The sequence below is a fragment of the Argiope bruennichi genome, chromosome 8, assembly GCF_947563725.1.
Source record: "Argiope bruennichi chromosome 8, qqArgBrue1.1, whole genome shotgun sequence".
Taxonomy (NCBI): Eukaryota; Metazoa; Arthropoda; class Arachnida; order Araneae; family Araneidae; genus Argiope; species Argiope bruennichi.
The window spans coordinates 52,104,675-52,161,223 of NC_079158.1; the positions used below are offsets into that span (position 1 = coordinate 52,104,675).

Here is a 56,549-nt window from a genome sequence, read left to right on the forward strand (position 1 = left end):
ACTGAATATATAGTAATAATGAATGCATTTTTTCAACTACAGTGAAAGCACGCCAAGATTTAAATCTATTGTATAATATTAATAATTTTATTGTAAGAATATGATAAATTATATTTCTATGATAAAACCATCATAGGTTAAAAAAATTGCTTCAAAATACTGACTTGATTTGTTATGCAAGCGTTCCTACTTGAAACCCTTGAGCATGGATCTTGTGATTTTGAGCAGAGGACGGCAATTATAATAATAACAAATAAACAAGTATTTCGTTCTTCATATTTTCATATTAGAATAATAATACCAACGGTTACAGAAATTATTCCTGTGACCCAGCAATTAATCCGCGAATTTATCGTTTGATAAGTATGTATGTCTACGATAAAGGATTTTACATATCTTTAAACATATAAGTGGAATCCGATCTCGAACCCGTGACCCTTTAACTTCGAAATTCAAAATTTCTCTATCGGAGCTAGCATGACTCTTCAAAACAAAATGAATTTCAATATACAGAACTAAAGAATTGTTTAGAACAAAATTACCGTTAAACGACCAAAATGAAAACTGAAATAAAAGTGCTAAAATTTGGCACAAAAACGTAATCATGTGAATTTTTCATGTTCAGATTAAAGGTATACATGCAGTGTATTAAGCCCTCCATATCAGTACAAACCTATATTAAAAATATTATAAAAATAATATCTAGAATAGTTTTATAGGTAACAGCGAAAAAGTCCAACTTTCGTCTATGTTAGATTAAAATGCTGATTTAATTTATGTGTTATTGATAGTTATATTAATTTATTTTGTTTGAAACAATTTAGGTTTAAATAGTGTTCAGTATTCATGTGAAATAGTAGTCAATTTGTATTGTTTCTCATAATGTTTTCAATTCTCTCATTAACTTTTACTTAAAAACTTACGAACTGTTTCAAAAAGATTGTTTAAGAAAGAAAAAAAAATATTTTGTATGTTTCCTGAGTATTTACAGAAAATAAATTTTAAAAAATGTGTCATATGTATTGCATAATGGAGAAACAAAACAGTACGTCGTTTTGAAGATAACAAAGATTATGTTACATAAGAGAAAGTAGTTCATCCTTTTAAGATAATCAAGATCATGTTGTGAAAAATAAATAAAATAGTTTATTTGCTGTTACTTTGTACCTTTCTATTACGTATCAGATTTTGTCATCAGCTATTTACAACTTTCGCGTCATTTGCATCACATCTCAATCTTTCGATCTATTCTAATTCATTTTGAATCTTAATTGTCATTTTTGACATCTCAATACAAAATTAGAAATTTTGCTGGATAAAAATATTTTTTTATTCAAAAATAAAAGCTGTAATTTAAGGGATAGAAGCCACTCGCCTTACACTCCAAGCGAGTTCACAAACGACACTTATTAAGATCTAGACAATCCTAGTGAATACAATTAATTATATAAAAGCATCTATCATTACGTTCCACTCGCTATTATTACTTATCACTGAAATTGCCAAAAAAAAAAAAAAAAAATGGTGAAATCGGATTAATTGTTGAGATTGGGGGAATCTGTCAAATTTTATTTTGAGATTTTGTTCAAATGGAGGATGAGTAGGGACAAGTGATCAGTAATGATATATCTTGGTCAATGAGATTTAATATGAATTAAAAGTAAATAAAAATCAGTACAGTATTTAGGTGACTGTATTAACACTTTTCAACATAAAGAAAGTACAATGAACCAATATTTTTTCAGATTTCTCTCGAAAATGGAAGGTAGATTAGGCAGGCGATTGTTAATGACGTGTCTATTAGGCATGGATTTTCATATAAAATAAATATAATAGCTGCATCTGAAGGATTGTTTGTTTCAATTTACCAATCATTTTAAATACGTAAATATTCCAAAAGGACTAAAACTTGAAATATTTGTAATGATCCGCTGTATTCATACAAGCAGATATGGAAGCAAAAATTCCATCATTGTGTTAATAGATTTGAAAAGTATTTTCTTATCATTATAACATAATAACACAAATAAAAATGCCATCTGATATTGTTGACTTTTTCTTTCTTTTTCTTCTTTTTTTTTTTTTTTGGTTGAAAATTTATTTTTCTAGTCGTACTGAGAGATGTAATTCTAATTCCAGTTTACCTAACATATCTAACCAAATTGTTGAGCCAAAGATTAACGATAAAAATGAAGAATTGCATTTTTTTTTTTATTGATCTGAATGATCTTGGATCACTATGGTATCAGCTTTTGTTGAACCCTAATCTGGAGGTATCCAAGATAGAGAAACTTTACCAATCTAAAGAGTATATAAATGGAAATATATTGGGATTAATTACCTTCCTGGAGGATTTGCAAGGGAAACTGGTAATTCATCTTTTTTCCATTTGCGTAAAATTTTCAAACTTACTCTTTTCGAGAAAATCATAAATAAACCCAATGCAATTGCAATTGCTAAAACCTACATGGATTTTCAATGGTTCTGATTAAGAGGGCAGCTAAGTAAAATACATACATTATTTTTCCGATTTATACAGGGGCAGTAGCGATTTTCGATATTTTGCGATCTTAGACCGGGCATATTACGAGTGTTGTCCTTACATAAATGTGTAAATTTAGTTTCACATCTCAATGCATGTTAATACTTTATTTTAGGCTAAACTATTTTATTCTATCAACTTTGTGAAAATATATTTATTTTTATTTATCTAATGTGACTCCAGACTGCCTTAAATGTTGGCGATCCTAGACAGTGCACATAACGAGGACTTTTCTTAAATAAATATGTTCATTTAGTTTCACATTTCAATGCATGTTAATACTTTATTTTAGGCTAAACTATTTTGTTCTATCAATTTTGTCAAAATAAATACATATTTATTTATCTAATGTGACTCCAAACTGTTCAGTATTCCATCTACGCACAATATTATAGAATCCGAAATTCTATGTTTATAAACATTCTGATAATTAGATGAACGTAATGAGATATACTGGAACCTGACCATTTATACTTAAATAAATATTATTGTTATCCTAATATTTTATAATTCACAGAATTTGTGATTTTTACAAACTTGTTTATTTGACAACTAGAAAAATAAAGTTATTTTAATCGTTCCGCTTGAGGCCCTTTCTCAACCTTGCGGCTCTAGACAACAGCCTAGTATACCTAGTCAAAAATTTTCCATTTCACAGAGGGAAGGTAATGTCTCAGATATGAGGATGAGAAATTACTCGAAACATTAAGTAGGTTCTCACTTCTCTGGTGGATACTATAAGGAAGTGCTACTCTCTGGGTACTAGTTATTATCGATGGCAGATCGTACCTCTGTATAAAAGCTAGGAGCATAAGATGCTCTTAATGGAAATATTTTGCATTGATCACAGAATACTATGTTATTACCGAGCCATTCAGAAGATCACCGAGTTCTTTCTTTGCATTCACATTCCTCGATCCTGCCATGGCTTAACTTACTAAGCTGCTAATGGATTCCAAATTCCCTCGGAAGAGCTTGTAACCCCTAGAGGGCGCGTCCCCAGGTGGCGGATTGAGGAATGCCTCCATTGGTTTTTCCTTTGGGTGGTAGAAAGGAAATAAAATGCCTTCCGCGGACCAACAGGTAGAAGTCCAACCTCCCCGGAGGCTCTGGCAACCCCCCTCTTCCATGAGTAGTGCAATCTACTGAGGTTACTGATGTGGCCAAAGCCGTTTTAGACACTTTTGGACAGATCTAATCCTATTGCACTACTGGACAAGACATCAACAACAATAACAATGGATTTCAATAAATTATGATTTCTAAAGTGAAAAAATTATAATAACTTCATCAAATTATTTGAAGTAAATTTTTATCACCACTAATTCTACTATTGATGAAAGCGGAGGAGTGAGAGAGTGATCTGCTCAAAAGACAAGTAGTGAAAGAATTATTATTTAAATTTTTTTTTCCATTTTATAAACTAAATTTCAAATAAACCCATCTTGTAAAACAGTAAAAAAAAAAAAAAAAAAAAAGATGAAGCATTTTTTCCGTAAATAAATTATCTGACAAAAATTTGAAAGTCTGGCCAATATTTAGTAGTACACAAGCGTTACAAAATTATGATTCTTTTGTTTGTTGAATATATAGGAAGAAACAACACTTTAGACAGAATTATTTAATTGACCTGCTTTTTTTTAAAGCGGAAGCTATCAGCTGCTTCATAAAGTGCTCTTAATTAGCTTTAAGTGGTGACACACAGACATGTTGTAATGGCTACATTCTCCTTTTCTTAATCAGCTCTTGCGCAACTGAACTACACAACATTTTCTATTAAACCAAAAAATACTAGTCAAGTTTTTGAACTGAGCTAATAATTTTTCTTTTTTTGTAAGCTTGTTTGGTGAAGATTTTATCTTTAAATATGACAGATATAAACAATGGGATTAAGAATTGACATAGAAATTGAAATAACTAATTTTCATAAACATGTGACGAATACTAAGTTCGATTTCTTGTGCTTAAGGAATTAGCAAATTTTTTCTCTTTTCAGCACCTATAGTTATTTTAATATCCAAAAATCATATGCAAACGAATACTTTTTAATTCCTCACAGTTAGAGGATGCTTTTTGATAATCGTCGCGGAATTAGAATATTCTTCAATCAATATAATCAGTAATTTATTTAATAAACAATACTTTTTCATAAAAAAATCTGTCAACAATATAATAGCATCCTTTTCAGAGCTTTCAGAATTCACGAAAAAGGCTGAAAAATTATTTATTTCTACGTAGAGAAAAAAACTTTCCCCAAACACAAATTTTATCGTTGCACTCGCTTAACCGCAAAGTGCAAACATTTACACCGCAGTTCGTGAAAAGTATGTGCTGCGGAGGAAAATAAATAAATAATAATAATACTAATTTCTATGCACACGCAGTAACAAAATGCATTCTTCCTTTCCATAACACGAAAAAGCTAGATGGTACTGTTCCAAATACATTTCCTTTTTCTCTTCCAGAGACGGTAAGAGTGAATTTTAAAACTTTTCTGCTGAAGAATTTTTTTATGCGAACCTGAAATGCGAATATAAATAGGGAAAAAAAAATGAAGAACGATTTTTGACAAACAAAAATAAATAAAATAATTTTGAGATATTATTTTTTTTCAAAAACAAACAAAAAAACAAAAACAAGAATAATATATATTATTTTTAATCTTACAGTTTTATTACCTTTCTCATGTGCGAAGTATGCTGTAATGGTAAAAAAAATTCAATCTTGAGATATTGATGAATCTGTACATTTCAAACGGACATGGACTACTTTTTCAGACATCCCACAAACACACTTTTGGAATTATGTCTGCCTGTAAACATGATAATCCAGAAACGTTTTAAGCTAGATGGATGAAATGTGGCATTGGTTGCCACGAAATTTGTAGGTTTCTAACAAATTTTCAGCGAAATCCATTCACAGTCTATCTCTCCGAGAGCAAGCGAATGCAATAAATACAAAAGCATACACAGTTTCAACATCAAAAAGTCGATCCGAATCATATGTCTAAATCCATCAACAAGTTGACTATCTGTCGATCTGTACATTCACACGCATATAAATACAATTGCTTAAAAAGGCAACAATTCAGATAAATGAAATTTGATATACCAAGATTATAATTCTTATTGGTTTCAATCAGGTGGAAAAAAAGTCGTCCAAAAGGCATATTTGGATTTTTTTGCTATGCAGTGAAGCTCAAGTCATTCATGCGCGGCACTCTGAAAATAAAAATCTGAGCACTTGCTTTCACAACTTTTCCCAGTTTCAAAATTTTTATTCGGGAGGAGTTGGGATAACATTTTTATTAGGAAGAATGTAGAAAGTTACAGGCAGACCATCGCTGTTGCTTTTATTAACCAACTGTAAGTTGTTTTTCAATACGAGAGAAATCGAAGAATGCAAGAAGAATAATCGAAAACGTTTATTTTAAAGCTTAATTTTTAATTAAAATTTGTTAAAAGATTTTGATTGCTCATTTGAACTTTGTTATTCAAATTTGTCTGTTTTGAATAAAAAAGATTTCTTATTTATATTGACTAGTAATTAGTCATAATTAATTAGAAGTGTCAATTGTAAATAATGCAAAACAGCATCACTACGATGAGTTATAAAATATGCTACGACATTTCTGTGTTGTAATGCATGAGACGCCATTACTGAGATATCTCTTTGTACATAGAATCTGTTCTAATTAAAATAATGCTAATGATAACTTGTTCACGCTTCAAAAAAATAATTTGTATTTAGAATCAGACCAGAATAATTAACTATAAGCAGAGCAATTTTATTCTCACAATATAACAAGAGATGGGACAAAACTCACAAATACCTTTTTTTATTTATTTTCTTTTTTCTTCCCCCCCCCCCGAAAGGCTGAATAAATACAGAAGCGAGGAAAGCAGTTGAAAAAAAAGTTGGCGAGGAAAGCAAAATAATTTATCATTTTCTGAATGGAATGAAAGAGTTTTATAACTTTTCCATGAATGTGTTCATTGAACAAAGAAAGGGAACGTCCAGTTTTCATACTGAATGCTAACAAAGCTCATTTTACCTTTCATTCGAACTTAACAATGTTCAGAAGAAACTCTTCCTTTTGATTTATGCGTATGTATAATCACAAGCTACTGTATTCAGTTGAAAATTCCCATCCTTTTATTAGTTCGGTAACTCCAAAGATTGCTGTTTTTAAACATCTGTCGTCTCTCTATAAAAACTTTCACAAAAAATATCTGATTTGATATAGATAAGAATCGTAAGGAAATGAAGCAGATGGGGTTTTCGTATTTATTTGATTACCTTTACTGAAATCTTTTAAATATTATCACTTCAGAAATTGAGTCAGACCAAAAAGCTAAGGGCAAAAGTTTATTAGATCACGATGAAGAGTAATGTGAGTATTATTTTCATGCTGCTTAAGCTTAAGAGATTAAAATATGAAAACAATTTAAAATATAACAGTAATATTTAGCAGCCATTTAAATTTTGAAATTTCGGAGATTCAAAGCATATAATTAATTACTAAAATATCTTTTTTAAAAACAACATTCTTGGAATAAAACCTTTTTCAATTAAAAAAAGATAGAATTTTTTAAAATTTGGAATTATTCGTATTTTGTAAAAGTATATTTAAGAAGTAGAAATAATTGTAAAATATTTAGAGGAAGTATTTATTTTATTTATATCCTAAACCTACAATTAGTTATCTGAATTAGCAAGCACATAAAATAATGTTTTATTTTGCTAAGATTATTATTATATATTTAATTTAATTTCTTTAATGAGGGCCACAGTTGTAAATTTAATGATAACGTCAATTTTTCTATGGTATAGTAACGTTTTCTAAAATCATGAAAAATGTTGAGTAATTTATTATTTTCTCGAATTTTTTTCTTACGAATTAAAATTAGAAGAATATTACTAATTATAATTTCGAAAGCTATCAGATCATTGTGGAATGTTTGTAAAACTTAATGATATTTTTAGAATAATATCCATTGCAATTTCTGACGTCACGTCATAAAAATCGAGATTTTTAATGCCAAACGACTTTTAAAAGTCAAGCATTTTTTTATTTTGGCAGTAAACCAACGATCCCTATTCTTGATCTTCGTACAAAACCGACAAGAAAATTCGACTACATTTAAGTCGATTGCAAGTCGGTCTATGGGCCAAAAATGCAAATGCTAACAAAATGCAAATGCTCTATTTTGTTTTCAATTCTGCCTGCATTTATTAAAACTACAGTTTGGAATTTAAAAGTAAGTAAAATATGAAAATCATTTTCATAGACGAATGTAATTTTGTGTGCGTGTGCATCAGTGTTATGTTATTTTGGGTGATAAAACCCAATGAATTTTCAAAAAAAAAAAAAAAAAAAAGTGAAAGAAATTAAGAAAGCTAAGGATGCAATAGACTGTATCTTAAGAGGGAGCTTAGAAAAATGTGATAATCAGCATTTATTTCTAAATAATTTCTTTGAATTTTAAATTACATTAATTCGATAAATATAAATCACAACAATAAAAAAAAACATTTTAAAACGATTATGTGAAAAGTGAACTTCACATAGAAGTATAATAAATAAAAAGTATCAAAAACTTATTATAAAAGTATTAAAAACTTGCTTGCGCAATACTTTATTTCACTGACTTTTAACAAATTTCATTGAACATTTCAATGTGTAGTTTTAATATTAGAAACTTAGAATAAAAGTTTTTACATTTTGTGTTCACTAATGTACAATTTTTTTATATTATCATAGACATATTACTTGAATGTAAACAGTGTGGGATATAGTAAAAAAGGTTGTTATTTCCTGTAGACATATTAACAAATTATCTTACCAGATTAATTAACAAATGCAAGCTATTTGATGATACATTATTATTGTCAAAAAATGTTAACAATTGTAAGACTAGGTTCAATTTGTGGATTTAGATCTTTCAAAATCGAATGCTTGTAATTTTCATCATTAATAGGTTTTTTTTAAAAATTTCTGATTGAATGCGTTCGTTTCTAGATTTCAAATTTAGTAATATTTTCTAAAATAAAATGTTGTTTTTACAAATGATTATATTAGGGCTTTGAATTTTTGATGTTTTTTAGATTTTTTTAAGATGGATTATATTTTATTTATAATTTCCCAATGTAGTTTTAATGTTTTTAAGATTGAACATATTCAACTTTTAAATATCTTCTGCAATTTTTAAATTTTTTTAAGTTTAAGAATTCATAATTTTTAAACCCTCAATATATATTTTTAACATTTTTAAATTGAATATATATACTAAATTCTTTTTGTTGATTTGCATCTTTTGGTGTTTTTGAAATACAAAAAAGTCATTTAATTTTACATAGTAAATTCTAAATGGGTTTTTAAATGCTTTTTTTTATGTTTTACTCAAAACTTTCATATTTTTTATATTTGGCGTTCATTTTGTAATGCATTCTGTAAATATGAATTTTTTTTCCTGTAATGGACATTTTCTTTTAAATTATCTTTGCTTATAATAAAAATAAAAATGTATTTGTTTATGCGTGCCTGCTAATTGGCGCTCTACAGGCTAGACCGCTTGATCTACTTACCAAACTTGGTATATTCATACTTTTGAGGGGGTAGAAAGCTTTTTTTTGGGGGGAGTTTGGAGCTTTCATTTATTTATTTATTTTTGAATTTCAATTAAAAATGAAGTAAAATTTTGAAATTTTTCCGCTGTAGCTTCTGAATATATATGCAATATTATTTTTAATCTGAAATCAGTCATTTCAAACTTTTTTAAAGAGGCGTGATGGATTTCTAACAATTCTACCTCAAATCACTTCTGTCAATTTACCACACCCACTTTATGGTTAGTAAATCCTTCAACATTTCCAAAGGATTCAATATTTTCTAAAACTTTTTTTTTCATCTTGGCTACATTTCGTGTATTTCCCACCTAAATTTGCTTCTTTTTTACAGATACATACCAGTAAAAAAAAAAACTGAGTCCTGTCATTACTCTAAAACACCTTATAACTCTACTTCCTTCCGACTGGATTTTCTTATGAATGAGTCTTTAATATTTGTTTTTGATTTAACTTCACATTTTCTACGATTTCGATTTATAATAGAAACTGCTCAGCTTGAGCTCATTTTTTCGTACTATCCAACTTTAAAAAAAAAGCCACTTTGTCTAAAAATTCGGCCTGATTTTGCGTCCATATAAGTGTTATTTATATATATATAAATAAATATAAAATGTGTGTATATATATATATATATATATATATATATATATATATATATATATATATATATATACATTTTAATTAGTATTTTAATTAAAATTTAAACAAATTGTTGGCATTTTTTCACGATAACTTCCAAAACGATAATTTCCAATACAGTAAAAAAAGGTTTTTACATCATCTTAAAATTAAAAAAAATCTTTTCAATTATAATGATTTTTTATTAAAATATATTCCATAAATATTTTTTATATTTAATCAATTTTTAAAAAAAAATTTGGTCATTTTTTAACACATTTTATAATTGCAAATGTAACATAATTATTCATTGGGTCGATTGTCCTGTATTTTCGAACCTGAATAATTCAAAAATAAAACAAGAATTTAAGTACGCGAATTATACACAAGTGAATAAAGTACGTGAATTATAGAGTATCAAATTTTTGAACAATTGGAAGAGGTATATTTCCAAAAACGCATAGTTGCGAGAGAAAAATATTTCCTTTGATTAAAAAGAATTTCCAAGGAATTGCAAGCTGGGTAATTTAAGGTACGATATAATACATAAACAAAAGCGGATTCAGGTATTTTGCAGCCCTAAGTAATGCACATTATGAGGCAACTTTTTTGAAGAGAAGGGGAATATTGTTTTGCATTTCAGCATATTTTTAATATTAATTGTTTTTATTTTAGAATAATAGTTTTATATTTTATCGAGTTTATAAATATGTATTTGTTTTTATTTATCTATTCTGACTCTAGACTGCCCTGCATTCACCTTTGCATATAATTGTGTTGAAGCAGATGCTCGGTTTTATAAATATTTCAATAATTAAATAAATGTACTAAAATCTATAAGAATCTGATCAACTATATTTGATAAAGTGGGAATATTTTTCTAATGTTTTATCATATTCTTAGTATTTGTAATTTTGCAAACTTATTTATTTGGTAACAAGAAAAATAGAGCTTTTTATTAATCAACCTTTGCTGGCTCCAACCTCTCAGCCCAGCTGCTTTAGACAGATGCCTAATCTGCCTTGTTCGAAATCTGTCACAGCTTTTAAGTATGTAATTTTACCCTAAGTACATTCCTAAAATTATGTTAAGAGACGAAAAGTTTATCATTTAGAAAATTCTTCTTTCTTTCTTTTTTTTTTTTTATATGAAAAAGAATTTCAAATCAAATCAGACCAGCACATGGTTTCCTTTAACAACATTTTGATATTTTTTTTTTCTTTTCTTACTTTTTAAGATTAGAAAGAGAGCAAAAATAGGAAACATTTCCGCTCTGCATTTCTTTTGTCATTTATAGAAAAACGAATGCGTGTCATACTGAATATTGAGAGAACTTAAAGAATGTTTTTGAAGACTGCATTTTCGATTAGAATTATTTACTTTTTGATAGCTTTATTTTATCTGAATATAGAATTTTCGAAAATGCGAAATTGAATAATCATATGTATACATCTGAAGAAACAAATTGATTGTCTTGAAACTATGTTAAAGAATGAAGATTCGGTGAGTTAATTTGAAATTGATTAATTTGACTTGGATTAATTAAATTGTAATTGATTAATTTGATTTAATTTGACTTGAGTGAGTTAGTTTGAAATCGATTAATTTGACTTGGATGAGTTAATATGAACTGCGCTCCTGATTTCAAAAACTTAGCATCGGTATTTAAGAAATGTGTAATGCCATTATGTACTCCATATCAGCGTTCATCTAATACAATTCTATGTTGCTGATACGAGCATCAGTCTCAATTAAACTTGCCAATCAATGGTTTTAGTTAATCAAAGCAAATGAACACGAATTACACGAAGGATGAACACTTAATCAGATTAAAATATCAGAATTGAATGCATTTTGACGATAAATTTTAAATCTGGAAGGTATTTCGTGCTCTCAAATATGATCTATCTTCTGTCAAAATGATAAAGGAAGATAATTTTTAATCAAGGAACATAAGAAACAAATCATTTCAGCAAATAAAAAATGATATACACTTCGAATTTTAGGATCAATGTCAACGTATTTGTTGTGTATATGTACATCACTTTTAACAAAGATTACAACCAGGGCAGTGACGATGTTATAAATCAGTCGTATTTCTTCTTTTTATTATCCTGAAAAAGTAACAAACCGACTTTTGTTTCAAAGAACGTAGTCAAAGCACAATTTGCATATCCGTTGCTCAGCGTTTTTTTTTTTTTTTTGATAAACGACTTTCATTTTGTGTTTAAATGGCTTTGACTGGAATTCGTCGAGTATTGTATTTATCCAGTTGCTTTAATACTTGTAACTTATTACAAAGGGATTTTAATTATATATATAAACCAGGAATACTAATGTTGGATAATAAAGAAAGAAAGAGAAGAATTGTTTTCTTTTCTTACTTTTTTTATCTCGTTGCGTTTCATATCTGGTAAAATAAGTATTGTTTTCTAGTATAATAAATATTCAAAGAGAAATATAATAATAATAAAAAAAAATTAACATGGAAATTCCATAAACGGATAACTTTACAAACTCAATTATCAAAAAATTCGTGTTCCTTCCACAGATTTCATCGCCGAATTACTTTCTCTTGTACAAAGTATGGAGGAAGTATTGTAATTGTAAAAAAGAAAAGAAAAAAAATCTATCTCGAAATTTTGACCATATTTCACACCTATCTGAGTTAGGAAAATGCACTTCTAAAATTATATCTATCTGTCTGTCTGTGAGCAAGATAAATCGAGAAAGATTGAGCTAACCTAATTTGTAAACTTTTGTAAAAACTTTTTAACAAGATTCATTAGTAGAAAGTCTTTCTATGTGTCTGTCGGTGTGTAAACGAAAACGATAATTCATAATCACAAAGAAACAGGTGTGTGAAATTTGATGCATAATTTTAGCATCCAAAATATAGATGTACAGTACACTCTCGAGTATCCGGTTCGCGACTATCCGGCTTCCGTACAATCCAGCTTAGCTTTTCAAAAAAACTAAAAACTATAAGTTTTGACTCTTATCTTAGGATTACCTTTTCATATCTGTGCATTATTTATCAGTGAAAAATAAAATCTGTTTGAGTCAGTTTTCTTAAGAATTAGGCTTACGATTTACGTTAATGTTTTGTTTATATTTCCTGCATTTTAGTTAGGCATTACAGAATTTACGTTAAAATGCGAACAGTTTATTTCCTTTAACTTACTTTTTATCTTAAAAATTCTTGAAACGTGCAGTGCAGTATATAAACATATGTAAGCTATCAGTACAGAGCCTTCTATTAGAACTCGTCACGTTACGGGCACCTTACCTATGATTCATCGGGTTGATTATCTATGATTCTGGTATACTTATGATTCACCCTACGTTCACATTTTAAGTAGCCTGAAATAAATGGAGGGCTTTGTACTCAATAAGAAGTGAGAAAATACTTATTATAACAGTGAAATACTTATAAAATCTTTGTCAGACTCAGAGATTGAATTTGGACCAAATTGGTTGAAAAGAAGACATCTAAAATATATACTTGGTTTTCTTCAATAAAGTACGAAATACGAAACGTTACAGATTGAGATGCAACATGCGGGAATGGATTGGGAGGAGGCAGACTCACTCTTGCGAACTTGCCATTACCTTGGATGGCTTGCTGTCTCTCTCCCCACACTTATTTTTGTTCTATGTTTAAAGGGATGCAGATTTTTATAGCAACGGGATAGGAAATGTCTTTATGAAAGGCAGAATAACCAACTTGTGTTTAAATTGTCTTGATAACTGTAATTATTAAATATATTACGAAATATAGACCCTACACATTTAGTTACAACACTCGTACTTTAATTCTTATACCCTATAATTCATTTTTGAAAGTCAGCTGGGTCCGAGGATATTGATTGTATTTAATTCCGGTTAATTTATTTAGATATATTTTCAAACCCATTATTCTGAAAAACTGTCAAGCCGTGCAGTTTTAATTGTTCTTATAAATGCTATCTTCATTGTGTACATAAACTGCTATTAAAAAAGTAAGTATCCGGCTCGTCTATCATCTGAATTGCGCAATATTTTAAGTTCACCTTTCTATTTATCTTATGAACTACTCAAATATTAAACATAATCTTTCTTCTTTAACATTCAATTATGGATGAAAATCACGCGAGTAAATATTTTATAAAATAATGATTGAACAAAAGTTTGAGAGTTACAATGTTATCTGTTGTTGGAAATTGGATAAAACAATATTTTTTCAAAAGAAAAATGAATGGTGAGAAATTGGTGAACATTTTGAAATAGTATAAAATTAATTTTTGTGCACTAATATTTTGGGGAGCTATTGAGGGAAAATGTCAAAATTTCGCTTAATTTTTAAATTACTAAAATTCTAATTAAAATTTTAAAAGGTTGCCCCCAAATGCGCATTACTATCCTCCAAAATATATGTGCCAAATTTAGTAGCTCTAAGGCAAGCGATATGGTCTGTAGAGCGTTAAGGCATATACATACAAACACATTCTTTCAACTTTATTATTAGTAGAGATTAGGACGCTAGATATTGTCCAACATCCATATTTGTATATAATATTATTAAAGCATATTATTTTTCGTTTTAAATAAATATTCTTATGACTAAGTGAACGCAATGAAATTTATAAAAAAGCTCTGAACAATTATTTTTAACCAAATGCCATCATTATTCTTACATTTTATAATTAATATAATTTGCAATTTTTACAAATTTCATTTGTCAAGATGGAGAAATAATTAATTTCTTTGCGGTTCCTTCTGAGACTAGTGGCCCTAGGCAGCTATATAATCGAAAATCCGCCAATGATCATGAAGAAAAAGAATAAAAATTGGGACAGCTGTTGTTGTTGAAAAAAGATAAAATTGCAACAGATTAAAATTAACCCTTATCGTGGCAAGATTGCTTTTTTGAAGTAAAGCAAAAAAAAAAAAAAAAAAAAAAATGTATATAGGTAGCTATACATTTTGTATAGTATACCTCGTTTTGTATAGTATACCATACATACAACTTTATAAAAATTATTTTATAGTGGTAGTATATTTTTATAAAGTTGTATGTATGGTATACTATACAAAATGAACATAAGGGTTAACTATGTCAATTCGCCTTTTCTCAAAAGACATTATTTCATATATTAAAACTGGATTTCAGTTTTAAAAAGGAATTAAGACAATCAAGGATTTGAATGTTGAAATATCTTATATATTTTATTGCTTTCAAGGCAACAATAAAATATTTTTGCAGAATTGCTTGAACGCAGGGATGAGAATGACAATCAGTTCAAAGCTTCTTGTTGTTGATTCACAATCATCACGAATGTTGTGTAATAAGCAAAATGCAGAAATCGTGATAATTCTTAGACGAATACTATTGTCCGAACGAAGAAAGAAATAACCAAAACAAAAGAAAACTTACAACAAGCTGCAAATCAACTCACAACTAAAAATTGCGAGGGGACTGTTTTAAAAGAACAGAAAATCTAATCTAATTGTCAACATATATATAGAAATCTAATCTTTTGAGTTAAGTTTTACTGTTTCTTTACATAGCAAACAAATAATTACAATTGTCACGATACTCCTTCCGCAAGATGGCGCTCGCACCGAGTTGGAGTTTCTTATCATGTGATTTTTTTTTCTTATGTAAGCAATACAGAGTAGAGCTGTGAGTAGAATGCACCTAGCGTGGTGAACCAACCACCACCTTCTTTATCGCTGAATTAAATGTTGTTATATTAAACAACTAGAATCACATTTCATTACAACCTGCACTCTCTAAATAACAAACATCAAAACATGCGAAATTTTGATAAATCGCACGTTTTCATCTATTATAAATCTTAAATAATAAATATTTTTTAAAAAATCTTTTATTATTGTATTAAAAAAATAATTTTATCAAAAATCGGAATGCCGAGAAAAAAAAAAAACTTAAAAAGTTCGAGACGCAGGAAAAAAGCTCTAAGTAAACTGATATCGTTAGAATAAAGAAAGATTATAAATTTTCAGTCCGACAATAAAGAAAAATAATAAATTAATATAAATAATTGCCAGTAATAATTTTTCCAAATTTTGATGATTTTTCCTAAATAAATTCTAATACATACAATGCTTATTCCACCCTTTTTCCTTCATCAAACACATACTGGAAACCATTTTTTAAAAATGTCGTTTAAATCCTTCACAGCTTTTATCATCGCCTCTGACGAAGGAAAAAGGTTATTCTGGAGTAGTTTCGTGAAAAAATCCCATGGTGCTAAAACAAGGCTACTTGAAGGATGCCGATAATGATGAGCAGTATTAGAACCCATCGCGCACAAACAGTGTTATAAGCAGTTTTCTATGAGTAATGTGTCAGTAGTATCCAATGAAATTAATCCAATGTTTATGCTTTCTGATTGGTCTTTTAATGTGGTTTTCACGTTCTTCCCTCATTATCATAGAAGCTCTATTGATTTTTATTTCTATTAGAGCAGTAGCTGAAGAGGCGGGTGTACCTTTCTTTGAAATCGAGTGCCTTCTTTAAACATTTGAAAAATATTCTAGCTCTGGGAGAGGAAAAGGCGGATCCTGAATAAGCTTTCGACAGTGTCATGTAGGTTTCAGTTGATGAGTACTTGAGACAAAAAATAAAATTTCAATGATTTTGTTGCTTTTCACATCCATTTTTTGTCATAGGCGAATATGAAACAACGTGTCCTTGACAGGCTACTAAGGACATAGTAGTGACGTTTTAATCATAAAATAAACGCATGTATCCAGCTATCATAAAATATATGCATGTATCCCCATTCTTCATCTATCCCGCTATATATGTAATATTGAAATAATTTTTATCGATTTTTAAAAATCACTTTATAAAAATTATGATCGTTCTTTATTGACTCTGTATCTAAAACAGCCAATAGAATACGATGTTGTTTTAAATACATTGTTATCACTTATGCATTTTCATGAATAAAACAGTCAATCCATGTTAAAAGTGCAAATAAAATGTGATAATGGCGAACAATGGGGATGCTCATCAGGGGATGAAATTGATGGGGATCCAAAAATGCATTATAGCATTTCTGCAAACAATATCAAACAATTAAGTGAAAATACACTGGCTTCATCCCAAAGAGACCAATGTTAAAAGATCACTAATATAGACTAATGGGGGGAAAAGGACGAAGATAGAAAATAAATAATTTTAAAGAAAATTGCAACAGATGTTTATTTTCGATTTTCATTTTATCTTTTGTGTGACATTTTTCACTAATGTTTTTTCTGTTATTTGTATATTATTTTATATATTATCATGAATTAATTCATACATGACAACAATGTATAAACTCATGAGAAGTTATAATTCTTTTTTTATTTATAATATTTATTCAGCAAATCTTAGTAAATTATTTTTAATCGAGATACTTTTCTTAACTACATTCGCTGAAGCATATTTACGAACCTGAAAGAAAGCTGTTGCAAAAGTCGTCATAGTTCCATTTTAGTATTGCAATTCATAATTTAAGAATCCAGGGCTCATATCAAATACTTATTTGTAATATTACTCGCCAAGATTTTCAAGAAATAAAAAATATTTCAAATATATAAAGTAATGAATTTAAAAATGAAATAATTTTTATCAATTAAAAACCTTTGATCTCAAACCTTAATAGTTATTTCAGCGCCATATTTCCGACTTGCGAGTCAATGAACTTAGAGATTGCAACTTAATCGGTAAGGGACAAGCTATACAAGAATTTACATGCCGTAATTCAATATAATTATGACAGAAATAAAAATAAAATATTTGATGTTACATCAGAAATATAATAATGAGATCCTAGAAGTTGATATAAATTACTTTCGACTACTAAGAATTCTTCCAAGGTCATCTGGGATGTAAAAGAAAGGTTAGAATGTTCTGTATGAAGACATTTTTTTATCCTTACACTGATAGAGGCTGCATCGTATAATGCCGGTCAATGTATTAACCTTTTGACCTAAGAATTTTCCTACTTCCCAATTAAATGACGCATCTTAATTGGTACTGTTATTTCAATCCATGCTATAAATGCAAAGGAACTTGAGATATTATGACATCTGAGTGAGTTTTATTTTTTTAATCTATTATTCCATTGATTTGATAACGATATACTTGTTATTCAAATTTAAACATAAAAAAAATTCTGTAATTCAAGGAGCGAGATAGACATATCAATGCATCCAAGGATATTTGATTCATAGTTTAATCATCCAAGGCACATATTATAATTATGTTATACACTCTGTTGGATTATTTATTAATATTTTAGTACTAATTTAAGACTGTTAAGATTCATTCAGTATTAATTTAAGACATTTACTTTATTCGTGCTTATAATGACATGTGATATTTATTTAAAATTATAAAATCTTTGATACTGAAAGAAGTAAGTGAAAAAATATCAAACCATTTGCCGCCTTTGATGATTAGGTCATCAGTTCTATGGGAATATTGGGTAAGTTTAAGTTAAATTAAACTCTAATGCATAAATTGATATTTATTATTTACTAAGTAAAATATTTTTAAATATCCAATTGTGACAGATGTTAAAGCTGTGTATAAAAGAGTTTTATACTTTTTATTTTAACATGAACTTGTTTAATGAAATCGAGTCTCATGTTATGATAATGCCATTAGAAAAGCAGAGACTCAAATCCGCAGAAGAACCGACGTGTGAGTGGGTCTGGTGCACCTTAAATCCGTCCTGTATAAACGTCCACCAGCTAGTGTGGTGTGGAAGTTTGGAAAGTGGGATGCCAGCTCAGGTGACGTTCTTGTCATCTGACCACAGTTCAAAATTGCGGGGGTCGTCCCCAAATAACTCTAGAGTTACTTTAAAATGGTATGTTAATATAACTAAACTGAATCTGCGTCATTTGAGCTTTACTTTCTGCAATAAACAAAATTGAATAAATGTAATCTTTTTCAATTCCTACTATTAGTTCACACTCTCCTTATATATATATATCTTGTTCAAATTTTCAATCTTTAATAAAATACTTTTTATTCATCTACTCAAGTTCAAATGCATTTTTTTTTTAAAACTTGTAGTGGATGACACTTGATGCTAATACTGTTTTTTTAAATATTAATTAATTAATTAAATTTGTCCAGTAATTTTTATTTGGTCTCCATGTCGCCAAATAGTCGCCTAGTTTGTCGCCAAGCTCTGAGATTACTGACGCGATATTCGATCATAAATAATATAAGTATATATAAATAATATAAGAAAATAAGTAGAAATTCAATTAAAAAAATTTGCCACTTAATATTGTAATTCTGTCATATGTATATACATATTTATATTAATTGTAATTATTTAATAAAAAGTAACTAAAATAAAAAAAAATTGTTGACCTAAGTAGGAATTGACTTAAATTTTTTTATATATATATTACTTATTTATATTAACATTCAACAAAGGAAGAAAATCCCGCGGTTAGATATTGAGTAATGGAGTTAAAGTAAATGGAGACAGTTTGTATCATTGTAATAATGAAATCTATTGTTGAAATTTATAAGAAACTATATTTAAAAAATGCCATAATTATGCCTGGGAGAATTTGCTCAATTAAATTAATATCTTTAAAAAAACTATTTTTTGAATTTAAATTACGTAAAAAAAAATTTTGTGCAATAATGCTTTTGAGAGTTAACGAGGAAAATAACAAAATCCTCACTTTTTTATTAATTAAACAAATTGATTCCAAATGCATATTTCTACCCTCTAAAGTATATATGTGCGCCAAATTTGGCATCTCTAGATAAAACAGTCTGTCTTATAGAGTGCCAATGCATATACACTCATTTTTCTTTATTATTAGTAGGGAGCAGAAATGAGGAAGTCACTTATTAAAAGCAACGCCGCATTTTATAATATCTTTGCTTTATTCTACGCTGTTACGCCAGCTCTCTTTCTTCTATAAGACACGCTAAGTAAAATGGGCGATAAGCATTTGAAACGTATTATGTGATACCGAATAATTTATATAAATTAAAAGTTTATCATCATTCATTTGGCAACGTGGCCGTTACACAATTAACACCAAACCAATTAATTAAAAATTACACAAAGATAGCGTGAACGCACATAAGCTAATCTACATACTTTTAAGTGGAGCAAGTTAATTTTAACTTTCCTTAATAAAACATTGCCATTTAATTAAGCGGATAAAGAAATTCACTTGTTTAATTTGTAAGAAGGTTTACACAACTTGTATCGTTTGAATTACTTATTGATAATGACTTATTAGTGGCTGTCAATATTAATAAAAAATCAATAATTTGTTTCAAGAATGAGATTTGTTACAGTTCGTTCGAGTTCTTTATCTGGCTTGAGAATTTATAGTAAACTTTTCCCTTCATTTGACTTTCCCTTAAAGAATAGCTTCAAAACATAATACTAATAATAAATTTCTAATAAATGATAGCGTAATACTAATAATATCCATTAAAAATATTTCTCTCAACTTGATTCTGGATTTATTTATCCCGATAAATTTTATAATGCAAATTCAGCTATCTTTCTTCTTTTCTCATATTTTTTCCCACTTTCGTAATTAGCTTTAATATTTAGTAAGTGCAACCACCTTCCAAAGTGATATTAGTGCCAAGCTATTTTTCCATTCAATTAAAATGCCAAGAGGTTAAGAAACTTGAGCACTCCGCCCACCCTCCCGCAAACCGGAAACTCTTTGTCTTCACAAACAACTTCAGACAGGCGTGAAGGTTCAGTGGGAAGTTAAAGAAAAAACATATTCTTGATATTCTATTCAATGTAATTTATTTCGTAGATTTAATTCAGAAGTTCTGTGGATTATTTTCAGAAAAAGAGAAGACAGGTGTATCCTCTCTCAATTCATTGTAAATCTTTTTTTAAAGAAATCCTTATGATTTGTTTGATGAAGAAAATAACATTTGAAATTTGAAAACAATTGTCTTTGATTTTCTATGGTTAGTTCGGATTTATCCCTACTAATAATGAAGATTAGTTTAGGTATTTTAATGTCCCGTTTTAAAGCAACACTAAGGCTATCTTAGGCAGCCCTCCTACTTTTGAACCGCTGTCAGATGGCGAGGACGACACCTGAGCTGGCACCTCCCTCCTCTCCAAACTTCCAACGGGAGAAACTAATATTGAAAGATGAATGTGTTGTTTTTGTATTTGTCTGTCACTCTCTGTATGTTGGAGCTCTACAAACCAGACTATTTGATCTATAGTTACCAAATTCCGCACGTATACATCTTGAAAAAAAAAAAAAAAAAAAAGGAATGTATATCTCGGAGCGATTTTTACATTTTAAATTAGAATTTGTTAGTTAAAAATTAAATTGAATTTTGATGACGATAACTTCCAAAAAAGTCACAGTACAAAAATAATTTTTACATTATCTTAAAAACTGAAAAAATTATTTCTTCAATGATATCAATTTAAAAGCCCCGATTTCTGCAAATTTAGAATTTTTTTTAAAATTATGTAATTTCTAGCAATAGATTAAATTTTCGCCCTGAAATTCAAAGATTTTGATTGTTTCATCAAATATTTAATCGCGTGATTCTCTTTTTATTGGCGAAAGCTTTCTCTTTAATATCCATATAGTTTACAAGATGAATAAACAAATGCAATATCTTTAGATTTAAAAGATGGATGTACTGAATTTTTGGACTTTTAATAGGTTTTTCCCTTTTAAAAAACGTTTTTGATTAAAGGCGTTCTCTTTAGCTTCCTGTGGTAAAGAGAACGTCTTTAATTTATTCTTGTCTCCAATATTATCATTTGTTTTTGCAAACGCTTCCCAGAAGATTAAATAGGACGGACCTTTTGTTAATAAATCAAATTTTGTAGCCATTTTTAAAAGGAATAACTATAATATGTGCATGTGTTTAAAAATATTTCCTCCAGCCATTTACAAAATAACAACATCGTCGTATCTTTTCCGAATTCTATTGTTCACTCAAGAGCAATAAAAATGTTTCGCGCGTGCACGCGAGCTTATTCTTATCAAACTCGGAACGCAAATGAATTGCCGTTTATTGGTTACATATTTTCTTTCAACCTGCCCGAAATCGTCTTCGTAGTGCAGGTTATATAATAGAATCATATCATCTTGATACCAGTACTAGATTCTCCTTGATACTACATCACTCATTCGCAGCAACACAGGATTAAGCCTGATTAAGGACCCTTAGTCAATGCAAATCTCGGACTCTTTTTTTACTCTATTACCAAAAAAAAAAAAAAAAATATTTAATGCAATCTTTATGTGAGCATTTTTAAGTAAAACAATTTTGACAAATTGTAATAGCAAAACATTTACTTGCGGAAGACTTTCTAAAAAGTTGATTTCAATACATTACCTATTAAAAAAAAGTTTAAAATAATTTATTAACAATAAAAGACTTATTTAACAAATGCTAATATAATTAATACGGTCAATGTTATTAATTATCTCTACTAATAATAAAGATGAATGTGTCAGCTAACTGATACGCAAACACACACATATATGTATATACATATATATATATACTTTGGAAATTGGGAATATGCACCACGGAATTATTTAAAATTTAATTAAAAATTAACGAAAGTTTGACGTTTTGCCACCTTAATTTCCAAAAATATGACTACAGTACACTCCCGATTATCCGCGGAATTGGGTGGCGCGGCCGCCGCGGATAACAAAAATCGCGGATAATCCGAAAAAAGCTAAAAACGGGTATAGCAAAAGAGAAAACAGTCATTCCAACTTTGAAAAATCGTTTTATGTACAATAAAACGTAAAATAAACAGCAGGAAATGTTTAACTAACGCTTAATATTTTAGTATATCACACAAAACTAACCTAAAATGCATTTTGTTAATGAAAACAGAAAAGTGCTTTGTATTTACGAGAGGCGTCAAGGATACACCGAAAAATTAATACATATGTACTGTTTTAATACTGTAATGTATTATGTAATTACAAAAGCATAACTGTAAAACTACACCTTTTTGAAGAAATCAGTCATTTGTGTTTGCTTCTTGCTTTGGAAACATTTTCTCTTTGCTTGGAAGCAAAAAAAAAAAAAAAAAAAAAGTGCGGCACGCGCGGATAATCGGGAGTCTACTGTATTTAAAAATAAATTTTACTCTGTTTTAAAATGTAAAAAGAAATTATTTTTTAATGAATACTAATTTAATATTATGAATAATAATTTATAATAATTTTTATATAATAAATACTAATTTTTGCTAAATTTTTTCAATTAAAAATCTTTTTTTCTAATTACCAACAATAGATTATATTGTTGCCCTGAAATTCAAACCGTTTTCATTATTTCATAAAATATGCAATCATGTGATTTTCTTCCATTATTGAAAGCTAAAAAAAGAGGAATTCTGTTTAATATCTGTGCAATTTATAAGATGAATAAAAAAGTGAAGTAATACTACGAAATTTAGAAGATCGATGAACCATGCCTTTGCATTTTTAGTAGCGCTTTAAAATCATAGGAGTCATCTTCCTTTGTAAAGTTGATATATATATTCAATGAGCAGAAATTATGTAAGAAAATTTAAATAACAAGGCTTTAAAATCTGAAAATTTGATGAAATGGGCATTAAGTTATATCTAAAGAATTTATTGAAATTAAATATAATCAATTATTCCAGTCAACCAGCTGCAGAACAAAGGTGACTAATTATTAATGACAACCGCGTTTAGTGCTAATAATAACCACTAATTACAATAGTGGTAATTAGTGGTTACCACTATCCCGATCCACGTTAATAAACGGATGAATCATATTAAACGGAACATGTCTAAATTAAACTATTTCAATTTGAATCTCGCTTTATTATTAGCCATCTAAAATTAATCTGGGGCATTATAATTTTAAGTTTAGATAGTGCCAAAATAATTCTGGCATTGTCGATTAAGCAACGGCGATAAGAAATTTGATTCTGTTTTGTATTTTTCTTAAAGAGTGCAATTCGAAAGATGCAGGATCTAGTTTAAATGACTATCGTTCTATTTCTAGGGACCACCTTCAACGCTAGTTAATTAATTACAACATACTTTAGCCAGTATTCCTGGAATTGAATTTCTCTCTCTCTCTCTCTTTTTTGTTTATATGAAAGTTGATGCAGGCAGAGATCACCAGATTTCCATAATTAGATCTTCTCAAGATAAAAACCTGTCATGATTCAACAGATAATGTTCCACAGAGCAAGGTTCCTTTTTAAAATTTTTATTTCGGAATAGTTAGGCTATTTTACAAAGCGAGTGATTCATTTTTTTCTTGCTTTAATGCATCTGCTTGTCTGTTCAGAATGAGTACTGTTTTATGTCATAAAATATTACTTATTTTATGACATAAGGGACAACATAGCAGCTGTCTTTTATGAGAAATTTTTTTTCTGATATTGTCAATTTGTACATGATATGATAGCAATAGGTCTTCGAAAATGCACGAGATCGCTATCATTTAGTGACAGTATTTCGTGATCTGAATCGTGTACCGAGTTGGAAAAATTCTCTCAAAATTCCACCGTATATAATCAGAGATCAAACGATTTCAGCTTCGAGCAATGTGGGTAAATGTGAAAGCAGATGCTTAAATGCTATACACAAAGATTTTTCTTTGAGAACTGGCAATAATTTTATTAAATCGGCTGCCATACTTCACTATTTATAATGATGAAATTGAAAAAACAAAAAATGAATTTAGCAGTGAATTTAAATTTTAGTTGTTAGAGACTTAATTTATAAGTGCTATTATTAACTTTGCTTAGTTTCGAATGTGTTACATATTTTGAAAGACCAACTTATTTTTAATTATTTTTTTTAAATCCTTACACTGTGGTCGTAATTGAGGATGAAAACCTCAATTACTGCTCGTAACTGAGGATGAGAAGTTTCCGGCATGGTGGTTGGTCCTCGCCACCCTGATGGGCACAGGAAAAGATGGGGATCTGGCTCCCCCCCCCATCGACGACGGGACGTACTTCCCAAGGGAAGTGTTGTACCGTGGCCGGCGATGGACCTTAGGACTCAACCACAGTTCCTGCCAGTGTTGCTGTTGTGGCGGTCGGTCATTCAAATTTTTCCGCGTTCCTTCCGGCGGATCGAAATAGCCATTTTTAAGGTTACACCGTAGTCAGTGATACAATATAAGGTTGCACCTTTGTCCTGGACTTATTACGAAAACAAACATAAACGTGTAAACGACTTTTAATCACATAAAACAATAAAATAATTATTTTTGATTAAAATTACCGCTTTTATACTTAAAAATAAATTATTTAGAAGATTCCATGATTTCTTTTAAAATATATTCATTATTTTATTATTTAATTACTAAGCAAATTTAATTACTAACAGTGAAAATTTAAATTGACAGTATGAAGTAAAATTAAGTCGTGTAATAATTACAGTCTTTTAATAACTCTTAATATGAAACTACTTTTTTTAATTTATACATTTGAATAGAATTTTTTGCAAGCAATAATAATCGATATTCTGTGTCGTAAAACATTATGTTTAAAATGAAAATTGGTTCTCTAATTCCAAGACAGGTAGAAATACAAATGACATCGCGTTATGGTAATATCGTAACTCATAGCATTTTGCATTCTGTCAAATTGAGCTGATATTGATTGTTGAAAAAGCCATCTTTTAAGTCTATAGGCATACTTTTCACGCCATAAGAAATTCCTTACCGGGAAAAACCTCTTGCATATTTAGAGTGGATTCTGGCATTCGACATTGACTTGAAGATCTACCGTACTTGGCGATTAAAATCACTGAAAAAACAATAAATAAGCAAAACTGTAAAGCGCAATCAATTGTGGTACCCAAAGTTTTAAAAATATTTGCAATTTTGTTTTCGCTTTATACTACTATCATTAATGAAATTTTTGGCAGCTATAAAGTAGAAACCGAAATATTAGCTACAGATGCTGTCTTCGCCAAATTCCAAACAGTCACAATCAATAAATATCTGAATATTTCAACGGTTTTTGAAACAACTGTACTATTATTGATGCCTATTAATCGCTTTCAGGAAATTTTTCTTGAGAGGAATCATTTGATTATCAATCTGAAGCATTTTCTCAGAGGTTTAATATCTGGATTGTGCATTGAATATTTTAAAATGGTGTGTTCAGTAGCATTTGCTTGGCTGCATACTTGACATGGAAAGGCGAGGTGTTATTATATAAACCAAGTTTATGTAAAATGCCTAAAGTGATAATTATGTAAGTTGGAATGTCGTGAAATAGTAGCATCTCCTTTCCCATTGTTAAATCATATTTGACATATATATTTCGATTTAAAGGTGAAATGATTTATTTTGATGTCATAAAAATAAAAACAACTTTTACATAACCAACGGGTGTGTTTTCCTTTTGACTTTCTTGAATGTTTAGATAGTCAATACCTTCTTCTTCTTCTTCTTTTTTTTTTTTTTTTTGTCTCTTTTTATTCTCTTTGCTCCTTTTGTACATTTAGCGGTGGTGAGGTCGTGTGAGAATAGAATTGGAAAAACTCTGGAAGGTCATGGAAGTTCACAAGCGCGAGAACGATTCCTCATTGTTTAAGCTCAAAGAGTTTTTGAATGATCGTGCTTTCAGATAGACATGCCAAAAATGTGTTTTTCGAATTTAGTAAGGTCTGTACATGAAACTTCCATGTCATATTCTTTGTATATAAAAATGTAAAAAAGAACCGAGTACGGCAATATTGCAGCTTAATTGTGCTTTCTTCAACATTATGGAATATTAATACACATAATTTTTCTTACGAATTCTAAGAATTTTTTTTAATGTCTGTTAATAAGCCTCTTGTATACAGCTAAGAAATGGAGGAAGATGTACTCCTATGTCAGATTCTTGAAAAGACCGTGAAATTTTTAATAAGTTAATTTGTTTAATGCCTCAAAGCATTTGAAGACTAAACTGCTACTGCATTTGTTGAACTATACAGTAAAAGAAAAAGATTATAATTAAGGTTGTAAAGATAATCGGAGATTCACCCTTTCAGTTTCAAACTCTTATCTTTTCCTTTTTTCTTCTTTTTTTTTTTTTATAACTGATGATACAAAGAGATGATGTCTGTCTGCCATGGGATAATTTCGTGCGCTTTTGGTTAGTGTGGTGTCTTAGTTTAATTATGGGAAAAGGAGTAGTTATTTCTAGCTAGCTAACACAGATAAACGAGAAACAAGGAAATATAAACTATTAGTAGCTATTAGCTTTGAAGTCGACGTTTTTGCTATATGCATATGAAATATTAATTTTGTAATTGACTTTTATGTTTATTTTAAAAAGCATAATTTTAAGAAATATCTATAATTTATATGTAATTAATTTTAATCGCATAAAAAACTATTTAAATATATAGATTAAGGTTTAATAAAGTTGAATTAGTCTAGTTCTCGCATTCGAATTTTTTTGAGACTACGATATTTTCTCTATACTTTTTATACAAGAAAGTAAGGACTTTTCATTCAAAGGATACCAAAAAAAAATCATGATTTTTATTTTTTCATCAATAAATCCATGTTTTTTTCATCGATTAATATTATAAAATATAGATTATTATTTTTAACACAGACTAGTATTAAATAGATGAAAATTAATTAAAATCCAGGAGGTTCATTTGTTGGAACAAAAGAATTTTGTGAAGAAATGTGGATCATTATAAAAGTATTATTAAAATGTAGAGTTTCCTGTTTCATATTGAAAATATTGTCATTATTTAAAGCAGGTTTCATAATTTTTTTCTTCACTTTCATCTTTTATTTCCTCTAGAAAAACTCAGCTCCGATCTCGAAGTTAAAAAATACATAATAAAATAAATAATTAATAAGTTATATTCAAAAGAAAATAATTACCACACAAAAATAAAAAATAAGTTAATTAATACTGTAGAATTTGCTTTCCTGGCACCACAATTTATTTTTATTTTTTTTATTTTTGTCTAAATACAATTTGGGTTTTGCTTTATATTAATTATTCCATGTCACGTGTGGCAGAATTCCAACTAGGCCTAACTAAGGCTACTAGACTGAGAGGGGGCCGCAAACAGATCGATTAAGAGACTTTAATATTTATTTAGTTGTCAAATAAATAAGTTTTTAAATAATACAAATAATATGAACTATAAAATACGTATTATGGGAGATTTAATAATTAATTAGTCAAGTTTAATTATTAAATTAATTAATTTAATTGTTAAGCCTTCTATATATTTCATTGCATTTACTCAGAAGAATAAGTATAAAACCGAATGTCCTTTTCAATAATATTAGTAATGCTGGATAGTCTAAAGTCATGATAGGTAAATAAAAGCATATATATATTCATAAAGTTAATAAAATAAAAAGATACTAACCTAAAATAAATCAGTAACATGTTAAAAATGTGCTGAACTGTGAAGCTAAACTAATCTTCTTATTAAAAGTGGGGCCTTTATAATGTGCATTGCCTAAGGCCACAAAGAAATCTGTCACAGCATGTCCCTTATGTATGTAACAGTTAGATTGGTAAGATTCCAATTAGATTGACACGATATAGTCCTGTTTCAAACATAATATTTTTAAGACTCTTAATTCTTCATGTTAATATATTATTAATACGATTGCATTTTATTTTAAATATATATGTTTGTTGAAAATATTCCCGGTAATATCGCGTAATTTAAGCATTTCTACAATATTATGTATTTCTCAGTCCGAGCAGCTCGCAACCTAAGTGTTCATTTTAGTTTTATTGCACTCTCAACCTTAATCATTTAAATTCGTTTCTACCATTCATTCGATAAATTTTTTTGAATTTTTAAATAGTCATCAAAGAACTGTCTATGGTTTTATTATTTACTAGCCTCCTTTGGCGACCAGTCGGTTCGCCAATCTTAATGTTCGTTTAAATTTTAATAATTAAATGTTTTACGCAATTCCAACTTTAATAGATTCTTCATCAAAATATATTAAAACTTCAAATTTTGATAGTCATATAATTCACTCATAATATTATAAAGGCCTTCAGTCATAACGTAATATGTATCTCTCTAATTTTCTGTTACCTCTCTTAGAATTTATGCTTTAAATTAAAATGGAAAGAATTAATCTGAAATTAATATAATAATATTTTTTACTGAAACAAAGCATTTTTTATAATATGATTACTGATAACAGAGTCACTGAGCGTTTAAACTTTATGGGCACTAAAGAATATCTTTCTTCATTTATGTAATATCTCAAGAATTTGTCAACAAAATTTTCTCAGATTCATCATGAACAGATCGATTCATTAACAATGTTTCATTTTAAATGCATCAAACACTAAGAAAATAAAATGAATCGTTTAAAATAAACGGTTGAAAACAGGTTTTAAAAAAACTACTTAAAAAACGATGTATTAAAACTATAAGCATATACAAAAAATATATAACTAACATAAATACAATTTACTTACAAAAGCATGCAACTAACCCAAAAATAATTTAAATCATCCATTGATAACGTTGTCATGGCAACAATCAGAACAGAATGCGCATGCGTGAATTTTCTTCGCCGGTTACGTAACGCAAATACGTGATTTTTTCTACGTCAGTTGGGGTAACGCTATGCGGATTAGAAATTTTTAATTTCCTTTATTCTGTTTTATTTTAATTCAAAAGTACTTCAGAATGAATCTGAAAGATTGATTGACTAACAATGTTTAATTTTAAATGCATCAAACATTAAGAAAATAAACAGAACCGATTGAAATAATCCGCCGAAAAATTTTAACCCTAGCCTCATTACTGTTGGGAGAAAAAAAAAAAACTGAAGCCTTTCTCGTTTGGCGCTGGGGATAATGGAAGATTTTTTTGGCGGAAAAGTTGGCGGTGGGGAAAATGGAAGATTTTTTTGGCGGGAAAGTTAGTTTTTAATTAATAATTAAAATTCTAATTAAAAATTCGAAAAAAGAAACCCCAGGTGCACATTCCCAACCTCTAAGGTATACATGTACCAAATTTGGTAGCTGTATGTCAAACGGTCTGGCCTGTAGAGCGCCAACACACACACACACACACATTGAGCTTTATTATAAGTATAGATAGATAGATTTACTTATTATTTAAAATGAAGGGTTTTTTTTTTTTAAATAACAGTATGCATAATTTTTTTAGTTTGGTTTCTGTTTTTATTATTATTATTATTGCAGTATTTAAAATTTTAAGAAGTTCTGTTTAGCACTTTTCCAAGTTTCCGAACCTCATTTTTTAATATTTGTTTTATCCCTAAGAACTGGCCAACATCAATGGCATTCTAATTTCACATCAGGATATTGATGTTAAACATACTGATCCTTTATTAATATAATACTGTAACTGGAAAACTATCATTTGACAAATAGTACTATATCAAGAATATAAGACGTTTTGAGCAAATTAGGATTTTTTCTCCCTCCTCCATTGATTTAGCAAGTATAATTGGTTTTTAGAGAATGCAGTTAAATTTTCGCTCCTTCATCAAATTTCACTTTTAAAAAGTTGACAAATGGCGGTGTGCTTAATAGTAAGCACAAGAATTAACCAGCTGGAGTAATCTCCCTATAACTTCCCCGTTTATTTCCGAATAAAAGCCTTATTCCAGAGAACGCATTGCATGGCACTGGTGTATAACATTCACGAAATATTAACCTTTGACATGAATTTAGTTTTTTTTTTTTTTTTACTATATTTATCGTGTGATTCTTGGCAAGAGTTTTTTTTTTTTTTTTTTTTTTGTGATTAATCTCTGGCATGCGATTAGTAGTATCTGAAAATAGAAATCGTATTTTAGACACGTTTTTTTTTTTTCTTTTTTTTTTTTTCCAACCAATTGAAACAAAAATTTTATACAATATTGCACTTGTAGTCACAGATCCCATGCCAAATTTGATATATTTAAGTCATTGCGTTTTGAGTTATCGCGTTTATATGTTTCTGAAAGTACAGACCGACAGACGGTCAACCTGTCATTGTTGGATTTGGCTCAAAATTTGACATGTGTCTACACCATTTATGTTAAATCTGTATACCGAATTTTTTCAATCAAGCTGTCTTCTTTTTACAGGTGTCGTGTTAATGCATATTACGACAACCGTATAGACAGACTTCTGCAGAATGGATTTTGCTTAAAATTTTATAGAAATATACAAATTTGATATAAGGATCGAATACCAAATTACATACGTCTAGCTCATAGCGTTATTGAGTTATCTTTGACAGGCAAATACTTTCCAAAAATGTGTTTTCAGAACTTTTTCAGAACTCATTTAGGTATAAAACGTGAAAATTCTTCAGTTCGAATTTTTTTGTAGATTTCAATACTTTCTCCATACTTCATATACGAGAAAGTAAAAACTGATTGAAATCGCCTGTCTCTAATTCTTCAGTGAGGTAATTATTAACATAAGCATAATTTTTGTCATGATTTCATAAATTTTAACAAAACATAACAACAGAAAAAGATTTAAGGAATTCTGAAATTTCATGAAAGAATTTTAAAATCTGAGTGGGTTGAAGAGTAGTCTCAATGTCTGTGGCTCAGTTTTTTTATTATTTTTTCCTACTCAGAGTCTTTTGTTCATTCCTTTTATTCATACAATTGCAAAATTCGTGGATAGTTGGTGTCCTTGGCCACCCTATACTCGTTATTAATGAAGCAATGGTTTTTCTTTGACATTTGCATTACGCAATGCTTGAAATACTTCATCTAACAACAACAAAGAAAATGTATACGTATTTTGATGAAGCCAGACAATATTTTTTTTAGTAAACACATTGATTCAATTTCTTGGACTAAAGCAAATTATTAAGAATGAGTGCAAAGCTAAAAAATTCGTGAACAGAAATGTAGTAAAGCGTTGTTTATACATTTTCACAGAATCTCTGAGTTAATTAAAGACACAATGGGCGATTTAATGGCGATCTATGGCGTATTTAAGCATTTCACGGCTCTAAGCAATGGATCGCTCATTGCCTTCGAATGAATTATAGGCAATGAGCGATCATTATCAATAAACATATCCACACATTTTTAGCCTATTTATTCTATGTTGATTTTTTTCATTTTAATTGTTTCGGGAAAAACAGTTTTTATTTATTATGATTAATAAATGCAGAGCTTCCAAGTTTGGATATAATATTATGTAAGAAGCTCCGAAAACTCGTGTTTATAAAAATTATAATAATAAAGTGAAAATAATGAAATAAATAGAAATTGATTAAATACACTTTACAGATCTTATCCAAATATTTCATTATTCATAGAATTCTCATTTTTCACAAATTTAGTTAATAATGGGCTAATAATATTTTTAATAGATCTGCCTATAGGCATATGAATAGTTCAATATCGACCTCCAAGTGAAAGTATAATGATATTAATCCGTTCAAAGGTGATGTTCTTTATCAACAAATAATTAAATGTGTTCGTATCGCCATTGGAATACATAGGATAAGTAGCATCTGGAGGAACAATATATTTTCGCCTCTAGTCTTAATCAATGATTTTTCAGGTATAAAGACGTCTAGACCATGATATTATTATTATTTTCCCTTTTTTTCACATGTTTCTTTCTTTCTTTTTTTTTTTTTAAGACTTTAATGTACTAACCATGTGTTTCTTTTTTTGCTCCCAAAACCAGCTCCCGATGCATTTATATTTTCCTTGCCCCCAGGCTCTATAATATTATTCTAATATTTTATAATTATGGTATTGTCTTTTTATTGTTCGCTTATTTCGCAATTACTGATTCCCCACAGATTTTTTTATGAGAACTTGGATACGATTTATAAATATAGATGTCAACGTAGAAAAGATGTTACATTTTTTTTAAAAAAAATTAATTATAAGAAAGTTAATTTTACGAATGAAAATTCATTTAAAAACATATGAATTTAAATGGATTTTTTTTAAAATAGAGGTATTCTATTACTATATAATGTTGAGAACGATACTTAAGTTTTCAAAATGAGTATTTATCATAAAAATTAGAAAAGTTGTACCTTTATTGCACTACTACAATATATATATATTACTATTTATTGCATTTCTTATTTTATGCAGTTTATGTGCCTGCTGGCAATAAGAAGTTTATTACATTATGACTGCATTTAATTAAATGCTTATTTGCATTTAATTATGAGCCTGATTTGCGTGCCTTTAATTAAATGTTTACTTGGGATTTTAAATCGTTATCTGTCATTAAATACCGCATTAGGAAGGAAATTAAGTTCATTGAACATTTTTTATTAGAATTTTGGCAAATAAATTTTCTCAGTAGCGTCTTTAAAGAAATAAGGAATAATTTTTCCCAATTTTTTTATTCTCATTTTAATCAGCATCCTATAAATGTTTTCCTTTATTTCATCGATTCTGAATAATTCTGAAGTCATGATATCGTTATTTCACACACTTTTCGATGGTATATTTTTTTGTGTTCCCAAGAAATTACAGTCTTCTTCCACGACGGAAAGCGACACAGGGCCAAGTTATTAAATAGGTAATTGTCAAGGGTAGGGATTGCAATACCGGTATTCGGTATTTTTAAAATCTTAATACCGGGATACCGGTTTTAATACCGATATTAGAAATTTTAGAAAAAGAAAGAAAACACGGGTGTTTCTTTGTTTTATTTGCCAGTTTTGTTAGAGAGTGTAAATATCACAAAAAATAATTTGTAACTTATAAATTATAACAGCATATAATCATAAAAAAGTAAAGGAACATCTTATTTATTTAAATCACAAAAAAGTGTAAATATTACTATTCAGTCTGTGGTACTATTACAAATTTTTGAAATGTGATCTTAAAAAAACATTATGCATCAATTGTACTGTCATTAAGCCTGAAAAGTAATTTTGTGTAAAAATGACCAGCTGTCGAAAACGCTCTTTCGGCATCTACGCTAGCTGGTGGTACTGTTAGCAATGTTAGCAATGTGCTCTAAATCCCTCATCTTCAAATAAATCTATTTATCATCGGATGGTTTTGGATATAGCTGATTTCTGTATTGTATTTTGTTTCGTTGAAATTTTTTTAAATTTTTATTTATCGCTAATTCTAATTTTTGTTCAAGAGACAATTCCTTTTCACTATTGACAGTAGTGACATCATAATCTTCGATTTGCACCAATCAACTTTCCAACTTTTTTCATAATTGTTGCTCCATCAGTCGTTATGGATATAATATCTTCTTTCAGGGATAATCCATGTTTCGCTAATTTAGATTTAAGCAATTAATTAAGCCATTCATTAGCTAATTAATTTCGCCCGTTAGGGAGACATAAAAACAAAAACGTACACTATTTTGCTATGTTCGCGATCCCTGAACATATAGTGGAGACCATTTTAAAAATTTCTAGTAAATACCGAAAAACCGGTATTTAAACTTGTGAATACCGGTATTACAAAACTGTACAAATGGCTCAAAATACCGGTATTCGGTATCCCGGTATACCAGTATTGCAATCCCTAGTCAAGGGGCCTAGAGATTAGGTGCTTTTTTCCCCCCTTGCAGTATTTTGAAAGTTAGTTAAATGTATGCTCTTATTCAAGCAAGCAAGACTTGCATAAACCAGACTGTGTAATCGAATTTATCCAAATTAAAATTAAAGATTATATAAATTAGTTTTGAAACATTCGTCATTATATTCCTAATTAACTATCATTTGTAAAATATTTCATAATTTTAAAAAAATTGTCACGCTTTCTTATTTAAAAAATGTCCAATTCTGTTATTAAATATTATTTGAATTGTGATAAGAAAAGCTTTGCCAATTTCTTATTTTGTTTAAAACTGCCTTTAAATTTTTGTTGTACATTTTTTATAAGGGATATATTGAAATTAACTTTCTAAATATTGATCTGCTTTTAAACATTTCGCTACTTTAATGAGTCAAAATTTGTTATTTAAAACTACTTAAATGAAGATTAAATTAGAATGAATAAAAAATATTTAGTTTTAAAAATTTGAAGGGGAAAAAAGGCTCCGAGATTCGCATTACTTAGAGGCCTTTAGAAGACTTAATCCGGCTCTGAAAAAAATTGAAGCTTTGCAACGTAAATGAATCGGGAATGATTGAATCAGATTGATGAAACATCATATTCATGTAAATAACATATAAATAAGAAATGTGTAAATGATGCTTTGTTGTATAATGGGAAACATTTTATAGCCTAAATTTCACCTAATACTTTTTTTACTTAGTCGTACACATCCTATAGAGAAAATATTGTAATCGTCAAAAAAAAAAAAAAAAAAAAAAATTCGAACTCGAGATTTTGGCGATTCTCCACGTTTTAGACCTCTCTCAGTTTGAAAAATAAGCTTTTGGAAAATGTCCGTCCCTCTGTCTGCCTGCCTGTATGTGACGAAGAAAACTTAAAAACTCTTTGAAATAGGCTGATGAAAAATATGAGGAAATATAAAAGAAAAAAATAATGCCATATCCGAGCACCGTTTGCATTTGGAAAGCCATTAATTACGATACACCGCTGTTAAAATTACATGACCACTGCTGTTAAAATTCCAAATTTCTAAGCCATCCCAGAATATTTGAAGCTCTTAAAATTTAACATTTCTTAATATCATTCGTATGCTATACTTTTAATAAGATAGATATAATTGTTTTTACATTTAGCATAAAAAAGTGTTTTAAAAGCATCTCGCACTTTTATGGCACTAAAAATATTCATACACATTCTAACGTGATGTTATTTAAAATTTAAAAGAAAAACTAATACCTCATTGCTTTTATGAATTTACCGAATAAAAGCAGCCATATTATATAAAAGAATAAGCCAGAAAAATTTCAAAAAAATAAATAAAAATAAGATATGAATATTGGGTAGTTTTTATCGAACGAATATTTAAGCTTCGTTTCTAATGTAAAAAGCAATATAAACAATTCTTTAGTATAATATTGACTATAGGATGATATACTATCTGCAAATTTCGTCTTTCGACATGCATGACAAAAAAAAAAAAAAATCGTTTAAAACGTTTTCTGGGGGCTGACCATTGGTTTTTAAACTTAAAAATTTAGAACATTACCAAGAAAGGACTTTTTTCAAAACTTTAATTCAATTCGTGGGTAAAAATTAATTGAAGGCTTAACAATTATTTTATTAACTTCGCGGTATGTTATTGCAAAGGGGAAAAATCATATGCTTATATCACTTTGAAATTAAAGAAATAATTTTTTAATGATGATCTAATTTGAATAAATTTTTGAACATACTTTAAAGTAAATTTTGCGTCACTTTTTGTTGTTATTGATTAATAAGTTTATGCAGATAGAATTTGATTAAAAAAGTTTTTTTTTTTTTCATGTGTGCTTTATAAGAACTGAAAAGGAATTTTAAAAATACGATGAAGGTAGATAAATCAAACCTATAGCATTATCATGCTGCAATGTTTCGAATCGCTTTGATTTTTTTTCCCCTTGCTTGTGAATAAGACAAGGGATAAAGCCAAAGACAAGGGAATCTTCTCTTTGGCTTTAAATTTATTTATAAAAAGTACAATTTATATTTATTATTTTATCATTTTTATAAAAAGTGTGTGTGCGCGCGCACACACACAATTAACAATATTTTCATTACCGATTTTTTTTTCTTTACATTCCTTTAAAACAATGAATCATAGTAGTCCTCACAAGTTGTCATTCTCTTTAGTAATGAATAAGAATCGTTGTTTTAAATGTATTATTATTATTTTTTTTTTATCTGAATACAGTGAAGCTATATAAATTTTTTTAGAAGTTTGGAAACTCGAGTCCAAACTTAAATAATAGATAATATCACACAATATCATAAAATAGCATCATAGATTATGATTTAGGCTTTATCCGTCCGCCTTATTTTATTTTTAGAAGTTGTTCTTAATGATAATGTGCATAAAAAATATAATTGATATCATCGCACCTAGAACGTTTGTGTATGCAATTTACTAAAATAATGAAAGGTACTGTTGCGAAGTATGCTTAAAAATGTCTTTAAAATTCTCTTAAAATTAGAGAAAATTTCTGTGAAAACAAAATTGGTATTATTAAAAAGTTTATATTTTGAATTTTAAATAAGTGTAAAAATAGTTTTCGAATGATAATATGCTTCAAAGTTACAAAGGGAAACGTCTACATTTTGATTAATTCTTAGTTAAAAATAGAACTATAATTTTTAAAAAGTGCTTTCTCATTGAGCACTTATAACCCAAGTAGTAGCTATGTATCAAATCCAGTAATTATCGGATCAGTAGTGTGCCCAGTAGAGAACTTTGAACAATTTTTCTTTATAATGCTTAATCATTTCATTTATAATGTAATCACACAGTTTACTGATATTATACCTGCTTATAAACATCAAAATGCTAAAAGATCCTACAGTAATATTGGATCTATTGACAATAAAACAGAGTCTAATTTTTATTTGAAAAGGATAAGAAATAACAGCAACACTAAAATCATGGCACCATGCAGAATACAATTTCATTATTATGTAATTTTATTTGGCAACATCTGGAATTTGAAAACGAAAACAAACAGAAGCAGTTTTCGTTTTCGAAAGCGGGCTCCGGAACGCGTGCAGCACGGTCGGTATTTTTAGCAAAAAGATATTTTCCTTTTCTGTCAGTTTCCAAATTATTTATTTTCTCTCGCTCCCGTATTTTGGCAACTCTTCAAGTCTGTGACGGTAGATATTTTAAATTTAAATGACATTTCCTCGATGAAAGTTTTCATGAGTTGTCTTTTTCTTCTGATTTAACGGTGATCTAAGCGATAACAAATAAAAAAAGAAATAAGAGATATGATGCAAAAACATTGCCTTTTCCAGTGGCTGAGTGGTTTTTTTTGTACTGCATTTGTGTAGGATAATTTTCCCGGTTCGTTATGTTTATTTATTCTAAACGTGACGTGCTGAAGTGGGTAATGAGAAAGATGAAACGAAAGAAAAAAACATGAATCCGGTTATTGAAAGCAATTTTCGGTATAGGCGTAGGAGTCGCCATAGATTACTGTTATGGGACAACGCTGCACGAAACGTTTTGAATGAAAGGGTGATTGATGGAGGCGATACTCGCAGACGGTTTTTGTTCAGCGGAGGTTGGACGCTGGTTGCAACTGTCTTCTATTTTCATGAGTTCACCAACATGCATAAAAGTACTAAGACCGGTCTTATTGGTCTGGCTATATTGGTAAATGTTCTTTTTGGCTATGAAATTCCGTTAGAAATTTATTTTATTAATAATTTCCAATTTCTTCCTGTTTTTCTTTTCTGCATGGATGTAATATGCAGAAAAACTATGTGTGATCATTGAAACATTTTATTTAATATTCTTTTTACAGATATTGTTTTTCTTTATGCAGTTACTATTTGAGAGTTTGCAATATTTTTTCTCTCTCCCTAGATTGATGGATATGATTATTTAATTATAAAATGAGAAACATTGAATTTTATTAATATATTAAATAAATATGGAGAAATTTAAATTTTTTTATGATTTAGTATTTTTTAAATTTTTTTTACCGAATTTTTTTTTTTTTTTTTGAAGACTATACTAAGTAACTGATATATTATTTTGTGAAAAGAATAAAACAAAGATAATTTATTCTTGTCTTTTTTCTTTGGATCAAAGATATGAGAACAAATCTTTCAATGATCACTTAATTATAAAAAGTTTTATATTGAACTTTATGCAAGTATTTCTAAGATTTAACAGAAATTTTCTTTTTCTTTCATTTTTAAAAACATTTTAGAGAATTTATTAGATTACTTTCTTCATCTTTATTTTCCTCTTTAAGATTGCATTTATGATATTATGCATTCCCCTCCCCTTTAAAAGGGGGAAAACCCCCAGATTTTTTACTGTTTTAATTCCCCCCCCTCCCTGAATTAAAACAAAAACCTTCAGTGGTCACTCTTTAGGAAAATAAGTCAAGCTTTTCTGTGACTTCTATATTAATAAAATCAAACAATAAATTTTATGAAAATATATTTAAGAATATAAAAAGAGTTTCCCATTTCTTTAATTTTTTTGATAATATTTTTTGTGTTTTTCTGTTTTTCTATTATAATTTTTCTCCGTAAGATTTATTTTGCTTTTTATGAAATGATTAAAAAAAAAAAGATAACTACCTGTTAAATTTTTTTAATTATTATTTAGGATTAAATAGATTTGATATTAAAACTTTTAGCTTTGTTCTTTTAGAAAATATCAAAAATTAAATTTTATGAATATATATGTTAATTGTATTAGGAAACATATCATATATATATATATATATGTTTATGTTAGATATATAAATTTGTTTAATATAAAAGATTTATATGATTGTAAATAATATAAAAATATAATAATTTGGTTACAATATAGACATTTACATATTTACTATTATCTTTCCTCATGAATGTTCTTTCATATATACTTTAATTTAATATCAAAAAGGGATATAATTGTGGTGAATATTTAATTTGAATTATTTTCAATAATTTTTTAAACTGTTTCAATTTATTGTTATATCTGCTATGGATTGGTCAGATTTCTTTATCTTAAATGCTCTATCAACTAGTTTCGCAAAAAAATTTTTTTTAAATATATTTTATCAACTCTAAAATCCATAATAAAAATGTTTTAACTATATTCTGGTAAGCTTGTGCTTATAAACGCAGGATCTGTAGAAGTTTTTAAACAGTTATATTTTTAAATCAAAATTAGTCAATTAAAAACACTAATTATTTGATTAATATATATTTTACTAAAAAATACATTTAATTTTCGAGTTAGAAATACAAATTTTTTTAATTTATTAAATTATATTAGCTGGTTTATAAAATAACAGAAATAATATTGATGTAGTGTTTGGCTAACAATATGTATACAAAATAAAAATAAACAGATTTATTAGCAAAATAATAATTTTTTTTTTAACTTTTCAGATATGTCTTATTGCTATAATTTTGATTGCTAATTTGGTGAGCATTTCACCAAAGGAAGAACAGCCTGTCTGTATAAAATTAGATGGAGGTAATACATGCCACTCTAAAGATCCAAATCCTTATAGGTACTATGGGACTAAAACGCCATATCGCATAGCTACACAAAATAATAATGAATCAGATATTCCATTGGAAGGTATGATAATTATAATGTAATAAACAAATTTATTTATATAAAAGAAATTTTAATTTTATCAAACATTTTCTATATAAAAATTGAAGAATTTTATTATTTATTGGATTATTTGTGTCATATTTGTTTGTTTCTCTGAAAAATTTTGCATTAAAGCAAGTAATTTTTACTGAGATTTTATGCTTTTTTATAAATTACAAAATAAGAACTATTAACATAAGTTTTTATGATACATGCACAATGTTATCCAATTTTCTGAATGTCTTAAAATATTGTGAGGATATCATATCAATATCATTGGGTATTTTGCATTATTCTGCAAAAAGTTCATAATTTATTTTTTATGATCATATTATTTATAAAAAAAAGGGTGCTTTTCAGATTATAATCTTCTGTTTAATTTCTCAATAATTATAAAATAAGTTTATAACAGATATAATAAATATTAATTTTATTATATCTTTTTAATTAACATCCCTTATTTTACTTCATCAAGATAAATTATTGTCATTGTAAAAACGCTTTATAACTAGTTGCCTTTGTCAATCAACTTGCTATTCGGGAATATTTATTGTATTTGATTTCAATTAAATTCCTAACAGTTTTTACTCCAAAACTCTGAGCAAGAAATTTGACATATCACATTATTCATATTGTCTATATTATTTTAGGAGCTTTGTGCCTGATTATCCATCTATGATTTCTACTTAATACTTTAGTTTGAGTTTAATATAAAACAAATGTTTCAGAGTTCAGCTAATATAATAGTCTGCCTATGATGCCTGCATATATTCATAAAGTAATAGAGTAGTGTTTTTGCATTAATTATGTTTCTTAATTGTATATATATATCTTAAAGGAATTTTAATTCTCGATATAAAACATTTTTAAGTGCAGTATTTTTTTTTATAGAGTACCAACAGTCATACTCTTACATTCATTTTTTTTAATTGTGAAGCATTGATAATTATTCAAATCTGATAACATCTTATCTATAATAAAGTATAGTTTGATTTAGAATTTTTCATAAAAAAATCATATTTGTTATTATTTTTTTTTACATTTACAACTTTCTGATAGAATTACTGCAATTACTATTCTTTTTCTTTGAAATATTTATATAAAATTGAATGTGCATGAACATTTGTTTTAGCATTCTTATGTGTTAAAAAAGCTAAATGAGATTTAAAAAGTCAAAATAATTTAATCTGCTAATGATAAATACTTTTCTTTTTTAGGATGCACACCTATAGTATTTTATATGCTCAGTCGTCATGCAACAAGGTATCCTGATGAGGAATATATTGTTGATTTAATTAAGTTGTTGCCTGCTTTGAAAAAGAATATAACTGAATCCTTTTTAGCTGGCAAAAGTAATTTTTTTTTTACATTTGAAAATTTTTATCAAAATGCATTGGCAAGTATTTTTATTAGAAAACAAACAATCAGGCCTCATGTTCCATCTCTTATGGTGACTCTGTATAATAGATAAAACAAGAAAGAAATTAGGTGGATATCATGTGATGAAAAAAAGAAAATATTTTACAGTTCAACTGAGTATTAAATGTACAAAATATCAGATACTAGGTGATTATGGGTAGGAAAAAAAATCCATAAATACTGTAGATAGAGATTTTAGCAGAGAAACAAGAAAATGTTTTCCATTTTCCAAGTCATTGAAATGTAAAATCTGCAATTGTAACTTTTTGTCTTTCCTGAATTTCAATGAATCTAGCCTTCATAAATGAAACAGGGCATCTAGCCATTATGAATATAATACTAAATCTTACATCATGTCCGAACATTGGAGTAAATTGATATATAAAATATATGCCACATAAATATGCTACACATATGGTTGATAGTAGAAAGAATTTCTAATGAACTGTTAACTGAAGGGCTGTTTGCACAATTGTAATAATTCAGTGAGCCATGGACAAAGTTAAAGTTACTGATACAGCATTTGTATCTACTGTTAGAAAAAAGTTAAGTGAGACCAAAATCTATCTTTAAATTAAATTTTTTTGTTACTTACTTTTACTTTTTGTTACTTTTGCCCCTTATTAAATTTTTTTTGTTACTGTTCATTTAAATTTCTTTTGTTCTGAAATAAAATTGAAGAATGAATGGGTGTACATGATATTAATTATTATGATGCTCATTTGATTAGATATTATCAAAAAATATTAGGCTCATTCGCAAAATATTCAATTTAATATTGATAACATAATGTTTTTAACTATCAGTTTTTTTGAAAATTTAAATGCATTTTATTTACTTTAAATAAGATAATTCATTTATGCTGTATGCAGAATGCTGGTAAATTATTCAGATTCAAGATTTATTTCTTACATTCTTTTGCTTGCTTTCAGTGAAGTGGATTTTTTTTCACTCATTGAATTGTTTAAATTTTTAACTCATATTATTTATGTACAGTGTCACAATTTATTCATTTGCAGTCATTTGTGGCTTAGTGTATGAATTATTTGGGGATGCCAATTAAAAAAATTCATAATATGTTTTAATACAATATTTGAAGGGAATAATAATGATATTTACAGTTTCAGAATTTTTCATGATTGAATAATTTTCAAATAAAAAAATATGTTTAGATAATTTATATATTTAGAAATAATAAATAGTATATAAAAGATACTTTTCATCACTTATTTTACAAAATATGTCAAGAACTTCATTATCAAAATTAAAATCACATATTTCTGATTAAAAAATAGATTACTAAAGCTATAAAATGAATGAAAATAAAAAAAAAAATATTAGTTCTGAGTGCTATTAAAAGTTTAAAATTACTACTAGCTCTGAGAATTTGAAATTATTCTGTATAGAACACAAACACACACACACATTGTGATTAGATTAATAAAGATATTGAAAGTAATAATGTCATCATAATATTTTAATCCATTATGAGCATTATATTTATATTTAAAAAAATTCTGAAACTTTGAAGCTCTGTCATGTTATTTTCTTAAAAACTATTTACAAGCACAAAATAGTTTGTTTATAGGCTAACCAAATATAATAACATAAATAGTGTTGTGTAGATTGTATACGTTTAAAAATATATTTATGACAATTTTTTATTTATAAATAGCAAAACTTTGTATAGAAGACATGGAAAAAATTGAGAAATTTGAACTAAATATGAAAAAAGAAGATGACAACAGAATAAGTGATACTGGAGCAGTTGAAGCTGAAAATCTAGGCAAGTTTTGCAATAAAACTTTAGGTTTAATTCTTCATACAGGAGTTTACTGTTCAGTTATTTGTATGTAAATTTTGCTCATATTTTTTTAATGCAGATTAGTTTTATATAAAATTAAAAAAGAAAAAGATTAAATCCCCATGCATAACGAGATAATCATGATACATATCAATTAATAACTTTAGTATTAATCTTCTAAATAGTTGATACATTTTTTATTTCCCATATCTAAAGTAGTAACTTGTGTTTAATTATAAATTTTTTGGGTTAAAAAAGATTCCAATGTTTAGTTTCTGTTAAAAAAGAAAAGTAATGTCTTTTTATTGATTATTTCATTTTACTTTTCAAGTCTGTACTGTACATTTTACATTTCATCTTTTAACTTTCTGTATAATAATATGAATCATGAATTATGCATAAATCTAAAATATTGCATCACTTTCAAATAATCTCAATAAATTTTTTTTAATTGATAAAAGGATGACATAAATGACATATTATATATATAAAATGAAGTAAATTTAGTTCAAATTTTTTTTTTTTTTTTTTTTTTTTTTTTTTTTGTATTTTCTTATTATTTCTGTTTTATCTTTTGTTAGTAGCAGTGAGTGAACCTGGATATATGATTGATTTAAAAAATGAGTGTTGCTTTTGAGGTAATTTCAGATTAAACTGAGTTAAATTATTTTTCCATTGATTAATTATTTTCTTATTCCTAAAATTAATTATTAGTTTTTAAACTAATAAATAATTTAATAATTAATTTCATTTTTTTTCTATAATGAAATTTGTGATATTGTTTACAAATATATTAAAAGCAGGTTCCTTGCAAAACAGTTCATTAAATAATCTGCTAGATGCTTATTTTTTTTTGAGGGGGGGGGAACCTAATAAAAAAGGTTAAAGGAGGAGTCTCGCCCTATTTGGTTTTTCATGCCATACTATGAAATGATGAGCTATTCAAGTCAAATGACTAAAATTATGGTTGAATATGATAAATATAGGATATGGTAAGTTTATAGTATAATAATTTACTTGTCTAAATATTATAGAAAATTATTACATGTTTATTTAGGTACAGTTTGCAACCAAGTTTAATGAATGAGTCAGATTTCGTTCATATAATCTTTAAATGTAAACAGGCTGAATTATATTTTTACTAAGGGATATATGCTTTATAAAAAAATGCCATAATAGATAAGAACAGGGTAAGCTTTGAAATTCAAAATATTTGAAGTGTTTATAAATAATATTCTGCAACTCAAAAGAAAATAAAATTTAATAAAATTAAATCATATGTACTGTAAAAATAAAATTGGGTGGGATAAAATTAGATTCCTAGCATTTTAAACAATGTAGAATTCCTTTGCATTAACTATAATGTTTCCTTTGAATTTCAAATTTTTTTTACTGTTTTTGATATTCTACAATGAATTACAATTGTATACAAATCAATAATATAATTGTATTTAAGAATGTTTTTAAATTATAAAATAAAATTATTTAAAAAAATAAAAACTAAATTTTGTTTTATTTATAACTTTTTATTATCTATTCGTGCTAGAAAGGTGTTAACATAAATTTGGAGAAGAAAAGCTCAAATTTAGAAGGAAAAAAAATTGTCATAATAACTTTTAAAAATTATAAACTTTATAAAATTTAGGTTTGCATTTAAACTATTCTAAAATTTAATATCTATACATTATTTTAATATAATAATTTCAGTTTTTGATATCTTGCAAAATTTATTGAACTAGCTGAATAAAATTTAACAAAAATAAATTATTGTAATTAATTATAAAAATAAAAAAGAAATAGACAAGCTGGCTACTACTGATTTTTTTTCATGATCTTATTAGCATAACATGAGTTTTTTTTTGTTTTTGTTTTTTTGTTTACGTTCAAGCCTTTCTTTATAACAGTTATGCATAACTATAAGATTTAATCATCTGTACTTTGAGAAATATTAAATATTAATGAAAGTGTATGAAGAAATGACAGAAATAAGGATATAAAAATTATATAAGTAGAATTGAATGGTATGCAAAGATGTTTTTAATTTATAAATTAACAGTTTTTTAAAAAAAATAAGCATATGTTTGCTGCTACTGATCTAATAGTACATAAAATGAATGTTTCTAGATGATGAATTTATTTTTTGCACATTAAATATTTATCTCAGAATTTTAACTCCCTAAATGTATTGAAATTTTATCATGCTTTTAAAAATGATTTTGAGCATGCTTAAAAAAAATATTTTGAACAGTTTTGTAGGAATGCGAATGCTTTGAAGTAATAAATTTTAAAAAAAGGCCCTCCCCCTTCTTAGGTTTGTAAGACTCAGATAAATAATTTTGTTTTGTTTCTTCATACTTGGCAGGATGGATTTAATAATTAGTATAAACTTTTAAGATGTGATTTGTTGAAAGCATATTCTAACAATTTAGTATGTATATAATATTTTCAACTCTTTGATAGCTTTTTTTTTGTTTCCCTGATTACTATCAAAAATATATTTAACACAAATGTGCTGATTATTTGAACTTTAATGTTTCTCTAAAGACTGGACATCTGATAGAGTAAATTAAATAATCTATTAATAATAAATGAAACAAATTCACAAATTTCAAAGCATTCCCATTAATATTTATAGCTTGCAATTAATAAAGAACAAGAAATTTGCACTACTATTTGCATCTGATATAATACTGTAATTGATATGTTGTATTCAAACTGCAGTTCTTTCCAATGTTTTAACTTTTTTATTTTCTTATTTGTATTTATTTTTATTTTATTTATATTATTTTTTTTCCATGTAGAATTTTCTTAATTTCTAACTAAAAAAACAACAGAGTAAATGTCAGTAATGCCAAATTAGTTGCATTTTACTAAATTTTATGTTTGATGTATGTATGACACAGTTATTTCATTTTTTTAATGTCACTTATTAATTGTATTTTGTATATAACATTAGAAATAAATGTTTGTGAAGGAGTTGTAAAATGCTAATCTATTCTAATTTAAATGACTGGAGAAAATTAATGATTGGCAATTAGTATCCTTATCTTATTAATAGAACATATTGATTGTAATGTTTTTTTTACTAGGAATTCTTAAATTTCATTTTTATTTCTAGGTCGTCGTTTGAAGCGAAAGTTTTCTTCAATTTTAGATGATAATTATTCTCCTGAAAAATTTTTAATAGAATACACCAGTAGAGAGAGGACAAAAGTCACTGCTGAAAATTTTGCAAAAGGATTGTTTGGTGATGACTGTAAGTTTATAAAACTCTTCTTCATTTAAAAGAACAATTTTGCAGGATTAAATATCTTACTAAGCAAAACAACCAAATAGCTAATGGTTTCTGAATTCATTTATTTTTTATATTTTCCTGAGAAATTTTAATACCTTTTTTTCATGAAGTCAGAATGGAAACAGTTTTACCATTGGAGATTTAGAAGAAAAGAAAAAGAAGATTGATGTAATTTAACTGGAATAAATATATTTACCAATCCATTACAACAATTATTTTTGAGAATTTGTATCAACTGACAAAAATAAAAAAATATTCTGCATAATCATTTAAATCAAATAGCACATTATGTATTATCATCATTTATCTTAATTTTTTAGTTGCTAAATAATTTAAAAATTATTTGCTTGCATTATTGTTCAGTTAAAAATAAAAATATTAAATGTTATATATACTAAATATCTTTCAAATTTTTTTCACAAGACTTTCTGTTCAATTCTGATTTTGTCACATTATTTTTTTATTTGAAATATCAAGTGGTTCCTGTTTATTTTCCAATATATTAAATACTGTTTATACATATAAGGATATGATGTTTATAAATGGGTTTTTTAATTGCTGTTAAATTAATTTTAAGATATTATTATAGCTTTAGAAAATTATTTTCAATGTTATATGACATATAAATGGAATTTGCATCAGAACCCCCAAAGTTTTTAATTCAATTTGAATTTAAAACTGTTTTATTCAATTTGAAATGTATGATCTCATCTTTTTTAAATTTAATAATTAATTTTATAATAGGATTTTAAGTTATATTTATGTGTCTCTCTTAATATATATATATATATATATATATATATATATATATATATATATATATATATATATATATATATATATATATATATATATATATATATATATATATATAATTTGCTGAAGAAAAGGCATTCTAAAATTGACAGTTGATTTAATTTTATTCTTTGTATTGGTTAATGCATTTTTATAATCCTTCAAAATTCATTAATATAACGAGATATTTATTGTTGAATTTAGTCAACAATGTATTCAATCACTTTTGGTTATCAATGAGTTTGTTAATTTTAAAAAAGAAGTAATTTATTCTAGTTGCAGGGTCTTAAGACAAAACAATATGTGGAATGTAATACTGGCAATATAAATGTTTATAAAAATATTGCTCATAATAAAACCAGCAGGAAACTGTAACAGTATTCTTAAATCTAATTGTACGTTTATATCTCTTATACAACAAAAATGAATTATTGATATTATTAATTTATGTTACCATTGGTTTTTAAGTTGCATTTATTTTTATAACTGAATGATTATTTATTTGCACTTAATATCAGTGTGCTTGACTCTTAAAACATGATGAAAAATTGTTTAAATCAGTATGTATTCATAAGTGGACATATTAATATACCATGTCAATTACTTATTTTGATTATATCTACTGTTGTAGGAAGTTCCTGATTAACTATCATTGCTCTAAAAAATTTACAAAACAAGCTTCTTGTTTAAACTATACTGATTCTAGTGGGACAGCTAATGAAATATTTATGCTATACTATGTTTTGCTAAAATGCATGAATTCTGATTATATTACATTATTTAAAAATGCAAAATACTAGCAGTTATCCTTGAAAATAAGCAAATAAACTGTAATATTTTTCTTTGTTGAATTCTTATGGGAATAACAGCAATATTCAAAAATACATTGCTGAATACTAAATTTTATATGATTTAGTGTAACTCAATAAATAGTATTACACTTAATTATTTTTTAGCAATCAATTAATTAATATTTTCTGTTTCATTAAAAAAATTTAAAGTATAATAATTTATGTACATGTATTGTCAAAGAATTGTCTGTTTGAATGGTTTTTTTCCCCCTTCTAATTTCAGATAAGAATATTGATTTTGAAGGAAAAGTTAATGATGGCCTTTTAAATTTTCATAAGACTTGTAAAAAATTGAGAGTAAGTTACTATGAATTCATTTTGCAATGTAATTTTTTTTTTCAAATGTTTGTTGATTATTTTAAATAAGCATGATTTTTAAAATATATCGATTGCTTTAAAAAATTTTTTTTAAATATCTTTGGAAAATATAATTAAATTTATTTTCAGAAAAAATGTGATGATCCAAGTTATGATGTTAAAGAAATTGACAGCTTTCAGAATGGAGTATTAATGAAGAATGTAGTTAAAAGTGTATCAGAAAGAATTGGAGTTCCTGTTACCAAAGGTAATTAAAAAAATTGTGATAACATTATTTTTGTTGTCCTTTATAGAGTTACATTTGATCTTTTAAATCAAGCTTATTAAGCTTTTTTGAATTATAATTTGTTTATAAAATAAAAATATTTTTTCTTCTATTTCATGAACACATTACTTAAAAAAATAATTAAAAGTGAAAAAAAATATTTATTTAATTAATAATTTATTTAGTGATTTTTATAGAGACGCTTTAAAGTTTAACATTTCTTTTTCCATTTTCTGCTTTTTAATCAAGAATTTTTCCAAACTTTTTCCAAAAAATTTTGGGCGTCCAAAATTTTGTTATTTCATCTCCTAATTCATGGTTTAAAAAGCCTTGTATCATAAAAGATTGATTTGCAAATGTTAAAATAATTATCTTTAGAATTTTTTGTAAATATGTTAGTAATTTGAATAAATAAATATATAAATGAAGATATGTATATGGTACCAAACACTCTCGACACATTTTAAAATTAAATATAAAATCAACTAAATGTTATAGAAGAATGCGATCTGAACTGAAATTTTTCTCACTGTATAAAATTTTCCCCATAATTTAAAAAAAAAAAAAAAAAAAAAAAATCTGAATTTTATTTTTTCTATAACACTGTACCTCAAAAGGAGCCAAATAAAACATAAGCCCATTATAAATGCTAATACTGAATTGTATATATGTTTTGTTTACATATGAGATTTCCAGATTAAATACTAATCATGCATACTATTGAATTTCTTTTCCCACAGTCACTGTTTATAGACACAGGAGTTGAATTGGTTAATCACTTGGATGTGGTTTGTATATATGCTAACTCCTTAATGATTATCTGTTAGTTATTTATTTTTACAAAATTTTTTGTAAATTAGGAAAAGGATTAAAATTTCAATGAAAACAAGTTTTTCCTCTGTAAGTACTGTCATTTAAACTGTATTCCTTGATGACAATAATGAGAAATAAGATATTTTCTTAAAAATAGAAATTTAAAATTATTTAAAATATAATAAAATGCTTATAAATTTCATAATTTTAAAATTTTGACAAACATTTGTTTCCATACGTGTATACATGCACATCTGCCATTCCTGTAGACCTTCTAATACTGACTGTCACTTTTTCAATGTTAGCATACGAATTATAACAAGCTTACATATTGAAATATGGTAGTAAATTCTACAAGATAAATGTTTAATGACACCCTGTAATTAAACAATTTTCTGTAAATACATATCTGCAGATTTTATACTGTTTTTAATGTGCAGTGTCAAAATTTGTAACTAATTTTTTTTCCATGTTGTGCAATTTACACTTTTTTCAACATTTGATTGATTTTATATTTTGTTGTAAAATGTGTCAAGGATTTATTGGTACACTCTGTATTATTTAAATTTGTTTTGATGATTATTTTTATTTTCATTCTCTATTGAAACATACAAATTGAATAATTGATTGGTATATTGTTTATTAAAACTTAATCTAAAATAAGAAATTTGATTTAATTATTTTCCTTTTTTAGATGATATAAAACTACTATATATAACTTGTGTTTTTGGATATGCACTAAATAACAGTGATGCTTGGTGTTCTGTATTTTCAAAAGACGATCTGAGAGTCCTGGAATTCAATGATGATATTGATGATTATTATAAAGATGCATATGGAAACGATGTTAATTATAAACAGGCTTGTCCTATTGCAAGATATATTTTTAATTTGTTCAAGTAAGTAAAAAGAATTCACATTTGATAAATTATTTGTTAAAGGGTTATTAATTAATTGTAAAATATTCATATATATTATGGAACAATAAATAAAAGTAAGAAAAAAGTTAATTATAATTTTAATACTTAAAATTAATTATTAATTATCCCATGTAGTTCTAATAATATTTTTTGAAAATTTCATAGTGTGGTGCTAGGAATGATAAACTTCATAATTATAGTCAATTTTTTTTTTTTCAAAAAAATCAAACCTATTTCTTACAACAATATCAAGAAAAGAAAACTGCTATTGTATTGATTATTTATTAAGATAATGCACTAAAATAAGTGAGATCTTGATTGCAATGAATAAGAAAGTGAAGCAAAGTATTTTTAAAATTAATAATTTTATACTTTTAGTTAAATCTAATCAAATTTCAATTATAGTGCAAGAATAATATTTTATGAAAGATTTTAAACTATCTGCATTTAAAATTATAAAGATATTTTGGTTGTGTAAATATCAAAAATTTCCTATAATGATTTCTTGGTTTTCCCAAACTTTAATAAATTAATTTCATTATTATCAATATTTTGATAAAGAGAATCTGGCAAGGAATTTTATTCAAAGAAAGAAAAGGATGAAAAAACCTATTTTTATCTGAATTTTCTCTTTTATTTGTATATTATCTTGTGTGTGGGTATAATGCATTTTAAATACATTGAAATGCATTATACCCACAAAAAGGATGAAAGAAAAGGATGAAAAAACCTATTTTTATCTGAATTTTCTCTTTTATTTGTATATTATCTTGTGTGTGGGTATAATGCATTTTAAATACATTGTTCTAAACTGAAGATATGAAGCAAAGTGTAAATTCTCATCCTGCTGCATTTAGTATATTTTATTTAGAATTAGCTATTACCCAGTGTGTTGCTGCAACAAAAGAAATAATTTTGGAAAAATCATTTGAAATTTGAAATAGCTATCTTATTTAATTAGGAATTATAGGAAGAATTGCATTTACTTTCTTGTTCACAATGAATGCAATAATTGAAATTGAATAATATTTAAAGTAGGAGTACAAATAATATTTATTCTATTTTTTTTTTATTTTATTATTTATTTTTTTTATATTTACTTTAGGATGGGCAATATTTTTTGTTTTTCCGTTTTCATCAAAAACAAATAAATTTCTTAGCTGTCTGACACATGAGCATCCAGCATACAACTGGCCATGCGAAAAACATGGATTTTCTAGGTTCAAAGCAATAAGTTGGCAAGTTTTATCGTCATTGGATAAACAGTACAGCAGTGCATAAATAGTGCACAAATAAAAAATCATTTTCATTAAATTTAATTAATATAAATTTTCAGATAGTAATTTTAATTCTATACCTATAACCTTTGTGCAAATGCAAACAATAAGTAGACAAAATTTTATCACCTTTGGAAGAATGGTATGGCAACACATAAAATATGAACAAACAAAAATTAATTTTTATATATTAGATAAAGATATTTATATATGAAATAATTCAAAATTTCACTAATTGTTTCTGAAATTGTATTGTATATTAAGACTATAACAAATATTTAAATTTTTATATTGAAATTCATTCTTTTAAATAAGAATAATATAATTTTTGTTTTTTAAAAATGACACTGTAAAAATCAATTTCAAATAAAATACTATATTCAGATAAAAATACTGATTCCCCCATGGCTGATTCTAATAGTTGCTAATTGCATTATTTTTTTGCTATGTTTTTTTTAATATACTTATTTGTAAATTTTGTATGCGATCAATCCTTTTTTTTTTTTAGGTCTGGTGAAAATTCAAATGATACTAAGGTTGTGCTGCACTTTTCCCATGCAGGAGCAATAAAAAAGGTGTATGCAATGTTTGGACTGTTCCGAGATGAACTTCCACTCACTGCTGATGCCTTTTGTTCAGAACAAACCAGGAAGTGGCGTTCCAGTCTCATTGCACCATTTAATACCAACATTGAACTAGTTTTGTATCAATGTGGAGAAGAATATAAAGTGGCAACTTTTCATAATGAGAAGCCAGTGAAAGTGAATGGGTGTGACGATGAATTTTGTTCTTTCAACAAATTTTCTGCAACTTATGAGCCAATGTCCAAAGCTTGTAATGTCAGTAAAATCTGTTGCACTTGTTGCAAAGAATAATTTGTAATTTTAGAAAGTTTAAAAGTATCAAATGCTACGCACAAAACTGTATCTGAACATGCTGATTTTTGATGTAATTGGTTAGTAGCCTTTTATGACTATTGATTAATTTCTATGTCATTGTTATGAATTTTTAAAATAATTTATTAAGAATTAATTTTTGTTAAGACTACTTAAAACAAAGCTTAATTTGTGCTGATTTTTGAATCAGTTGTTCATGTACACTGCTGGAAAAATTGAATTTAAAAACTTTTATAATGTTATTGTACATAGTAAACTTAAAAATAGACTACAAAATTTATTACTGTTTAATTTATTATTATTGCTTTTGAAAGATTATTAATTTATTAAAATGTTGAAGTTTTAAAGTGTATATTCTTTTATATTTTTAACTTATTACTTTGACAGTTATAATTTCTATTATTTTAAAAATGTTCATTAAAAATCTAAACTAAAAAAACTTTCTAGTCAGTTTGAAATATTGTTAAAAAAATCCATTTGTATTATATTTATTTTAAAATGTTTATATTCTCTTGTTGTATTAATAATTTTATTCTAAATTTTTTTTATTTCATCAAGTTTTATATTACTGATAAGAGATTAAAATTTAATTATTAAATAAAGGATTTTTTCTCTCTCTAAATGTTTTTGTTTGAAATTTTATTGATAGAAAGAGATTTTATACATTTCAGACGAAACCTTAAAAAAAAATAATACTCAAAAAATAAAATAAAAAGCTTTATGCTTTATTCATGAACAAGCAATGAAAACTATCTTATTTTTGTATACTCCTGAATATATTTTTATAATATATTTTGGAACTACACTATGATTTTACTTAATTTTGTGAAAATTTCTTTTTTAGACATACGCTGTCATTATATATTCTAAAATTAATTTTCTTGGAGACTTGAAAATAAGTATTTTTATGTTTGTTTGAAATGTTTTTAGTATAATTTTTATCCTTCACTGTTTCCCTTTTTTTTTTTTTTTTTTTAAATAGAAAGATGTTAAAGGTTGTATTTTATACTATTTACATAATATAAAGATATGAAATGACATTTGTTTGAAAACATTTTTTTATACTGCAATGCAGTTTATCACTGGACATATTTTATAATCTGTACAAATGTATTGTGCATAATAAATATTTTGTTTTGATGTATTTTGACTTTTTTTAGTCATAAAAGATATATAGAACTTGTATCAATATAGCTTTCCACTAACATTAATTTAAATGTTGAATGAGAAAGTAAATAACCATATCTTTACCTCTTTTGATGTTTTATTATACATTTCTGTGTATCTTGAAGTAATTATGCTCTATAGTCTTCAACGAAAGATTGTTACTATCTCTTACATTTGTTTTTAACTTATATTCGAAAATAATTTGACCAACACAATTCAAAATGTAACTATTGGAAGTGATCTCCCTGAAATGTCCTTGTATACTTTCCAGTAAAGATCATATTCCCCTATCATAAAATTGGGGATCTTGGGTAATTGCAATTGGCGAACAATAGTTATGAAATTTAGATCTTTGGCTTAAATCTAGCATTTTTATTGTGCGAATGCCCTTTTTCCAACTGATTGAAATCAAAATTTGACCTGGAGTTACAGTTGTAGTCACTAGATCATACATGGATTCTCATTGATGACATTGCTTTAATGAGTTAGTGTTTACATGCATGCGTGACAGACGATCAACTTTTGATAGATTTTCTACAAAATTTGAAAATCTATATCAGATGCTAAACCTGTGTACCAAATAATATCTACTTATCTATTTGTGATTTGCAGTTATTGAATTCACTTTTATTCGAACAACCAGACAGATTTCCTGTGAATGAATTTCATTCAACATTTGTTGGATATCTACAAATGAAATTAATGCATCAAATTTCATCTGCTAGCTCAAAGTGCTTTTAAGTTATTGCCTTCATAGACATAATGTCAATTTTATGTTTTCTGAACTCAGAAAGATCTGAATGAGAATCAAAATCCTGAGTTCAAGGTTTTTGAAGATTAAAATATTTCCTCTATACTTTGTAAATGAGAATTAAAAATGAACACTAATAGAAGTACAAATCTCAGCCTGAAAATTTATAGAAAAACGTCTGTAAAAACAACAACAAAAACCAGGATAATTACTTAAAACATTTTGCTGACTTACTTTTCACTGTTTTAAATAATAAATAACTGATTTTCTGCAGGTCACTAAGAGAAGTAATTAATTTATCATGCCTTTGAAAAATTTTGTTGTTAACAGAGTCTTAAAATAAAGTTGAGAAATCTAAGATCCAGTTTTGAAGAGTAATTTAGTACATAAATGGATTAAAATTTTATAGGAGAAACTATTAGCAAACTTTTAATTGTTTTAAAAATCTCATCAGTGTCTAATAAGTAATTTAAAATATTGCTGTTCAGTAAGTAATTTGAAAAAAAAAAAAAAAAAAAAAAAATTACATCACTCCTACATCATCTGTTGAATTATGTTTCTAAAAGCATAAAATGTACACCAGTGTTTGAGACATCTCCTTCCCCCTTCTGTTTCATTATTGTACCCAACAACCACAATTAGCTAGTTTGCTCCAAACATATGATTAATATTCAAAATTAAAGAATAAATGATGGAAATAATGAAGAAATGAAGCCAAGTTAAATGTCAATCTAAAAATACCAAATTTAAACTTAAAAATTAACCAATAATAAAAGTACATTGACAGACATTTACATTAGTGAAAATTTAAAAATTAATGAAAACTGAAAGATTTTCATCAATAAAAATTGTGAGATTTTCTTTAATGTATAAAAATTCTATTTTCTGTGAAAAAAGAATTGAATTTCATTTCAATTCAATTGAAGTTTCAGGTAAAAGCAAGAACAAAATACATTAATGTACAAACATTAACAAAAAAAAAAAAAAAATTATGCATCTTTTGATAATTCTTTGTATCATTTGATGAATAGAATGTTTCTCTCAGACATAAGCTTCAAATGTACATTAGCTTGGAAGTCATGATTTAAAAAGATGCAAACTATTGTCTATTGTTTCTTTAAGATCATAAATTTATTACATCATCAATGTAAATCCTCCTGACTATTGTTTTGCATTATTTTAAATGAAGTAGATAAAAATAGCTTGAATAAAAACTCATATCTTAAAGTTTTGCAGTCTTTGAACAATTTGAAACAAATAACTAGTATGAAATATGTGTTAAAGAACAAAAAGAGGTTTTTTTTATTTGTGAATAAAAACAAATTATTTTCATGTTTATATGATGTGTTTTATTATACAGATGAAATTTATTTGAAAGACCATGTTCCTGAAGTCAATTAACATTCAACTGATTTTATACTTTTATAGTTAAATTTTTTTATGTGCATATAGTATAAAAAACTTAGAGGAAAGCATTTTTGTGTGTGTGTGTAAGTAGATTTTTTACTATTAGTGACTTAAAAATTATAAAATTCAAAACTTCATAAAGTGAATTTCAAATTAAAATATTAAGAGAATGGAAATGTAATAATTCAAAAATTTCAAAAAATAATCTCAAATAAATTGCATTTGCAAAGATCTTAAACCTATGAGAAGACATATAATTACCATTTTAAATCATAATAAGAATATAGTAATTTAGTAACTAAATGACATGCTAGAGCCATCTTATAGACTATGGCATGAGACAGCATGCATTATTTTTATATGATGGATGATTCCAAAGATTAGCCTTTGAAATCAAGTAATGATTTATATTTCATTTGTTGTTTATTATGATTTAATTATGTTGTTTCTTTTCAGATATTCCAATAATTTCAGATATAATAGATTGAATTTAAGGTATTTACTGTGAAATGGAAACTTCATCAAGCGGTTATGATAACAAATAATATTTATTAAACAAAAGTTTAAAGATATCTTTGAAG

General features: G+C 26.9%; 1 protein-coding gene across 4 annotated transcripts; it reads left to right on the top strand.

Annotated features, from left to right (window-relative positions):
• Positions 1-6,815: 6,815 nt before the first annotated feature.
• On the top strand, positions 6,816-52,933 carry LOC129981888 (multiple inositol polyphosphate phosphatase 1-like). 4 transcript variants are annotated; one of them, XM_056092933.1, is made up of 9 exons: positions 6,816-6,935; positions 39,777-39,972; positions 41,208-41,342; positions 43,085-43,195; positions 46,332-46,469; positions 48,378-48,451; positions 48,602-48,719; positions 50,245-50,449; positions 52,256-52,932. In XM_056092933.1, exons 1-9 carry the CDS (start codon positions 6,924-6,926, stop codon positions 52,620-52,622), a joined length of 1,356 nt encoding a protein of 451 aa, XP_055948908.1. In that variant the 5' UTR covers positions 6,816-6,923; the 3' UTR covers positions 52,623-52,932. The 4 variants fall into 4 exon arrangements, with proteins under 4 accessions (XP_055948908.1, XP_055948906.1, XP_055948907.1 ...); XM_056092931.1 differs by lacking the exon at positions 6,816-6,935 and adding an exon at positions 7,696-7,803 and having other exon boundaries at positions 52,256-52,933; XM_056092932.1 differs by lacking the exon at positions 6,816-6,935 and adding an exon at positions 11,138-11,293.
• Positions 52,934-56,549: the final 3,616 nt, after the last annotated feature.

Bases quoted from the DNA above. Each gene is read 5' to 3' on its own strand.
- LOC129981888 (XM_056092930.1), top strand. From the start codon at position 37,798: ATGAATCCGGTTATTGAAAGCAATTTTCGGTATAGGCGTAGGAGTCGC. The intron at 38,035-39,776 runs GTAAATGTTCTT...TTAACTTTTCAG, and splicing joins TTATTGGTCTGGCTATATTG to ATATGTCTTATTGCTATAAT. The intron at 43,196-46,331 runs GCAAGTTTTGCA...TTTTATTTCTAG, and splicing joins AGTTGAAGCTGAAAATCTAG to GTCGTCGTTTGAAGCGAAAG.